Here is a 64,362-nt window from a genome sequence, read left to right as displayed (position 1 = left end):
CTCATCACCGGGATTCTGGGGCCATTTTGGAGACCACAGTGAATGGATCTGGGAGTTAAGGAAGGAATAATCAGGGCGTCACTCACCCTGTACCCTGTGTATTATTCACATAGAATGCAACGTGAACAGTACTCCCTGAGTTTTGCAACATGAAGGCCCTGGAGGTAGTAACTGGAGCATTAGCAAGACGGACATTTTGAGGGAACCTGGCCCCAACAGAGTTAAACAGAAATAACCAGAGATGTGAGACATAATAAAACTATTTCTCATCTCTTAAAGGAGTGTGGGACTTTGATTCGAACTTCATGTAAGGTATCAATATCTTAGTTTGATAATGCAGCTTTGGGGCGAATGTTCACAGTGGTTTTCCCAAGAAATACTAAATCCTGAGACTCTTACTTTCTAAATATTTCTCTAGTTAATTCTCTCTTCCCTCTCTAAAGTTAAAAATAAAGTGAAGAATAAAACCCTTTCGTAGAAAAAAAATATTTTCCTGATATTCCATAGTTTTGCGAGGAGACCGCACACAGGCCCGGCCAGATTTTAGAAACTACTACTTGTTCTGGCCCACTCAACATTCTAGTCAAAGGCCACCTTCCTTCTCAGGCTGTAACTTGTAGGCTGTGTCTCTGTTCCTCCATTTACACACATAAAGTCCAGAAGGACAGAGATAGTTCTTAATTTTTGAATGATAGACAATTTGAGAACCTGATGAAAGGAATATAGACCCTTCCTTACCCCAGAAGAATGCACATTGTCATTTTTTTGCTCAGTTTCAGAGGCTCACAGATCCCCTGAAGCCCAAACGTGGGCCCAGTTTTAAAATCCCAGTTAAAATAGCAGTTATTTGAGATGATTTAAAGGTTGCCTTTTCGTTCACCTTTATAATTTTCCTAAAATGAAAACTGATTATTTGTGTAAAATATATGTTTTCTAGAAAACCACCACATAGTATATGATACTTAAAAGATCCTGTAAAATAAATTCATTATGGAGTGAATTTGTCAGACTGACAGACTTTGAATTAAAAATGGCTGTCATATAAGGCACTCAGTTTTTCCATCTGTAAAATGGAGCAATTAATATTAATTAACTAGTATGTTTTATAGGTTGATTCTTGCAAAATTCTAATAATCGTGATTTATCTATGCTCCCTCCAGGTAGTCTCTGTTATTTAGGTTGTAGTTTTCTTTCCTCTTGAAGCAGATATAATACCACAGCTGTTTCTTCAGCTATTCTGTTTTCTGTGAAGGAACACCTGCTTAGAATGTACCTAAGGAGTTATTTCTTTGTTTTTTTTGATAATTAAAGCACTGCTATTGTGATGGCTGACATCTGGATTCACTTTTAAAGACTTCACTGTGTTTTTCTGGCTCCTGGGAGATTCATGAACTATAATGCATTAGATGGAAATGTGGTGATGTGCTTCATTTTGCAACAGCAATTTTACTCTTGCTTTGTTATTTTCCCACTGCAATGAGTGAGAGCTGCCACTCTGTTACTGCTGCTAAGAGATTAAGGGAACTGAGCTGAGCTCCAGAAATTTAATATGCCATATAATGCCTGATTTATTTTGATTCTGGCTTCGACTTGAATTGATAAACTCACTTGGGATTGCTCTGCAGAGTCAATATCCAGGGATTAATTTTGTTTAATAAACTGATTCTGAAATAATTTCTTTGGGGGAACATAAAAGTCCAAATTCTTTTAACTATTTCCAAGAGTTATAGAGAAAAAGAAATTTGATAAAAGTATTCTAATATTATATATCATTTCCTCAAAAGCTATACTCCTCCACCTTCACTCAATTATAACTCACTAAACTTCTAGGATTTGCTTTTCAGAATTACGTACTTTTGTTTAAGGTGATTATAAATTACATTATTACTGCCTTTACTTTGACATTCTTCTTAGCCTGCTACTCACAGACAACAATATCAATGAAGAAACATATATCAGTCAGGGCTCACAGTTGCAAGCAACATAAGCTGATTCTGACTGATTGAACAGAAAAGAAGTTTAAAAGGAAATGGGAGAACTCAGAAAATTGTTGGGAGGCTGGAGGAACGGGGATGGAATTAAGCTTCTAGGAATAACACTTACAACTACCTAATAGAACTGGCCCAATGAGGAAGTCAGACTATTACCTACTTCTGCCCGAACACACACTCAAAGTACCCACTGCCACTCCCACCCTCCACAGCCACTTCTGCCCTGGAGTTTAACCTTGCAAGCACTGCCATCCCCAAATGTCATATGCCTTTATCAACATATTGGACTCCAAGCAGAATCTTTCCTTCCTCAAGCTACTGACTTCCAAATCTAAGTCTTAAGCAGGTGTGCTGAGTGGTGAAGCCTAGGTCACATGTCTGTGCCCTCGCTGTTTTTGTTTTCAGAGCTCACCTAATGGAAATGGCACTCAAGATCAGAAATTCCCTAAACACAGCAAATATATTCAAGATGTCCTGGGCAGCCAGAAAATATGAAAATGTTTCCTACAAGAGAGAATTAACATTTGTTGAGAATATATGCTAAGTATCAGTTACTTCAAATACATTAAATTATTTAATCCACAACAAAATAGACCTTTAACCCTATTTTAATGATGGGAAAACTGAAGCTAAGAGAAGTCGTTACTAGCGTAGATCATTTTGTTGGTAAAGTGGAGAACATAGATTCACATCCAGGCTTCTTGCTTTTAGAATTTTTCCTTGTCTCACAATATATCTCTAATCTGCATTTCCCAACTTCTAATTCATACACAAACAGGGGTGTACCAAGTAGTGAGTGGGGCAGAGGAGACAGTGGAAGCAGCAGCTCGAGGAGCAGGCAGTAAGGGGTGTGCTAGCTGCAAGAAAATCTAAAGACAACAATAAAACAGACTAAAAATAGATCTACTTTTTTTTTATTACCATTATCAACATGTGACAGCAATTCTAAAGAATGTCAGTAATAATATATTCCCTCCTGCTGAGGTGAACTGTTCCCCACTCCTTGGTACACATGTATGTATAAGAAGTCCTTAACTTAATTTTCAAGTTTGTTTTTTTTTTTAAGAAAAGGATGTTTAGAACTTGTCACTGAAGTGCCATAAGTGGTTTTATGTTCCTAGAATTGACCATAAAAGGGCCATTTAACACATGATGTATCTAAGCACCCATCTTTTAACATTATTTCTAAGAAAACATAAGTTCTAATTTTCATTTTAGATGTACATCTCTCCCAAGTTTAGCAGTGTGAGTGGGGGCTCTTTTTACCTTCTAGTAGCATCAGAGGCTCTGATAATAAGGCAGAACCTCCTTGGAGAGCTCCTTTGGCAGCAGAGGCTCTCTTGGCAAGGGGGCTGTTGATGATGAGGAGGGAGATGCTCCCTAGCAATCTATACAGTAGACTAGGAAGGAGCATCTTTTTAAATTGGAGTGACTGTTTAGATAAATCCCCAAGTGCAGAGAACTTGAGATCTTAAAGAATCACTTTACCCCATCGCCAAGTCTTATAAAGTCTTCTAAATACTTCTCAAATAAGTCCTCTCTTCTTCTTGGCCTATTCAGATCCAAATGCTACACAATCTAGGCTACTGTGACAGTCTGTTAGCTGGACTTCCTTCCTGTCATCGCCAATTCCAGTCTATTATCTATATAACTGTCAGTGTGATCCATCTAAGCATGAGTGAGATCATGAAATTCCCTTATTTAAAACCTTACAATGACTTTCATGACCTTGAGAAGAACAATGCAAACCCCTTTGCAAGACTCAGAAATTTCTTTAAGATATGACCCTTCCCTGCTTCTTTGACTTCATCATTTGCCACTCTTTAACTCAGACACTATGGTAGAGCTAACCTGAACTCTGAAATTGTTGTGCTCTCTTGGGCCTTCCTGCTATTGCATGTGTTGTTAATTCAGGAGCTTGACTCCTATTTGCTGTCCTCTGATAAGTCTTCTCTCCTTGCCAAATTCCAACTGCATTACGTACTCCACACACTGTACTCTAGCCCACAGTACCAGAGGTACATTCATATGAGAACTTAAACTGCAGAAAAATAACTGCATTCTAGTCTGGCTTCTCCTACTATTCTATAATTTTTTCTTAAGACAGTAGCTATGTCTTTTACCTTTGCCACCCCAGCATCTACTGCAATTTGTGGTATAGATATCATATACTCAATAAAATGTCTTCAGTGAACGTCAGGTCCTGCATGTTATGCAAGCTGTCAAGGAGGTGACAGTCCAGTAGTCAAATTCACATAGCTAAAACACAAGGCACAAGATGTGACACAAATGAGGTCTAAATGAAATGCTTTGGCTATTTTAAGGAGAAACTTCTCAGTTCCAGATTTAAGGTATAGTAGGGGTACAAAACTGAGAAGGGTCAAGGGAGAGGATGGCATCTGAGATAAACTTTGACAAAAAGAATTTTAATACCTGGAGATGCAGCAAGTATAGGACTAGAGTAGTCATAGAGTAGTCCCACTGAGCACATATGAAACCTGAGAAAAAAGCTGGAGAAGTAGGTTAGGCTTTAAATGCTGGCTAAGGATTCAGTATTTAATTCAGAAGGGAACTAAAGTATAATTAAAGGCAGTAATTAGCAGAAGAGAGACTATTAGAGTAACTGTAATAGTCTGGGAAAGGAGTAAAGACGTCGTCTTTGACAGGTAATACAGTATAGACCGGCAGACAGACTTGGGTCACTTATAAGTGGTATGATCTTGCATATGTTACTTAAACTTGCAAACCCCAGGTTTCCTCATTTATTTCAAAAGACTGTTGTGATTAAATTTATGTAAAGAGATTAGCACAGTGCTTGGCATGTACCAAGTGCTTGAATTAATCAGTGATAGTTCAGCAGCAACTGATAAAAATTCAACTCAAATCAGCATAAGCAAATATGGGAAATTATTAAAAGGCTATTAACAAGGTCAATGGAACAGAATACAGAGCCCAGAAACAGAACCAAATAAATAAAACCAAGTAATCTTTGACAGAGGATCAAAAGCAATACAATGGAGCAAAATAGTGTTTTCAATAAGTGGTGCTGGAACAACTGTACATCCATATGCAAAAAAATAAATTTAGACACAGATCTTACACCCTACACAAAAATTAACTCAAAATGTATCATAGTCATAAATGCATAATGCAAAACAATAAGATTCCTTGAAGATAACATACGAGAAAGTCTAGGTGACCTTGGGTTTGACAATCACTTTTTAGATATAATACTCAAAGCACAATCCATGAAAGAAAAAAATTGTAAGTTGGACTTCATTAAAATTAAAAATATCTGCTTTGTGAAAGACACTGTTAAGAGAATGAGAGGCAATCCACAGGCTGGGAGAAAATCTTTGCAAAATACATATCTGGCAAAGGACTGGTATCCAAAATGTATATAAAACTAGTAAAACTCAGCAATAAGAAGAAAAAAAAAGCAACCCAACTTTAAAGTGGGCCAAATATCTAAGTAGACACCTCACCAAAAAAGATATACAGATGGCAAATAAGCATATGGAAAGACACTCAACATCACATGTCATCAGAGAATTACAAAATGAATCGGTGAGATACCACTGGACATCTGTTAGAATGGCTAAAAGCCAAAACACTGACAATATCAAATGTTGATGAGAATGTGGAGCAATAGGAACTCTCATTCACTGGTAGTGGGAATGCAAAATACTTTGGAAGACAGCTGGCAGTTTATTACAAAACTAAACATACTCTTACCATATGATCCATCAATCACACTCTTTGGTATTTACCTAAATGACCTGAAAACTTATGTCTGTATAAAAACCTACACATGAGTGTTTATAGTACCTTTATTCATAATTGCCAAAACTTGGAAGCAACCAAAATGTCCTCCAGTGGGTGAATGGATAAACAAATTGTCATATATCAATACAATGAATTATTCAGCAACAAAAATAAATGAGCTCTTATGCCACAAAAAGATATGGAGGAAATTTAAATGTGTATTGCTAAGTGGAAGAAGTCAGTCTGAAAAGTCTATGTACCAGTTGATTTCAACTGTATGACAGTCTTGAAAGGGCAAAATTGTGGAGACAGTACAAAGATCAGAGATTTTTAAGGGTTCAGGGGGAGGAAGGAAGGGAAGAATAAAATAGGTGAAGCAAGGAGATATTTAGGGGAGTGAAACTATTCAGTATGATAATAATGGTGGATATATGGCATTATGTATTTGACAAAATTCAGAAAATGTAAAACATAAAAATTGAACCCTAATATGAACTATATACTTAAGTTATTAATACTGTAACAATATTGGCTCATCAATTGTAACAAATGTACCACACTAATGGAAGGCATTCATAATAAGGAAACAAGGGTAGAGGGACAGAGGGAATATGATAATTCTCTGCACTTTCCACTCAATTTTTCTGTAAACCTAAAACTACTCTAAAAATAGACTATAAATTTAAAAATTCACTAAAAAGCATATATACAATTCATGCACTTTAATAAGAAAAGACAAAGTGTGCTTTAAAAGGGGGGGTGCGGGGCTACTGAGGTAATTCCCAGAAACAAAGGGCCTCAGAGACTAAAACTAGGGATTTGATTCTTTTTGTTTTCTTTTGTTTTTATTCTCTGGTAAGTAGGCAAGTTACTTCACATATCAGGAATAATGACATTCCCCTCTCCCCTGCAAAAAAAAAAAAAAAAAAAAAAAAGGCCTAGATTGATATCTGAAGTTGGTGGCAGTGTGGGGAATACTGAGATACTAAGTCAACTGGGAATTATATTGAAGCCTTGAAAAATGGTGACCGATGTTATGTGTTAGCAAACAACTGGCAAAACTGTTGCCTGCAGTCAGAAGATGAAAAATGAGCCCAATGAAATTTTTAAAAATTGAACTTACATCCAAATAATTGTACATTCATGTGCAGTTGTAGAAATAATACAGAGAGGTCCCATGTACTATTTGCTCAGGTAGCCCTAAAGGTAACATCTTGCAGAATGATAGTAATTTTCTTGGCTCTGACGTCTATTTTTATCTGATATTATTATTGTCTTCACTGCTTTATTCTATTTAATGTTTCCATGATATATCTTTTTCTTCCTTTTACTTTTTATTTGTCTACATCAGTATCTTTGAAATGAGTTTACATTAATATAATTGCTAGTATTTTAAGGCTTTAGTCTGCCATTTTAAATTTTGTTTTGTTTGTTCTGTTCCTCAGCACAGCACTCCCCAAGCTGTCTCCTTGCCTTCTCTTGGGTTACTTGAGCATTTTGAGAATTCCATTTTGATTTATCTATAGTGCTTTTAAGTGTGCCTGTTTGTATAGCTTTTTAAGTGGTTGGATCTAGGTATTACAATATATATCCATCACTTAATCAGAGTTTAAAGGTGTCATCATTTGATCAGTTTCAGTGAAGCATAGAAACCATACCTCCCTTTGCCCTTCCCTGCTTATAATTGTCTTAAATATTTCCTCTATACATTTATACATGTATGTAAAGGAAAACTTACAGCATTAGACAGTGTTACAATTTTTTGCTTCAATTGTTAAATATAATTTAGAAAACTCATGAGGAAAGGGAAGGCCTGTCATATTTACCCACAGTTTTGCTTACCATGTTCTTTCTTCCTTCCTGGTATTTCTTTTATTGTTTCCTTTCTGTTTAGAGAATTTCTTTTAGCTGTTCTTTTAGGATAAGTCTGCTGGTTATAAATATCTTTAGTTTTCTTTCATCTGAAAATTTCTTCATTTCCCCTTATTTTTGAAGGCTATTTTCTCTAGGTGTAGGATTCTGGGTTGACAGTTCCTTTTTTGGCAGCACTGAAAAAAACATTATGTTACTTCCTCCTTACTTCCATGGTTTCTGATGAGAACTTTGCTGTCATTTGAGTTGTTTTCCCCTTGTAGGTAGTATCAGTTTTCTCTGGATGTTTTCAAGATTTTTTTTCTTTGCCTTTAGTTTAGCTATGCTGGGTATCGGCATAGATTTCTTTAGATTTAATCCTGCTAGGGGTTCACTCAGAATCTTAAATCTGTAGGATATGTCCCTTGCTAAATTTGGGTACTTTTCAGCCATTATTTCTTTCATACTTCTTCAATCTTACTCTCTTTCTCCTCTTATCCCAAACGCTAATGACATAATGTTAGATGTTTTGTGATGGTCTTACGAGCCCCTAACATTCTACTTGTTTGTTCCCAGCCTTTTCTTTCTGTTGCTCAGATTGGCTAATTTCTATTACTCTATCTTTAGGTTCAATTATTCTTTCCTCTATTCCTTACATTCTACTTTTTGAGCCCAACCATTATGTTTTTTTATTTAGGTTTTTGTTTATATCTTCTATTTCATTATTGAGACTTTCAATTTCTTTCTTGAGGATTTGTTTGTTTCAAATGTGTCTGTAATTTTTTGTTGAAGCATGTTTATTACTGCTGCTTTAAAAATCTTTGTCAGATTATTCTAATCTCTCTGACTTCTCATGTTTGGTATATATTGGTTGTCTTTTTTCAATCAGTTTGAGAGTTACCTTATTCTTGTTATAACAAGTGGTTTTCAAATGAAGCCTGGAATTTTTCATGTTATATGATTCTGTATCTTATTTAAACCTTTAGTTTTAACTTGCTTTCTCTGATACCACACTAGTAGGGGAGAAGGGTTACTACTTTGTTACTGCCAGGTTGCAGTAGAAGTCCAGATTCCCTACTTGGCCTGTTTTGATACTGGATTTGAGGGAAGAGCTGCTTCTTACTGGTGGATGGAGATATTCTGGCTCCCTACATGGTCAATAATGACACTGTTGGTGAAAGTCCTGACTCTCCATATAGTATCCACTGACACTGGGCAGGGTAGAGGGGAGGAGAATGCTTGTTACTGGTGATGGAGATAAAAGTCCAGGCTCTCTCCTTGGCCTTCTCTGACACTAGCCTGTCAGGGTGCTGGGGGACCTTGCTATAGGAAGTTGAGGCTCCTCACTCAGCTTTTGCTTGTTGGATGTAGCTACAGTTTTCCTGTGATATTTGGCTGGGGTACAGCATTTATCTTCTAAAAGTTTTCTATCTTGCAAGCCTTCCCCTTTCCTGGTGCTTCATCTAGACAGAGAGAAGGCTTTTCTTGAGACTTTTGTTGTCTGTATCTGAATTCTTTAGCATCAATTCCACAATATATAGGGCAAAAAGAAAAACTAGGGTATTCACCACCTTGTTATTCCTTGACTCTCAAAGTCCCTAGCTGTCTGATTTCTTTTTTTCCCACCATTCAGACTCATCTTACATCTGTTTTATAAATACTATCTTAGTCAAAAACACTTAATCTCTTATTTTATTCCCCTATACTTAAGTTCAGTGATCTCTGGATTCTAATAATCTGAAGTGGGGCCTGGGTGTGGTTGTCTTAAAAGATGTCCAGAAGAGTTTTGGCAGTACCCTCTTCAAGAAGTAGAGCCTAATCTCCTTCCCTTGAGTGTGGGCTGGACTTAGTGACTAGTTTTTAATTAGTCCCCCTCCTCCCCAGCCCTAATCTACTTTTGTCTCTATAGGCGTGCTATTTCCAGACATCTCGTATAAATGGACTTATACAATATTTGGTCTTTTGTGACTTCAGCATTTATTTACCACTTAACATAATGTTTCCAAGTTTAATCCATGATGCAGCATTTATCAGTACTTAATTTCTTTTCATTACTGAATATTTCATTGTATAGATACAACCACATTAATTCATTGATTCATCAGTTAATGGACACTTGGATGTTTCCACTTTTGGGCTATTATGAATAATGCTACTGACATTTGCAAACAAGTTACCATGTGGATATATATTTTTATATCTCTTGAGTACATACCTAGGAGTGGAATTTCTGGGTCATACGCCAAATCTATGTTTAACATTTTAAAAAACTGTTAAATTATTTTCTAAAGCAGCTGCATAATTTCTACCAGCAATGAATGAGGATTATAATTTGTCTATATCACGCCCCATACGAGTTATTTTCCGTATTTTTTTATTATAGTCATCCTAGTTGGTGTGAAGTGGTATCTCCTATAATTTTGATCTGCATTTCCCTAGTGGCTAATGATGTTGAGTATATTTCATCTCCTTATTATCCATTAGTAATCTGCTGCAAATTATCTACTCAGGTCCTTTGCCCATTTAAAAAATTGGGTTGTTTATCTTTTTATTGTTGAATGGTAAGAACCCTTTACATATTTTGGGTAAAATGGATACAAAGTCTCTTATCAGATATGTGATTTCCAAATATTTTCTCCCATTCTGCTGGTTGTTTTTTCACTTACTATTGGTGTCCTTTGAATAGTCGAAAGTTTTTTGTTTGTTTTGTTTTGTTTTTAGGTGAATTCCAATTTGTCTATTTTGTCTTTTGACTCATGCTTTTGATGTTACATCCAATAAGGCTTTGGATAATGCAAGGTCATAAAGATTTACTCCTATTTTCCTTCTAACTGTTTTATACTTTTAGCTCACATATTTAGGTGTATGATCCATTTTGAGTTAATTTTTATGTATGCTGTAAAGAAAAGGTCAGACTTAATCCTTTTGCATGTGGCTATTCAGTTGCCGAGGCACCACTTGTTGAAAAGACTTCTCCACTGAATTATCTTGGCACCTTTCTTGAAAATCAATTGACAATAAATTTAAGATTTATATGTGCACCCTCAATTCTATTCCACTGGCCTATATACCTATCCTTATACCAGTACAACACTGTCTTTATTACTATAGCTTGTAGTGAGTTTTGAAATGGGGGGATTGAGAGTCCTCCAACTTTGATCATTTTATAAAAGATTATTTTGACTATATTATTTTGGGTGTTAAAGTCTCCCACTATTATTATATTGTTGTCAATTTCTCCCTTTATGTCTGTTAATATTTGCTTTATGTATTTAGATGCTCCTATATTAGGTGCATATATATCAACAAATGTTATATCCTCCTCTTGTATTGATTCCTTATCATTATACAATGCCTTTCTTTGTCTTTTGTTATAGATTTTATTTCAATGTATACTTCGTCTGATACAAATATTACTACTTGTTGTTTCCATTTGCATGAAATATCTTTGACAACCTTTCACTTTCAGTCTGTGTGTGCCTCTAGCTCTGAAGTGAGTCTCTTGTAAGCAGCACCTAGATGGGTCTTGTTTTCTTTCTTTTTTTTTTTTAATGCAAGCAGACACCCTTTGTCTTCTGATTGGAGCATTTAGTCCATTGACATTTAAAGTTATTATTTTCTTATTTTATTTTTTTTATTTTCATAGCACTTTAATCGTTTCTAATATATCTTCCCTTAATCTGTCTCATTATTATCCCTCAAATCTGTCTGGACTTATCTCCCATCCTTTTCTGCTTGTTCCACCCTGCAGAAACTTCTTTCTCCCTTTGCTTCCCCAAGGTCAACTATGGAAGAGGTAACCTGCAACTGATGTCTTCTTACCATGGCCAAGGTAGAAGAGGTGTCAAAAAACAATAACTTCTGTTAGATAGCATTGAATGACAAAGGAAATTGAATATCTTCTAGCATTTCATACAATTTAAGAGTACATTTATTTTCCATTTCATAATGTGGAATATTATTCCTAATGTGGAATAGCATGTCATATGGTATTATAAAGTGTTTATTACTAGGCATGTACTTATTGCCATTTTGTTACTCGTTTTCTGATTGCTTTTACAGTTCTTCTCTGTTTTTTTCTTCCCTTAGTTTCTTCTTTTGTGATTTGATGACTTTCTCTAGCAGTATGCTTGTGTTTCTTTCTCTCTAGCTTTTGTGTATCTACTGTAGGTTTTGATTTGTGGTTATCATAGGGTTCATACACGTTGAATTATATTTATTTGTTTCAAACTGATATTCACTTAAGTTCAAACACTTTGTAAAAAAATCTACATGTTTTCCCTCATACGGAATCTTGTGTGTGCTGGGACCAAGGGCAGAGGTAGTGATTTCGTGGGAATCTTGGCCAGTACTGCCTGTTGGTTTTGGAAGGTCTCCTGAGGAGGTAGGGGGCAGCTGTGGCTCACCCAGGGGACATAAAAGCTGCTGGCAGACTATCAGGGAGTGTTCATCTACATGAGCTTTCCTGGAAGCTGACATCTTGCTTGGGTCATTGGTGCCAAGACCTGGCCCCATCGAACAGCACGTAGGCTTAAGTGCTGTGAAGTCTTAGGCCAAACAACATACTGGGTGAACACACAGCCCCATCCATCAGCAGACTTCCTGAGCTCACAACCACCTATAGACACACCACTTGGCCCCAGCCCTGCTCACCAGAGGGCCAGGACTCAGCTACACCCAGCAGTGGCCAGGCACCAACCTCTCCTGCCAGGAAACCTGCACAAGCCTCTAGTCCAGCCTCACCCACCAGGGGGCAGACACCAGAAATAAGAAAACAACAATCCCAAAGCCTTTGGAAGGAATCTGCAAACACAGGCCAGACTCTACCCTGGGACCAGCTGGATCCTGGCCCTTGGGTGACAAGAAGGGAGTGCACTGTTGGGATGCATAGGAAGTCTTATATAGAGGGTCACTTCTCCAAGGTCGAGAAATGTTACTAACCTACATAAAAATACAAATAGAAATTTAGACAAAATGAGGCAGCAGAGGAATATGTTCCAGGCAAAGGCACAAGATAAAATCCTGGAAGAAGAAATAAGTGATGAGGAAACAGGCAATTTACCAAAGAAAGAGTTTAGACTAATGATTGTGAAGATGATCAGAGAGACTGGGAGAAGAATATATGCACAGGGCAAAGTTTTTGGCAAAGAGTTAGAAAATATAAAGAATACCCAAAGTTGAAGAATATAATTGCTGAAATGTATAATACACTAGAAGGAACCAAGAATAGACTAAATAAGGCAGAAGAACAGATCAGTGAACTAGAAGACAGAGTAGTGGAAATCACTACAGCAGAACAGACAAAAAAAAAAAAGAATGAAAAGAAATGAAGATAGTTTAAGAGACTTCTGGGACAACATGAAGTGCACTAATATTCACATTATAGGGGTCCCAGAAAGAGAAGGGAGAGAGAAAGAACCTGAGAAAATATTTGAAGAGATAATAACTGAAAATTTCCCTAACATGGGAAAGGAAATACTCATCCAAGTTCAGGAAGTGCAGAGTCCCATTCAGGATTAACCCAAAGAGGAACACACCAAGTCAATAATAATCAAACTGACAAAATTAAAGATAAGGAGGAAATATTTAATCAGCAAGAGAAAAGCAGTAAATAATATACAAGGGAACTCCCATAAGATTATCAGTTGATTTTTCAGCAGAAACTCTACAGGCCAGAAAGGAGTGGCATGATATATTTAAAGTGATGAAAGGGAAAAACCCACAACCAAGAATACTCTACCCAGTAAGGCTCTCATTCAGATTTGATGGATAAACAAAAAGCTTCACAGATAAGCAAAAGCTAAAAGAATTCAGCAACACCAAACAACTTTACAACAAAATGTTAAAAGAACTTTTCTAGGTAGAAAAGAAAAGGCTATAACTAGAAACAAGAAAATTACAAAATGGAAAAGCTCACTGGTAAAGGCAAACATACAGTAAAGGTAGGAAATCATCCACATACAAACTAATAGGGAAGTTGAAAGACAAAAGTAGTAAAATCATCTGTATCCACTCTAAGCAGTTAAAGGATACACAAAACAATTAGAAGTAAAATATATCAAAAACAGTAATTGTAAGGGGAGGGGGATATTAAAGCAGGGTATCTAAAATGCATTTGAAATTGAGAGATCAGCAACTAAAACAATCATGTGTATATTTATATATACAGACTTCTATACCAAAAAGTCATGGTACCTGTAAATCAAAAATCTCTAATGATATACACACAAAAAAGAAAGAGGAATCCAAATGTAATGCTATAGTCATCAAACCACAAGAGAAGAGAACAAAAAGAAGGAGAAAAAAAGACCTACAAAAACAAATCCAAAACAATTAACAAAATGGCAATAAGAATTTATGTATTGATAATTATCTTAAATGTAAATGGATTAAACACTCCAACCAAAAAAACATAAACTGGCTGAATGGATACAAAAACAAAACCTGTATATATACTGTTTACAAGAGACCCACTTCAGAGCTAGAGACACATACAGGCTGAAAGTGAGGGGATGGAAAAAGATATTCCAGGGCAAATGGAAACCAAAAGAAAGCTGGAGTAGCAATACATACATCAGACAAAATAGACTTTAAAATAAAGATTGTTACAAGAGACAAAGAAGGACACTACATAACACTCAAGGGGTCAATCCAAGAAGAAGACATAACAATTATAAATACATACATACATGCACCCAATATAGGGGCACCTCAATATATAAGGCAACTGTTAACAGACATAAAAGGAAAAATTGACAATAACACAATAATACTGTGGGAATTTAACACCCCACTTACATCAATGGACAGATCATCCAGACAGAAAATCAAAGAAAATATAGGCCTTAAATGATGCAACAGACCAGATGGACTTAATTGATATTTATAGAGCATTCCATCAGAAAGCAGCAGAATATACATTCTTCTCAAGTGCACATGGAACATTCTCCAGAATAGATCACACACTAGTCCACAAAGCAAACCTCAGTAAATTTAAGAAAATTGAAATCATATCTGGCATCTTTTCTGACCACAATGCTATGAGATTAGAAATCAACTACAAGAAAAAAACCACAAAAACTGCAAACACATGGAGGCTAAAAAATGTGCTACTAAACAATCAATGGATCACTGAAGAAATCGAAGAGGATATTAAAAAATACTTAGAGACAAATGAAAATGAAAATGCTGTGATCCAAAACCTCTGGGACACAGCAAAAGCAGCTGTAAGAGGGAAGTTTATAGTGACATAAGCTTACTCCAGGAAACAAGAAGAATCTGAAATGAACAACCTAGTCTTATACCTAAAGCAACTAGAGAAAGAAGAGCAAACAAAACCTGAAGTTAGTAGAAGGAAATGAATCATAAAGATTAGAGCAGAAATAAATAATAGAAACTAATAGTAATAGAGACTAAAAAAAAAAAAGGAAAAATCAACGAAACTAAAAGCTGATTCTTTGAAAAGATAAACAAAATCAATAAACTTTTAGTCAGATTCATTAAGAAACATTAATTTTATTAATTTGGTTAATAAATTAATAAAATCAGAAATGAGAAAGGGGACGTTACAACCAACACCATAGAAATACAAGGGATAATAAAAGGATACTATGAGCAACTAAGCACTAACAAAAAGGACAACTTAGAAGAAATGGACAATTCCTTAGGAAGGTACAATTTGCCAATACTGAACCAAGAAGAAATAGGAAATATGAATAGACCAATTACCAGTACTGAAATTGAACCAATAATTTAAGTACTCCCAACAAGCAAAAGTCCAGGACCAGATAGCTTCACAGATGAATTCTACCAAACATTTAGAGAAGAGTTAACATCTAACCTTCTGAAACTATACCAAAAAATTACAGAAGAAAGAACACTTCCGAACACATTCTGTGAGGCCACCATCACCCTGATACTGGGCAATGATATCACACACACACACAAAATTAAAGGCCCATATCACTTATGAATATAGATAGATGCAAAAATCCTCAATAAAATACTCGCAAATCAACTCTAACAATGCATTAGAAGGATCATACACCATGATCAAGTGGGATTTATCCCAAGGGTGCAAGAATTTTTCAATATCCCCAAATCATCAAATGTCATATACCATATTAACAAATTAAAGAATAAAAACCATACAATCATCTCAACAGATACAAAAAAGCTTTTGATAAAATTCAACATCCATTTATGATAAAAAACCCTCCAGAAAGTGGGCATAGAGGGAACAGATCTCAACATAACAAAGGCCATGTATGACAAACCCACAGATAACATCATACTTAATGGTGAAAAGCTGAAAGCATTTCCTCTAAGATCAGGAACAAGACAAGGATGCTCACTCTCACCACTTTTATTCAACATAGTTTTGGAAGTCCTAGCCATAGCAATCAGAAAAGAAAAAGAAATAAAAATAATCCAAATTTGAAAAGAAGAAGTAAAACTGTCACTGTGGATGACATGATACTATACATGGAAAACCCAAAAGAAGAGTCCAGAAAACTATTAGAGCTCATCAATGAATTTGGTAATGTTGCACAATACAAAATTAATATATAGAAATCAGTTGCATTTCTATATACTAACAATGAAATACCAGAAAAAGAAATTTAGAATATAATCCCATACCATCATACCAAAAAGAATAAAATACCTAGAAATAAACCTGCCTAAGTAGGCAAAGGACTTGTATTCCAAAAACTATAGGACACTGATGAAAGAACTTGAAGATTACACAAATATAAATGGAAAGATATACCATGTTGTTGGATTGAAAGAATTGATATTGTTAAAATGGCCATACTACCCAAGGCAATACATAGATTCAGTGTAATCCCTATCAAATTACCAATGACATTTTTCACAGAAATGGAACAAAAATGTCAAAATTTGTATGGAAACACAAAAGACCCTGAATAGCCAAAACAATCTTGATAAAGAAGAATGCAGCTGGGAGAATCATGCTCCCTGACTTCAGTTTATACTACAAAGCTACAGTAATCAAAACAGTATTGTACTGTCACAAAAACAGACACATTGATCAATGGAATAAGATAGAAAAGCCAGAAGTAAACCCACATACTTATGGTCAATTAATCTATGACAAATAAGGGAAGAATATACAATGGAGAAAAGATCATCTCTTCAATAAGTGGTGCTAGAAAAACTGGATAGCTACTTGTAAAAGAATGAAATTAGAACATTCCCTAACATAATACCACATAGAAAAATAAACTCAAAATGGACAAAAGACCTAAATGTAAGACTGGATACTGTAAAACTCCTAGAGGAAAACAGGCAGAACACTCTTTGAGATAAATCGCAGCAATGCTTTTTTCAAACCAGCTCTGATAGTAGTGGAAATAAAAGCAAAAATAAATAATTGGGATCTAATTAAACTTAAAAGCTTTTTCTCAGCTAAGTATGCCATCAGCAAAATGAAAAGATAACCTACAGACTGGGAGAAAATATTTGCAAATGATGCAACTGACAAGGGACTAATTTCCAAAATATACAAACAGCTCATACAGCTTAGTATCAAAAAAACAAGCAACCCAATCAAAAAATGGGCAGAAGACCTAAACAGACATCTCCAATGAAGACATCCAGATGGCCAACAGGCACATGAAAAGATGTTCAACATCACTAATTATTAGAGAAATGCAAATTAAAACTACAATGAGGTATCACCTCACAACAATCAGAATGGCATCATTAAAAAGTCTACAAATAATAAATGCTGGAGAGGGTGTGGAGAAAAAGGAACCCTCCTATACCATTAGTGGGTATATAAATTGGTGCAGCCACTACAGAGGACAGTATGAAGGGTTCTTTAAAAAATTAAAAATAGATTACCATATGATCTAGTAATCTCACTCCTGGGCATATATATGGAGAAAACTATAATTCAAAAAGACACATGCAGCCCCAATGTTCACAGCAGCACTAAATATCCATACACCGATGAATGGATAAATAAGAAGTGGTATGTGTGTTTATATAATGGAATACTACTCAGCCATAAAAAGAATAATACCATTTGCAGCAACATAGATGGAACTGGAGATCATCATTCTAAGTGGAGTAAGCCAGAAAGAGAAAGAAAAATACCATATGATATCACTTATATGTGGAATCTAAAAAAAAAAAAAATACAAATGATCTTATTTGCAAAACAGAAACAGACTCACATAGAGAACAAACTTACGGTTATTAAGGAATAAAGGGAGTAGGAAGGGATAAATTGGGAGCCTGAAATTTGCAAATACTAACTACTATATATAAAATAGATGAACAACACATTTATATTGTATAGCACATGGAGCTATATTCAATATCTTGTGGTAACCTATAATGAAAAGGAAGATGAAAATGAATATATGTATGTATATGGGTGACTGAAACATTATGCTGTACACCAGAAATTGACACAGCATTGTAAACTGACTAAACTTCAATAAAAAAAGAATGCAAATTAAACAACTAAACAAAAAGAGTCTAGAGGTAAGCTGTAGCCTTTTGGGCACTGTAAGCATAATAAAATCCTTATGAAGATCTCTATTATAAAGGAGGAGGTAAACTCAAACAATAGGTTACAGTAATTTTGTACATGTAAAACCTCTTGTGAGGAAGAAAAGCCTAGCTCTCAGACAGAATAAAAAGAGAAACTGCTGGGCTTTCTGTGAACAGTAGTGATTTACAAAATTGGTCTTTCTGGAAAAAGAAAGAGGGGTTGGAGAAAGAAAACAGATATTACAGTAATATCAATGGGACCTATGAGAAGGAATTACAATGTTAATGAATTACCATTAAAGATATACCTCACCTGATGAATTGAGAGCAATTACTTCCTCTGGAAGTGGCTCCTCGAGGGTTCTGTAAATCCTTGACTGTGGGGAAAAAAACCTTGTGCTTACTTCAGTGTGTTTCTTTAATTTGTCCTTTATATATTTATTTGTATTTCTCAAAAATGTCAATTGTCTTACAGCTACTAAAACAAGTTTGGAGTATTTAATGATTACTACATTAATTTTCTTTTTAAAACACAAGACCTCCCCATTCCCTTCAACAGTGACAGATTCAATTAAAAGGTCACAAAAATCAAAAGCTGCATTTGGAATACATGTACCAGTTTGGGCTTTGGGATTACATTTCAGTAATCCGCTTCCTAACAAGAGACAGTAATAACATGTATGTTATTCACAAAATAGAATGAAGACTGTTTTCCAAAACATGGTTACATATTTATTATTATATAATTAGCCTCTGTATTTTTAACCAGTTATTTTTAGAAAGCAGTCGATATACTTAGTAATAATAATTTTGATTGGTTACACTATTACAATGTCAGATGGAACTCAATAATTTAGCCCAGAGTAGGCTAGCATATTACACCTCTATGAAGTTACTAAGTGCATATAAGTAAGTGTGTATAAGAAAATTACATTTTATTTGCTCATTTGTGTTCTTACTTCAAGGCTACTTACTAATATTTGACATGTGTAGTAAAGAAAACAGTATATGTGCTTTAAGCACACACATATATAGACTCAGAACATATATAAAGTGCCTAGTTCAACTCCTGACCTAGAGTATGCCTCAGTAAGTGTTGGTTGTAATATTTTAAATTTTCATCAACATTATCTCCCACAAGTTTCTTTACAGTGCCTTGCCTCAAAAGCACTTAAGTTCAAAATACTGGACTCCCCTTCCCTTTCCCGTTTTTAGCATACGTTTAGCCTAAACTTATACACAACTGGCCACAGATGGTTGTTGGAGACCTATGACTTTCCTACTGTTCAAACTGGTTTTTGAAAACTCTAAAATAGCAAATCCCATTGGCTGCAAGCACCAACGACAGTAAACGTGTAACAATTAACGCCTTGCCCGCATTTTTCTTGTTCTAGTCCGTGTGCCCAGCTACCAATCTGATATGCTGAGACTTCCTATCCAAATAAATTGCCATGAACCTAGAAATCTTTCTGTATTTACAAAAGTCGAGGGTATGAGAAGAAGGAGATTCCCTTCATCCAGGGCATGTAGAAGCCTTTCCACAGAATTCTCTAATGGGACATAATTATCCTGTCACTGGGGCTGTGTCCTTTTTAAGGCTCGAAGGACTAGAAAAACCTCACCAGAAAGTTGGGCCTACCGAAGCGGCAGCATGGTATACTAAAAACTTGATCGTATTATGGGACAGCGACCTTCAGTCAGCCCCTGATGCGGCGCCTGTCACAACAGCAGCCCTTCTCGCTCGGGGTCCTGGGTTCATTCCCTCGGGTTTTGCACCGCCTCAGGCTCTTTCCCAGACTTCCGTTCGAACCTCCCGGCCGCGGCAGAGCCCACCAATCACAAACGTCCTCCCTCGGGCCACGCCCCCTCCCGTCCCTCCGGGAACCAGAGTCGGATTTCGCGCACACCCCTTCCTTTACGCACGCTGCGCGGGGACGTCGGCCTCTGACGCCGCCGTTGCCCCCGGGGCCGGCTTCCTCCTGGGCCGCTCCCGCCGACCGTTGGGCGCCCGGCCGAAGTTCCTCCCTCAGGACCTCCCCCACCCCTCGAACCGCTCTGGCAGCGGCGACCCATGTGGGGGTTCAGGTTCCTGCGGTCGCCGCAGCTGCTTCTCCTGCTGCCCCAGCTCGGAATCGGAATCGCGGCGTCCCGCTCTCAGGCCGGAACCATGAACCTGGGCGGCAGCAGCAGCAGCAGCAGCAGCAGCAGCAGCAGCGGTGCGCTCTGCTCCGCCGCGGCCGAGGGGCGCCGGCAGCAGTGCCTGCAGCTGTCCACGGTGCCGGGAGCCGACCCGCAGCGCTGCAACGAGTTGCTCCTGCTGGCGGCGGCGGCAGCGGCTGCCGGGGAGGGACCGGAACGGCGGGACCTCTCTGGGGACCCGGCGAAGGAGGAGCCGCAACCGCCGCCCCAGCATCACGTTCTCTATTTTCCCGGGGATGTGCAGGTAACCTGCGGCCTGCCTGGGCACCTGTTCCTTCCTCTTGTGCATATGTAAATTCTCTAGATTCTTCCCTCATAGCTGGTGCTCGGTTCCTTGGCTCGCCTGAACACACCCACTCATGCGCTAACCGTGGTGGCTTCACGAAATCTGAAACCGCCCCTTCCACGCCCCTGACCCCCTCCTCATAGAGCCCCAGAGGGAAGGTGTCCTTGGAGGGCCATGACCTCAGAAGAGACCCCTGTCAGTCCAGGCTACGAGGGAGTGGAACTTAAGATATATGAATATTTACTTTATAACTTGGTTTCTCAGAGGAGGGGGGGGCAGGAGACTGAGAGATGATTTTTAAATTAACTTAGTATGCAGTATTCAAAAAAACGCAGGCAGTTAGTAAAAAGCAAACAAGTAAACAGAAAAATTAGTACAAGGGTGTGACACTCTCAGTAACCCTAAGAAAGGGAGAATGGGTGGAAGAAAAAGGACAGTAATTACCAAGCATGTCAATATTTTGATGTTCACCTAAATTCTGTACTTTTGTTTCTGTGTGTGATTTTATCTGTTACTGATTTTGTGTCTGCAAGCAAATATCCGAGGATATGTTGTCCTGGAAAGCTGGGTCTTAATCTAGATCTTAATCTAGAACTACGTTGTCTAATAAGGTAGCTGTTAGCTAGATGTGGCTATTTAAATTAATTAAAATTAAGTAAAATTAAAAATCCTGTTCTTCAGTCGCACTAGCTGCATTTCCAGGGCTCAGTAACACCTAAGGTTTGTATGTGCCAAGATTTGGACAGTGCAAATACAGAGCACTTTCACAGAACATTTCCATTGTGGCAGAAAGTTCTCTTGGGTAGTGCTTGGGTGTAGACAAGTAAAGATAGAATATGGCGAGATATGGGAAACAATATTAGTTTATTGTTTTTGAAATTAATGCTCTAAAATAGTAGATTTACAAACTTTGTGTCCCAAGTCACATGACAGTGAAGGTATATGTAGTTTTTTCTCTTCCCCTCCAAATGATTGACTGGTCTAGTATACTGCTAATAAAAAAAATGTGAAAAAACTAATATTTAGATTTAAGAAAAAAACTTTAATTTACTCCAGTGATACCCTTTTGCCCAGTTTGAGAAAACAGCATGACATTGCTGGCAGCAATTTCTCGAGTTTTATGGAACAGCTACTATGTGCATCTGTAATGATGATGATGATACTAATGATAACTAACCTTCACTGAACACCTACTAAGTGTTTTTAAAGTGTGCCAGTCAGAATGTAACAAAAGTCTTCAGATGAAGTCTAAAAAGTGCTAAATATAGAGTTGGAGTAATACCTCCTTTCCTTTTGACATCATCTGTTTCTTTAGCCTGAGATTCCATTAGCTTTTTGGACAGTGATATACTGTTGATTTATGCAGAGTATGACGTGCTCTAAAAACCCAGGTCTTTTAGAGAAGAAGTAGAGGATAATGCATCAGAGGCTCTGAGGCCAGATTGCCTAGTTTAAACCCTGATTCTGCACTTTTTAAGCTATGAAGTCTCTAGCCAGTTGTTAAATCTCTCTGTATTGTAGCTGCCTCAACTACAAAATGGGAATAACAATGTATACGATATCAGTGAGGATTAAAAATGTGAATACCCAATGAGTTACATTCCTTTTTATCTTTCTGATGACCTTTTTAATTATTGGGGTGTACTGTCCTTGGATTTTTCCTCTGACTACCTTTACTCCCTTCATGATCTCTTTCAGTCTTTGCCTTTACATACTACCTGATACTGTGACAACCTTCAACATTTGTGTTCTATCCTAGACATATTCCTGGAATTTTAGGCTTACCAATTGCATATGCGATATTTCCTTTTGGACATTTTATAGATATCTCAAACCTAAACTCTCTGGATCATTACCCCTAAACTTGCTTTTCCTTAGGTAAAGGAAGCTCTTCCTATTTAGTTGAAGTTAGAAATGTTGAAGTTACCCTTTTGTCTTCTCTTAATACACTATAGCAAATAAAGTGGCTTTACCTTCTAAATGTATCTAGAAGTGATCAGAATAATCATTTAAAAATCTAAGTCAAATCATACCACACCTCTGTTCAAAACTCTCCAGTAGCTCCTAAGTCACCCCACACAAAAGCCAAGAGTCCTCTTGATGGCCTACAAGGCACTTCAGTATCTTTTCCTTTTCCCACCCTGTTCCTTTTCTGACCGTCTCCCTTTTCTGTTTTACTCTGCTCCAGCCGCACCAGCTTCATATTGTTCATGGTAGGGACGCTTGACCTCAAAAGCCTTGCACATACCGCCTGGAACAATTTTCCTGCAGATATCTGTAAGGATTCATTACTTCACCTATTTCAAGTCTTTGCTCAAAAATTGCCTTAACAATGAGGCCTTTTCTGACCATTCTATTTAATAGTCATACATGTGCACAGGATCCCTGTCAACTTCTTTATTTTAATTCATTTCATTTACTGTATTAGTTACTCATTTCGGTTTTTGTCTGTCTTCCACTAGTACGATGACAGCTTCTTGTCTGTTCTCTTCACTGTTACATCTGTGATGCTTAGTGACTGGCACGAAGGAGGTGCTCAGTAGATAACTTGTTGAATGAATGAATATATGTAAGTTGCTTTGAACAGTGTGTTAAGTGCTTTATAATTATTATATGAAATGCTTTTAGGCTCAGATTTCCTTGTCTTTGCACATGGTTCTTTTGAGCCGAATGTTTATCCTTATGAAATTGCCCTGTTAGATGTGGCTCCTCTTTTTACTGTGTTGCTCCTTTTAGAACCCTTATTTTGGTTTGTATCGTATATAGGTAAAGTGAGCATTCTTTCTGTGTCTTTATTTTTAATTTGGGTAATTTTTTTTAAAAAATTGGGTAAATATTGAACAGAATAGGGAGGACCAAACAGAACTTTGTAAGGTACTGTTAGCAGCTTTGCCTCATCTTAACACAGATTTATTATTTGGTGTTAATTGTATCTGGTTGTCCATGAAATTTTAAATCCTAATTACCCTTACTTTCTTGATGTTCCTTTTGCAGTCATCTTTTGCTGTATGTCCTGTTTTATTCTGTGCTTGTCCTTTTGTGATGTGAATTACAGGAAAGCTGAGGCCATAGTAACTCACATTTCTTTAGGTACCCTTTTATGTTTTTCTTATCAGTAATGATTTTGGAGGGAGATCAGAATTTTTTTAAGTACACACTTCCGAATTTTTTTGAGTTACCTTGCTTTTTAAATCCTCAGGATATAGAATTATACTTATCTCTTTTTTTTTAAAGCATAAACTTACAATTGATAAATTTTGACAAGTACGATTATGTAACCATAACAGCAATTACGTAATACAACATATCTACCACCCTAAAAAGCACCCTTGTGCCCTACTTCCGTCAGTATCCTTTCTCAGCCATAGGCAACCACTGATCTGTTTTCCTTCACTATAGTTTTGCCTCTTTTAGATTTTCATTAGTTAGGAATCATACAGTATGTAGTCTTGTGTCTAGCTATTTGGCCTAGTCTAATGCTTTTGAAATTCATTCTCAGTGTTGCCTTCATCAGGAGTTCATTCTTCAATGCCAAGTAGTTTTCCATGTATGGATATACAGTTTACTTACCCATTCAGTAGTTCGTGAACATTTGGGTCATTTCCGGTTTTAACCTTTAAAAGCTTTTGCTTTCCTAAACACTGGGATATGTAGATGATCATGTCCCAAGTGTATGTCCTGGTGGGTAGGAAAAGACTAAGTTCTCCTGTGTGTCTCTCCTTTACTACTCACACCGTACCACACTCAGAACACTCTGACAACAGATGTGTGGGTTTTTTCCCCCACACCAAGTAATTCTCTACAACACCATCTGTCCTATAATTCAGTTCAGTTCTGACACTGTCTACCTGGAGCTCAGGCAAATGGATGCCCATTGTAAGTCCCAGGTCATCACCTGTACTGCTGACTGACCAGCTATAAACTGAGATTCACACAGTACCCTCCTTGGGTTTAGTTAATTTGCTAGAATGGCTCACAGAACTTTGGGAAACATTTTACATACTGTTTACCCATTTATTATGAAAGGATAGGATAAAAGATACAGATGAACATCTGGATGGAAGAGATGCACAGGGCAGGCTATGTGGGAAGAGGTGCAGAGCTACCATGCCTCTCTGAGTACGCTGCTCTCCTAGCACTTGCACATGTTCACCAACTTCAAGCTGTCTGAACCTGTACTTTGGGGATTTTTATGGAGGCTTCATTGCATTAGTATGATCAGTCATTAACTTCATTTCCAGTTTCTCTCTGGAGAATGGGGAGTGGTGTTGAAAGTTCTGAAATTCTAATCATGTCCTGGTCTTTCTGGTGACCAGCCCCTATCAGCCAGGAAATTCCAGGGTTTTAGGAGCTCTGTGCCAGGAACCAGGGGCAGACACACACACGTATATACACACACACACACACACATATTCTATTATTTCACATCTGGTCACGTAGCCTGGGGCTTCCTGTGCTGTGTCAGGTAGCCTTCTTAGGCTAGTTCCTGTTACAGTCCTTCTAGCTTGTTCACATGGAATGTCTACTTTATGCTCAGCAAAGATGCCCCTTGACACATTTTTTAGGGAACTTATAGCTTATATCCCATATACCTCTCCTCGCTCTGCTGTAAGAGTAGTCCACCTAGGTCACCTCTTTATCATAAATATCTCCAAACTCTTGGAGACACATGTCAAGTTTTTCTAAACATCCTTTGTGCCTGTACTTCAGTGGCAATATGGGATAGGCCTCATTAAGTTTCTGCAGATCAGCGAGCATCTACCTGTGGAGTAAGCACCTCTCAATCTCTCCAGGAGGTTCTCTTGCCACCTGCCTCACTGGGGATGAGAAGCGTGCCTCCTACCCTGTAACCCCTACAGGGAGAGTAAGTGCATTGCATTCCCAGCTTGGATGAAAAATCTCTCAAAAGAAAACCTTTCTTCCCACATCCTTTGACCTTTTCTGTAGATTGGCCTTGGGTAATAGCCTTAGTCTAATCAATGAACTAAATTTTTAATTGTATTCAAGTTTAGATTTAAAAACTGATACTCAGTCTGGTTCCTGGAAAACTTTTAAGTGTATTTGAACAACTAGGGTATGTGAATCTACTTTTGCAACTGTAAATTTTATGAAATCTAAATTCAGATCAGTATTTCCGATGACAATTTAGCACCCAAACTGAAATGTGTTATAAGTGTAAAATATACACTGGATTTCAAAGACTTAGTAAGAAAAAGAAATGTAATAGTCTCAGTATTTTTTACATTGGTTACATGTTGAAGTGATAATATATTGGATATATTGGGCTCAAAAAATATATTATTAAACATAATTTCACCTGTTAACTTTTTACTTTTCTTAATGTTGCTGCTAGAAAATTTTATGTGTGGCTCATGTTGTATTTCTGTCAGACAGTGCTGCTCTGTTTACTTATGCAGTTGTTTATTGTGCATTTCTGTACTAGAATGTGTGCTCCACGTGGGCAGGGTTTTGTCTGTCCTGATCCATGACCAGTCTGTTGGTATCCAGTAAATTTTATAGAATAAATGAATAAATTTGAGTGAATTTTCCTTTTTTAAAAAAAGCTATTATGAATAAAAATTAAAAGGAAAACAAAATTTATATGCGGGCCCTAGAACCTAAACAAAAAGTTATTAATATATGTAGAACACTTATAAATAAGATCCGAATTTAAGAAGTCGAAAGATATGAACAGGCACAAGTAGAAATCCAGATGGTTAATAAATATATGAATAAAATTTCAACTTCATTTAAATTTTTAATAAATTCAAATTAGAGTAAGTTATCCTGTGACAGTGAAATTTAACAAAGATAAAAGAAAAAATTATACATACTTCTCTGGAAGATAGTATTGTAGTCTATATAATCAACCTTAAATTATAAATATTCTTTGAGCTACTTTTTCCACATCTAGGAATTTATTTTTAAGGATATAATCACAGATGTATGAAAGATTTTTCTGTAATGTTCACTGCTGCTTTCTAATACCAAAATTGAAATCAAACATAGCATTCAGGTTGCTGGAGTAATCTAGAGAGGGAGGAGTTCAGGATTGCAGCTTTAATAGGAAAATAATTTAAAATTCTGCTTTGGTCAAAGTCTGCCTAATAAACCAAATTGTAATTTTCAGTTAATGTGTTAGGAATAATAAAGATCATATGTATACTAGATAAAATCTATTAAAATATTTATAATCTTTCTAAGTTTTCTTTTTAAAATTTCTACTATGCTGTTTAGCTATATGTTATAACCCTGTCTTTTGATGGATTTGAGGCATAAACTGAAGAAGTGACTTGTTTAAAATCTTATAACCAGAAAGTAATAGATTTATAGTTTTCATGTGTAGTACATTAGCTATAGGTCATTATAACCTCCTCCAATAAAAATGGGAAACTAATTTTTTGGAAATAATTTTATATAAATGTGTATTTAATGTTTGTTTCATCTTTCTTACCTTTCAGAATTACCATGAAATTATGACTCGTCATCCTGAGAATTACCAGTGGGAAAATTGGAGTCTAGAAAATGTTGCCACCATTTTAGCCCATCGGTTCCCCAATAGTTATATTTGGGTGATAAAGTGTTCCCGAATGCATTTGCACAAATTCAGCTGCTATGACAATTTTGTAAAAAGCAATATGTTTGGTGCTCCAGAACACAGTACTGACTTTGGAGCTTTTAAGCACCTTTATATGTTATTAGTTAATGCTTTTAACTTAAGTCAGAAGAGCTTGCTATCAAAGAAGAATATGAAAGATTTGAATAAGGACTCCAAAGCATCTAATTGTAGATCCAGTTCTTCTCATACTACTAATGGTTGCCAGGGAGAAAAAGAGAGGACCTGTGAAAAATTTGATGAGTCTGCGATGAGCTTTTATCCACCATCACTAAACGGTGCTTCTTTCACTTTGATTGGATTCAGTAAAGGTTGTGTTGTTTTGAATCAGTTGCTTTTTGAATTGAAAGAAGCCAAGAAAGAGAAGAACATAGATACTTTTATCAAAAGCATAAAAACAATGTACTGGCTGGATGGCGGTCATTCTGGAGGAAGCAATACTTGGGTTACTCATCCAGAAGTCTTGAAAGAATTTGCACAAACAGGGATAATTGTTCATACCCATGTAACACCTTATCAAGTACGTGACCCAATGAGATCTTGGATTGGAAAGGAGCACAAGAAATTTGTTCAGATACTTGGAGATTTTGGTATGCAGGTGACTAGCCAAATTCATTTTGCCAACGAAGCTCCTTCCATAGAGAATCACTTCAGGGTTCATGAAGTATTTTGAGACTACAGTGTTATTAATGTACTTGTTCAGTGGAGGAGCAGAAGCACTTTTTGAGTGTTATAAATGCGGATGAGATGTAATTCATAGATGCATTGACAGGGTTTTTTTGATGGGGGGTTGGGGGAAGGAAGCACACATTCCTAAAATATGAGTGTAATGTGCAATAGTATTCCTTGTTTGTGAATGCGAATAGTTTTTAATTTGGACTGGGTTAGAATTAGTTCATTTGAAATCTAAAAGGTGGTTTGTGATAATCCTACGAGGAGATACAAGATCCTTAAGAATTATAGTTATGATACAATCCTTATAAAAGGCGATTAAGATTGTTATTGTTGGAACTAGTTTATTTTCTGAGTAATGTTTAAAACTAATTTTGGTGATACTCTAACAGTAATTAGCTGTTTTGGCACTCAAAACTTTTGAGTAGAAACACTATTTTTCTTCAAAGCGAAGGCACACTGATATTTTCCATCGTTTTGCAATAACTCTACCCTGCCTCTTATGTTTATAAACTCATGGAGTTATTCTTTAATGTGCCACCAAGTCTTCTCTTGCAAGTCAAAATGTATTTGTTTCTAAATATCTAAGAACATGCAGTAGTGTAAAGTTGGCTTTAAAAAAAATTGCACTTAAGCACCATGGCTTAATTTTTAATTGACAATTTTTGGATAAGACATTTTGGAGTTTCTTGAATTTTGGCAAAAAAAGTTATTTTGGAAAATTGTTTTAAATTGAACATAATTATGTATATTGGGTAAAAATACAGTACAGATTTAAAATCATTTCATCATATCAGCCTTTTAAAAGAAATCAACTTAGGTGAAATATTAATAATACTCTATTTGATAGTGCTGTATTGAAAAGGAGACAGATTCTGTAGGTCTAAGTCAGTGTTTCTCCTGAAGTATGAGTTTGTCTGCCAAATGAAAGCAGCTCTCTTTGGCCAAAATGCAAAATTGTATTGCTATAAGAAAAATTAAAAGGGAAAGTTTGAAGACACAAATGATTTAATTTTGGCTCAAAAACTGAATTTGCTTAACACTGCTACATAATTTGGGTGAGGTTTCCTTCTGCCCATTTTTCTTGACCTAGATAAATACATTTTGAAAAACCAAGATCTAATGAATGTCAACCAACATTGAAACTTTGTGTGATTACAGTAAAAGGTGAGCAGTCATTTTAAAAAATTGTTTATTAATAATTAGCTTTTTCAGGTCATGAAATAACTAAGCAGAGAAGTAACATGCTGCTTTCAGACTGAAAAAAAAAAAAAGACTGAATCTTAATATCTTAATAACCCAGAGGGCCTAAAATTATAAAATAATTAAAATGTTAATTTCTTGGTTTCTTCCCAGAATTATATTTTAATGACTCTATAAATACATTCCAAATATTCAGACTTATGAGAAAGGAATTTTACTTACCAAATGCTTAAAAATAACATCCTTTAATTCTGTGAACTACAGAATAGTTATCTTTTAATTTTTTTTTAAAGGATGAAGTACAGTTTTATATTGCTTCAGTTTAAATACCTGCTGTTTCTTTTGAGACCAAATTCCCAACAAGGAAATAAGTCAGCCTAATTCTAGCATTTTATTTATTACCTTGTCTTAAAGCACCATGATTGATTGGGTGGCTTTTTTCAATGTGTTTAATAATCCTTGGTTAAATTTATGTGTATCTAATGTAAAATAGCTAAGTTACTGAATGCTTTAATGAGAGGAGAAGAAAAGGCATTTATTTTTACAGGATTAACTAAAATGGAAAAACTGTGGCTTTTTGCCAAAAGAGTTCATTTAAAAATCTGAGATATTTAAAAATCTAGTCCTTGGAGCTCTCTAGTCTTGTGAATGCTTAATTGTAATTGTTGTATGTTAAATGGATATTAAGAATAATTCACTAAACACCTGGAACTGTCCGTCAAAATGAGACTGTTGAAAAGTAGAAATATTTTCTTGAATGAAAATATATTCAGGTTGATCGTCATTCAAATATTTTAATACTTAAAATTTGTTCTTTCTCCACATTTGTTTAGAACTATTATAAATGTTAGTGCATCCTTTTGGATTGTGCCTTTTTATCTGTGTCATGAAAGAGTCAACTGAGAAAAGTAGTCATACAAATAATGTGAAAGTTGTTACTGCCACAGCATGAATGTATAATTGTATTAAATTTAATCCACAGAAGTCTGTTTGGATGTAATGTATGTTATTAGATTTGTTAAAACTTCAGCTCATTATTTGGAAGGAAGCCGTTTCCATTTTGCCAGTTTGGGTTTGCGTATGTTTTCAGTAACCTCTGTGTTTTTTCATACGAGCAACTTTGAACCTTTCCTGTAAAAATACATCTCTTCTCTCCTTTAAATTGTTCCACAAAATTTAGCATTATTTCCTTCTGGTGGGTTTCCTAAAGAACAAAATCTCTCAAAAATAAGTAAGTTCTTCCTTTTCTGTGCTAATCATCCCAGTATCTGCATTCCTTTAGCTGTCATCAAGAGACTTGATTAGAGTATAATGTGATCTATTTCTGGTTTTATTCATGCAGTAATATCTAAGCCCTACCAGGGGCAAGGACGGTCTAGGCACTGGAGATACAATACAGACAAAACAGTCCCAGCATGTGAGTATGGGAATGTGTAATAGACTGACTTCAGCAGTAAAATATGAAACAAAAGGTATTATTCTTTCTCAAAAGAATTCTCAAAAGAGCTATTCTGTTATACTTCATTTAAGAGATAAACGCTTTAGAGGATAAGATCTACATGTAGATAGACCTTCTCTGCAAATTAACGTTGCTCTTTATAGGCAGAGAGGCCAAGCAGCTCTTGGCGGTAGAGACAGGCAGTCACTTAGGATGGTCATTTTAGTATCCCATTTAATGGAACTTGAAAAAACAGAATATAACTTAGGTGTATGTAAGACACCCAAACAAACACCAGTGGCCTGTATGCTTGAAACAAGACTGTAGGGTAACACCAGAGATAGGTGGGTGACTGCCAGCCTATGTGAATTCCTCCTGATCACATCTGTTTTTGAGCACTGCCGGAAGGAGGCACAGCAGCACAGGTCCAACTCCATTCAGATGTGCTTTCCTGCTTCCTACCTTTTTTTTTTTTTTTTGGTCAACTTCTTAGATTCAGTTTCCATGTGTGTTGGCAACTCTAGATAGGTAAGAAAAGCCTTATTACTAAGGTTCTTTCCAAATGTTCACATAGCTGCTGTTCAAAAGGATGGAAAGAGAGAAAATAAGCCATATTGATTTTGTTTCCCTTGTTTTGATAATTCATCGAAGTGAAAAGTTTGAAACCACTGAATAAAAAGAATTCCAATGTAATTATGTACCATGGCAAATACTGTTAATGTTTGTGAGAAGACAGTAATTAGTCTAAACATGTACTTTTAATATTTTGAATATATATCAAGAAAAAGAAAAAAATTCAAATACTTAACTGCAGATTCCAGTCTGCCCACCTACTTGTCTAACCTCGGAGGCGATCACTATCACTGGTTTCTTCTGTATCCTTGCAGAGATAATTCTGTGCATATACAGGTAGGTGTTTACTTAAGTATACCTTTAACACAAATGGATGGCATCATTACTGCACCCATAGTTTCAAACCTTTTTCTCACTTAATTACCTTGGGGAAATACCTTGCCAGTACATACCTACACCTGTCTCATTCATTGACTATAGTATTCCATTTTTATATTACACTTTGCTGTTTACCTGTTCATTAGTTCATCAGTTCATTAGTCTTAACTTTTATCCTTTATGTAGCAAGCAGCACAGTGAGAAGTTTTGCTAGCAAAAAAAAAAAAAATCCTTTGTGCCCTAACTATAGCCAAAGAATAACTATATGATATATTCATAAGTATTTGAGATGAGCTACACTTAAGGGAGAAAGAATGGAGAATTACTAATCTGGTCACAACTGTAATTCCAGTTTCTATCACCCATCTGTGTGAGCCTGGACAATCATTTAAGCAATCTGGATTGATTACATGATTTCTGAGATCCCTTTCAGCAATAAAATTCTAAGATTTGGAATTCCTGAGAAGTTGCAGCTAACACATATTGTGTAATATTTGATACATGAAAAACACATCTCACTTGGTCTTAACCAGGCAGGCAAAAAAGATGGAAGTATTTTGCACTTAAAATAAAAGACCTGAACATTAAAAATTAGGATCAGGAAAATAATTTTAAAACTTCCCAAAGGTTTCATCTCATTTTCCAGATATTATATATGTATTTTTTATTTTTAATGGAGGTACTAGGATTGAACCCAAGACCTCATGCATGCTAAGCACATGCTCTATCACTGAGCTATTACCCTCCTCCCCAGAAATAAAAATTTAATATTGCAACAGGAACTACCTTAAATCTCTCAGCTAAGGAGGAATTAAATGGAAGCTAGCACCAGCCATCAAGTATGTGCCTGCCGTTGAACTATCTTATTTATTTTTGTAGCAACCTATAAAGTACAAGTTTTAAAGATGAGAAAAATAAGCTTAAAGATTAAGTTCATTTAACTTGCCTAAAGTCATCCAGTTTATTTTCCAAATAAACTGAATTAAAATGAATATTCATTAGTCAAATTGTAATCTGTTTTACTTCCTAGTTTTCTACATGACTCTGTACATGTGTATTTTGCATGGATTCTCTTAACTGTTTAAAAAAAGGGGGCTTATTAAAGAGCTGACTATAAATATTGTTCAAACTAACAGGGTTTTTTTTTTTTTTTCCTTTTTCTTGCCTAAGGAAAAGGAATCATTAAAGAAGTTTTTGGTTAACCTAAGAAATAATCAAATATCAAAATCTAATAATTAGATCTGGCTAATAAACCAATTCTTTTTCTGACAGACCTAACTTCTGTTACCCTAACTTCAATCTCTCTTCCCAGAGATACCAAGGAAGTTGAGAACAATTTTATATATATACTTTTCCTTTCTTATTTGTTGTAATTTGCTTTTTATATCTGAAATTAATCCAACTCCAAACACAGAGTATGAGTGGATGAATTCTTTTTTAATAGAGAAAATTTTCTCTGTAATTAAAATGCACTAAATTGACGTACTCAGATGCTTTAGATGGGCACATTTATATTCAGTAAATATATTTGGTCTTTCTTCAGTGACACTGCAATATAATTACTAGGTGCAAAACAAAGAATGGCACAGATCCATAGACAATGGCTTATTGTCTTCAATGATGACAACATTACTGGGATCTCTCATGTATTCGTTCTTAAAAAAAAATTAATTTAAAAAAGGACAGTGGAATACATTTAGTGGGGAAAACTTGAATTAGGTTAAAGTTTAACTGTAGGTATAAATGAAAACCGATGTGAATATTTTCTGACATTCAAAAACTGAAAAAAGGGGCAGGCCTGACTTACACAGGATACCAAGAAAGACCAGAATAAGAGTAAACATTTGTTTTGGACAAAACACAAAACTAATAGTCCATAGTACTATCATGTAATCCAGTTGTTCTCAATCCTGATTATGTATCAGAACAATCTATAAGATCTAGTAAATGATTCCTATGACAAACTCTAAACAAACATACAGTGTCCACAAAGGTGAGGCCTAGGCATCTGCATGTTATAAAAAGCTCAAAAGATTAATGTAGTAGAGACTGTGCTTGCCCACATTTTTTGCTTATCAGAATTCTGATTTTAAAAACTATCCATTCTGCCCCATGTATATATATATATACACCTCATGTGTCTCAGAGGAAGCAGATCCTACTTTCAGCTCCAGCAGACCCAAATGACCTAGGGGTTACCCATATCCTCTACCAGTGACTGGGTCAAGGATGGACAGGTCTAAACCCCTTTAGATCAATGAGACCCAAGCATCTGGTGGCAAATCTTGGGAAAGCTTTTGCATATTAAGAGAGGGCCCCTGGCATCCTGCCTGACTCCTCACTGCATGTAAATGAAGATGAACAGGGCCCCAACTGCTACTGGCAACCATCCCATGACCAGGAGGGCAGCCAGCGCTAAGATGAAGCCAATGCTGTGGTTGAAAACGGGAGGAAAAAACCAGAGGTTCTTGGTGATGCTACAGAATCACTGGAACAGAAATACTGGAGCCCTTTTTATCAGTAGACTTCATGTATAATGATTCAACACATTTTCTTATTGTTTAGGTCATTTAAAGTTAGATTTTCAGTTATTTGCATCTAAAAGCAAAAGAATGGTCCCACTCAGCGTTCTTTCATTCAAAACAGTCTGTATTAAGTAGGTACCAAACAAACAGGCCTTCATACTTATTTAATCTATAAGTCTTGAGATTGATTTATCTTTCCTATTTCAACAAAGAATAAATCTTTAAAAAATAATTTATATCTTATTATACTTTTCCAATATTTGAGCTGAACTGTATTTAAAAGTTTATGTTCATTGCAGTCACTTCATTATTTATTCAAAGTTTTTGCTGTAGGCTTTGTCTTGAATGTGCAAGACCATTCGCCGGGCATAAAAGTCCCTATATTCCTCTGGTAATTCAGCCAGGGTTTTTAAGGCTCTGTCCAAAATTTGTGCAGCTCTTGATGCTGCTGTGGGATCTTTGTTTCCATAGGTATCTGTTTTATCATAGCATTCAGATGGAAGGTGCTTCCAGAAGACATTCACTCCCACTCCAAACTCTTCAGAAATTACATTATGGAACCATAAAGCTGGAGAAATTTTTAAAAAAAACAAGTTAAAAATAAAAGCTAGATTTAAAAAAAAAAAAACCAAAATGTCAGTGAAATATCACGAATTGCATATAGCCAATGCAAGAAATAATTCTTGTAACTAGATCCCTTCGTTAGCACACTCCCAGCTTTTAACAGAATCATTTTAACTTTTATGAATTGCCAACCAATTTAAAGTGTCAATAGCATAACTCTACATTTAAAACCTTTGGAAGTAGCAATTTTTCCTTTTAACTTGAAAGGCATAATAAAGTTATATTTGTTTTATAGTTCTGTAATTTGGGGCTGTGTTTTGTGTTACTTGTTTACACTTCCTGAGTCACACAACCACATCAAAAGTATTTATTTTTTACACACAGAACATTTCAATTATTTGAGTATCTTTGACCTTTTCTGACTCAGTACAGTACTTTTATTCTCAAAGACTTCCTGTTCAAGCTGCAGATGGTTTCCTAACTTGCTTAAATTTGCATTCATTGTAACCTCCTCAGTTTTATCCTTCTAATGCAATCATAATCACTATATTTTTTCAGCTCCTTTACAATGAGTATATAAAACTAAAGCAAATATTTTGGTGGTGGAGAGGATGAGTAAACTTTTATCACATAGCTAATTAATATTTTACTTCCACTAGAAAGTTTACTTCTTTGTTTTCAATTCAGCCCTAAACATTTTCAAAATATAGGTGCTAAAGGAATACTAAAGCAATGCCACGTAAAGATGAAATACCAGTCACATCAAGAAAGGTCTAATCTTATGAAAGGGAGAAGGGAAGATGTACAACATGCCAAATTTTAGAAACAAACTCATTCTAAGAGGGCTCTAGGAAAAACAAAAGCTTAAAATATTTTGATTTGCAAACTAGTTTTCAAACATGGTTTTAATCTAACTACTTTTTCTTTCAAAATATTTTTTTACTTATTCAAAAATAACAGAAACAAAGCTAACCATTCTGTTAAATTTAAATCCAAAGATGGGACTTACACTTTTTTTCCAAAATACATGCAAATAAATGTTCAGTATTTCTGGTTTTGTTTTGTTTTCCTTTTTTAAAGTTGTGTACAGAATAAGGGAAAACCATATAGCCCTTAACATCCTCTCAAGATACAAAACACCAAAATGCAAGTAATGGCAATGGATTTAAAAAAAATAGTATGCTAGTTGTTTTCAATGAATAAAAGAAGTCAATGTATCAAATTTTTACACATAACTATGGGAAGGACATTTTATCAGGCCCTTTGGGGAACACAATGATTTAACAAGACATGGTTCCTTGTCCTCAAAGAATTTATAATCTAGCCCCAATGAGATCATCATATTTTTATTAATACTTTTTAAACTTAATCACAAAAAAGAGCTATCAATGATTGTAAACATATTAACTTAGATACAGAAAATACAATTATAGACATAGAATTTGTTAATGAATCTCTTTAATCTTAATTATGATTTTTATAATCAGGTATTCAGTTTACATAATTATAGATGTTAACATCACTGGTTACTAACAACTACTAATGCCTATTTACCGTTTAAAGAAATTAAGTGACACTAATTCAGACTACAGAAAAATAATGCATACAAAAGACATCACAGATGATGAGATTACAACATTTTGATATTTAATAAAGTCTCTAATCTGTGTTGGCTCTGAAATTATTTACTATTTCTTGGTAAATACTTCAGTGACATAGTTCTAAAATGTGTAAATTTTAAAAATAAAAAGATTTTAAAACAACCACCAGGAACAATCTTTTCTCAGTATAAAGTATCTTGCTTAATATCTTTTAATAAAATAAATTAAGAGTATAGTATTATTTTATAGGTTGTCTTTGAAAAACAAGACTTAATTTTATAAGAATTTACCTAAGCATACTTTAAATACACATAGACATTTTGTGTATAAAAATCATCTTGTATAGGACAGGATACATATAAAAAATATACTTTTGCAAATCACAGTGGATGAATGACAGAGCACAGATGTTATAAACAGCAAATTACTGAGGTCTAGAACTCTTACCAGGAATGAATAATACATCTCCAGCTTTAAGGGAACATTCATACCATCTTGCCTTGGAAAACAGTGGATATTTAGCTAAGTCTGGGTTATCTATATTCAGTACTTCTGATTTAGTACCTGAAAAGTTCCAAAAAATAATAATAACATAGATTGAGTAAAGTTAGCATTTTTTTAAAAAACAGTAACCACAAATATAAATTTGAAAAAGTAATTTTTTCTGTACGGTTACTTACTGTATCCATTACTATTCTCCTAAAATCTAAGATAATTCTCGGTGACTCAGCCTTTATTTATAACCACTGACATCCAAGTAATTAAGATAATTTGGAAATCTCATTCTTCAGATAGCCTATCATCACATGTATATACGTACACGGAGAATACAATACATCACAATTAGGAAGAAGCCTTAAAAAGTTTTTCTATGACAATGAAGAAACTTCTAAAAAAGACTAATTGAATAAAAGAGACTTTAGAAATATAAACTTAAAAAAATAGTACCTGATAAATATAAATATTGGGCATCTCGTGGACTGAACAGTACAACACGCTTTTTTCCTGTTACTTGTATTAAGAAGTTATCCATTACCTGAAGATAAATAAGAACTTAATGATAACCAGTTATCTAAAATTCAAATAAATAGACCCAATAGTATTCCAAACAGTTAACTGCAAATCCTATCCTTTAATAAAAACCTGACTCACTACCTAAAACTCTCATGGTAATATTTTAACAACGAAAACATTTACATTCCAAACAAAACTGTGGCTTTATTACAGATATTTCGGCAGCACTGCTTTACCATGGGAAATCTGAAGTCAGATCTGCCTTTGCCCCACCATTATGACAATGAATGTTGCTACACCTATTTGAGGTTCCCTTTGTAAGTATCTATTTTATGTCTCTGTCAAGGAATGCTATAAGGCCAACATCAGACAACAGACTGCAAGCACTTAGCACTTAGGTGTTGGGAAAGTACATGGTTCTGCTGTTGCAACCATCGCTAAGCCCTCTCACCGTACAGCCAACCATAATTTGATTATAGGTGTGAATCTTGATTTCCAAATTACTTCTATAGACTGTGACTTGGCAAATTTTCTTGATGAACTAATTAATGGAGTTTTCCTATGTATGTAAGGGTACACTGCACTAGTACAAATTTTGAAAAATGTTAAAAAGGCAGAGCTACCTACTTCTCAGCTAAAGAATTAAAATATATACTAAGCAAGATATATTCATGATTATGTATATATTACTTTTACCTAAGCATTTCTCCTTTTACCACTAACCCTTGACTTACATAAACTTTAACTGCGTAACTGGAAGTTCTTTGACTTATTTTTATTTTCAATTTAAGAAAAACTTTATAAAGGGATACTACATAAAATTTAAAATACAGTTATTGACTTCAGTTAAAAATGTATGAATTATCACATCATTTTCTCACATTATCATTCATATAAATAAAATCTTAAAAAAAAACTAAGACTTTATATATCTATCTCATTTAATTATAGAGCTATGTTAAAATCCTCCCAAGAGGTCCTCAGCTGAATTATACAACGCATTTATAAAACCTTATTATATCTGATTTAGAATTTTAAAAATATTCTTTTATCTTTAGAAACCTATTAGGTATTGCTTTAAAGCCTTCTAAATTTCTCTACCCAACACCAAACCAAACACAATAGTAGATTTTTAATGTTTTTAGGTATTTATATGCATATATTTCAGCAAATAAAATTATAACACCATAGAATAAATGAATGATCAAGATCAATATTCTACACATCTTGCTGCTCAATACAGTTTACATTTGACATTCTCAAGGGATATATATCCTAAGACCTTCAGATACCCCCAAATTCTCATAACTAGAAATGGCTCTCCACAAGCTTCCACCTTTCTCCTAAATAAAGGTTCTATTCAGTCATGTGTATGTCAACATCCTCACAGATCACAAACTTAACACTTTTTCTACTTTCACAATTTTCCCCCTCATCTGGTGCCCATTTTTCACATTTAAAAAAACTACTTTATAAAATTTAGTAAATATATAATGAACTAAAAACAAGACCACAGGGAAATGCAAATGTGAGAAACTAACTAGGCTTTGGCATTAGCTAAATAAATAATTCACTCCCATACTACCACCTTGCAGAGCACCCGTTTTCAAATTTCATATTTCAACAAATTATATGTTAAAGATCTTTGGGGTAGCGTACAGAAAGTTAAAACTGTGAATGTTAAGTCTATAAATTCTAAAGGGCTATTGTAGTTTTAAGATTTCTCATTTATGTATCATACATCATAGTGGGTCCAAAGCTGTAACCCTGGTGAGCTAATTCGAAAAACACTGGAAAAGAACTGCTCTTCTTTGAAGAATTGTGGAAACTTAATATCTCCTTCCAATAAAGGAAATTGCTTTCTGATATCTGCAACATCCTGCATTGAAAGAAACACAGTGAGAACTTTAATTATAAATACAATATTGGCATAATGCTTACTTTATCTAAGGCTGCCAACAGAACCCATATTAAGGAGGAATGGGGCAAAACTGTTTGTTCACTGCTTTAAAATATTAGGATGTCACAGTCAACACATGATCTTTCTTTTTTTAAATTTTTCTTTATTTTTTATTCAAGTACAATCAGTTATAATGTGTCAATTTCTGGTGTACAGCACAATGTCCCAGTCATGATCTTTCAAACGAAGGAATGACAGACTGTGGAACAAGACTGCAGATTCAACAATATCACTATTGTTAAGCTTAATATGCTTCATTAATAGAAAAGTTCTTCCTACTTTAAGCAAGAATCATATAATTGTCATCTACTCTAATATTAAGTACTTTAAGTTTAGGAGTCATCAGCTTGAATGTTAACAGCTATGTAAAGCCTGTGGGTTCTACTAAGGGAGAAGACTAAAAGAAGGTAACGAAATTATGGTGTCATGAAGGGAAAAAATATAATTTGACTTGATCATTTTAGAGACCACTACTTAATACTGTGTCCATATTAATTTGACTCTGAATACATATCAAAGCTTATATAATGAATTATTCAGGACTTTTATAATTATTTTAGGTTATATTTTATTAGCTGAATGGCCATCTGTATAAAATACAGTAGAATTAGTTTCTTAATTGTGGAGATATTAGAGTAGATGACTCTTTACATTCAGAATTCTTACCTTTCTAGGGTCTTCTCCAAGTGATCGAAGATAGTACTTCTCATCCTTAAATATTCCGAAGAAAAATAATAACAGTATTCACTTAAAAATACGAGAATGCAATCTAACCCAATTAAGTCATTTTTGAAAAAGTTGCTTTCTTACCCTTTCTACTAATGCTCTCTGGTGGCCATATGAAGAACTGTTTTTATTTGCTGCTTGTAATAATGACTGAATCCACAGAGCATTAGGTAAATTCTAAAGGCAGCACACACATACTACACCTAAAGCCACGATGCTTAATTTAGACTTTATATTCCAAATTAGTTAGGATTTTAACAGTGTCCTAAGACTTAAAAGAATTCTCATTTGTATAGCACACGTGATCTCAGAGTACTGTTGAGGTCCCAAACAGACTTCATGAATACCATACAAATGCAGAACAGAAGCTAAATAAAATACTTTATACTTTCAAAAATAAATTTTTAAAAAAACTGAAACATTGCATTTTATCAAGCTAAGCTTATCTCTGATCACATAATTCTGAAGCCAAATCCTTAACAGTCAGCTCATGTATGAAACAGAAATATGTCATTTCATAGCAGTAAATTTAAGTTGATGCTTTAAGAAACTGTCATTTATAACTTCACTGAGTAGCTCCAATAGGCAACTATTTGAATTATAAAGCACTGTACTGCCTGCATTTCCTGTAAGAATCAGAGAACTGAGATACATCAGGTCAAGCACAGGGGCAGCCCAACTCAAGGACTCTGCGTCTTTTACACCTACACTGACCATTAAAACACAAACTTCTAAATATTTCTTATTTACCTTTACAATATAATACACATCTGGGATCAAAAATTTAATCAACCTCCTAGATTCACTGTTTTTAGAATTTTAACTAGTACTGTATCAAATAAGCTTCAGAGACTTATTACTGGCTGAATGGGTTTCAAAGTCTTTTCTTCAAAGTTCTAAGGTCTTTCCACCACTTCGAATGTTTCATGATTTAAAAAATTAATTCATGTGGCAGATACTGAGATGCACCGCTGATCCCCCCGCAAGAAAGGACTCATTGTTTAGTTGTAAGGAGTGTGATTAACTTACAGCTGCCAGCTGTTAATTCCTTCAGGTCCACCTCACCCTTTGAACTAAAGGTCATGCTCTTCTTGGGGTAGCCCCAACCTGTGACTAAGCAAGATGGAAAAAGGCCTAGACACTGCTGCTACCCAAGACAGGACTCTTCTAAGAGACAGTCTGCTCAGGAGTTCCACATTGAGCTGGTGCAGAGACCGTCGGCTCTGCATCACTGTCTGATGGCTCCCCTACCCAATCCTCTCCTCTCCCTTCACAGGTATTCCCCAATAAAACTTTTGCCCTCCTAATTCCATCTTAGCACCTGCTTTCTCAAGAACCAAACTGACAATCCATATTCAACTTATTTACACACACCCCCTAATTTTTAGACTTAAATCCCTTTATCTTGTCTGTATTTCTTTTACTTCACTTGACATTTCATGGCTATTTAAATCTGTGCTGCTTCCCTTGGACAGAAAAAGTATCAAAGGGCAACTGAACAAGTATGTTAAAGCATGGCTAAAAAGTGAAAGAACATTCTTTCAGGAATAGCTAATGGACTGTTTTAGTAGACATTCTAGTCATACTACAGAATCACAGAGCTCGGGAGTTTGTAGGGATACTAGTGGATCTAGTGTAAACATTACCTGATGAGAGAACTGTGAAAATGCAGCTCTTTTTGCAACCAAACTGACCACCAGCCCTGCTGGCTCAGATGCAGACAACAGCTTTATTCAAAGCTTAAAAAGCAATTTTAAATGTGCTTTTGAGATAACACAGTAAACTTTTTTAAAAAATGTATTTATAAAAGCCTCAATGCCTTATCTCAAGAAATTTAACTGAATTATTTAAAGCAGGATTATAATGTAGGTAAGTAAAATTCTTCTGCATTTAATCCTGAACAAATGTTATAGGAAATACACACAATGAAAATCACGTTGATAATAACAATAATAAAATACAGAAACAGTCTAATAGTAAGATATGAAAATAAAGTTCTCCATTAGTATTTGAACTTAGCATATCAGACCAACACATTTTCAAAGGAAATAATATTAATTGCTAACATTTAGTGTGTAGTTCCTACATCTCAGGCACTGTGCTGTATTCTACAGATTTTATTTAGTTAGTCACAAAAATCTTATGGATCTAATAAATAGCACAGCTACAATACATGGAAGGCTACAGCTCTTACATAGCTAATGTTCTTTGAGAAAATAGCTTAGTATATACAAACTAATGCTTTCTTTAAAAAATCTGTTAAAAGCAATTACCTCTGAAATAAAGAATTCTTTATGCTTTTCTTCAGCTGCTCTCTGGACCAACTTGTCAAAAGGTAAAGTTCTGAAATAAACGCAAAAGAATCCGGACTTAGTAATAATAAATCAACTAGTAACACTCTAGTTACTCTTTCTCTCTCTCTATATGCTTGTTGGAGTTGGATATGATCTTCTGTTTTATGATATCCATAATTTTTATTATAACCCATTATGTGGAATTCTAAATTTTCAAAATTCATTTAGTGGTAAGCTTACTTGACTTAGGTGGTCTGAAGTTTTGATTTCAAAAATTAAAGATTTTTAAATATGGTACAGAAGGATTCGTCTCATGTTAATATACTCCTATTCCAAGCTGCTGTTGGAAATACACAAAATTTCAAGCTGTTATTGTTACCAATTTTCAAGTATCATGGCAAAAAAAAAAAAAGACACAAGAAGTCTTGTGATGAATGGGACAAACTGCTAGTGCTCCTTTGGAAGAGATAACAGGCAAACGGTCCAATGAATACAAAGTCTCTCCCCCTCTCACCAATCTTCCTGCCTTCTGGCACTACCACACAAAACTTCTCTCATCCTCTTGCACCATCGTCTATCATTTCAGGGCTCCTGAGGAATAGCTCAAGAAGAAACCCAGTAGTGACCAAGTTTTATTCTTCTTCAATATTTCTGCCCAAATACCCATCTCCTGTCATCCTGGTGAACAGGGCTAAACATCATAGAAGGAAAGTTTGTTTCCTTATCTCACACTCTTGAGCCCTGAGGGCTATCTTTTCTCTAGGTCATTCTATCCCTTCAACCTTCTAAAATCAAAACTGTTCACTGCCAGAAGAGGAAACCTTATCAGGAACATCGAGACAGTGAAGTCTTCAAAAGCATCTGAGGCAAAACACTCCCCTCTCCTCCTGCACTGCACTCCAGCCTCCACACCTCTGATTAAGAGTTGTAATCTTTCACTGTTACTACCAAATGTCTTTCCACTTGAAATCTGTACTGAAGAGGTGAAGAGAAAGGGTTAGCCCTTTCTCCTCTGTAAGATGACCTTGCAATGGTTTCCTAGAAACATACTGGGTTAAGATAAATGTGAAATATCAGCTGTTAGATCATGTAATGTTGTTTATTATAAAAATCACCCTTGATTGGTGAATTATATCTGGACTAGAAGGACTGTTAATCGACTACAAACACTTGTTAGGAAGCAGAGGATTTGGTGTCCCTGTGTGCAATATAATTTAGTAACTGAGTATGTACCTAGAAGCTAAGTTCATGAGCCATTTCACGTTAGTGGTTTTTGTGGACTATGTGGCTTAACAAAGCTAGTCTTGCGCCCTTCTAAGTAAGCTGTCACTCGGTGAGCCAAAAAGCAGAACCTGGATTGGTGTAAGCACTCTCACTGATACTATCCTGCCAGAATGCTGTTTCCTGCCTTGTATCCTTTTGCAAAGCTAAGTGGATCTGATGCCAGATTATGAACTAGTGGGTGTCAATGTGAATGAGGACACTGCTGATAATTCTGTAGAGTGAGCACAGCAACAGAGAAGAAAGGAGTCTGTCATCTACTCAGACCAATCTCCTACTATAGTTTCTGCCTAATAATATCAACAAATGTATTGTTCGGTGTTTTACATCTCTGACCTCACCATTTACCCTTCACTCTTAGCAAAGCATCTTTGAAGAGTTTGGGAACAATGTGGAAGCCTCTCTGGCCCAGAGCTACCTCTGTAATTGGTGTAGTTTCCAGGGTTTGCTTTTTAACTAGAGAACTTCAGACCTTTACAAGAACAGGCAGATAGAGTAGCTCAGTCCAGAGAATCAGAATGTGGTTGCCTCCAGCAACCTTCTCCCTTAGGTAGTGTCAGAGCTTCTGCAAAAGCAAAGCTGAGAGGTGGGGAAATGAGGTTATATGAATTGGGAAATTCCTTGGCCTTGAGGTCTTATCTATGCATAGGATAGATGCAAAAAGAAGGGCATCTGATACAGAAGTTCCACCCGTCTGGACTGACACACAGACTGGTAAGGGCGGTAGTATCAAAGAAGGGTTAGAATCATTAGGACTCTATGGAGTCAGGGAAATTTGAGTACAAGTTCTGGTTCCATCATTTCAAGCTATACAACCTTGGGTCAGTTATTTAACACTTTCAAGCTTCCATTTTCTTATCTGTGTAATTAGTATTTAAAAAATCTACTTCACAGATTGTTCTGGAGTTTAAATGAGTAATCTAGGATGCCTGATAAAGGACAGATGGTGGGGTTAATAACAGTAATATGGCAGCATGCAAGTAGTTACCAACATTTAGAAAAAGAAGAAGAAAAATTAGGTACTGTCCTGCTCCCCATTTTGGAAAGGCTGCTTTGCAAAATCAAGATTAGGAATGACGAAAGTACAATACACAATGAAAACAGGATGATGACAGGAACTAGATGATGTGATAAGTAGAAGCAGCAAAGCAAAGTTTATATAAGATTCAGACTTAAAAAAAAATCTACGACCATGAGAATGCCAACACTACACAAGGCTCTTTTTTTTCATAGTATACTGACTCTGGAAGACTAGTGAGAGGTAATAAGAGGCAAGAAATCAAAGCTAAGACTTGGAAACATATTTATCTTCAAATGTTCAATAAGCAAAAATGCAACCTTAAACTGAAGTGATAATAATGATACACGTGTGTAGGATTTCTCAACTTTCTAGCCTTTGGCCTAGATGCCTCCCCTCTTTCCTACTCCCTGACAACTGCCAAAAATGACCAAATCTATTTTCTTTCTTACTTTAAGAAAATAATCTTACAATTCTTTAGTAGCTGTAGTGAAAGGCTTGGAGGAAGCTGGGTTAGGAACTATTACATAATATATGCGCTTCAAAAACATGTTTTGAAAAGTTTATAGGACATGACACAATATCAAGGCAATTCAAGAGGAAGTTTCAATACCCACTTGTTATGGCACTGGGCTCCCCGAAAAATAAACATCATTAACTGCAGGCTGAAAAATGCTCATCATTCCACCACTTTCTTCCACTTTTGTGATTTAATAAAAAATGAAAAGTTCTTACACTTGGAAAAACTTATGGCAATTAAATTCAATTAATGGCCTATTAAAAACTGAAACTATAATGGTGAATATTCAAAGGATCAAAAACCGAGAAATGCTTTGGCAGGCTGCTATATGAGCTTGGAAAAGTCTAATGAGAAAGGAATGGCCCTGGACATTAGAAGCTCTGTTTAACTCATCTCCAAACTCTGGAAGGAACATTAAGAGTTTCTTTAAAACTCTTACCTTTCTTTAAAAATCAGTCTTTTGTGAACGACATGGTTTTTCAATAGACTGAATTTGCTGGGAACTGCACGTGCTCAGAATTTGAAAGTTGTTTGTTTTTAAATTTAACATTTTTAATGAAATTCAAGGGATTAACTCATGGGAATAAATAGTGTATTAAATCTGTAAGATTTAAGATTACAGTCTTTAAGCTTTCAAGTTTAAACATTCAGCAGCTTTTAAGTATTTCTTACTTTTAAAGATTCCAAGGCATGAAACGGTAACCATGAAAGTTATTTTGTCAAAGGAGAACTTTTTTTAAAGTTATCCAAGTTGATGAAAGATTATACCAAACTTAGCAACTACCTGTCCTATATTTCTGGAAAGGGCAGAAAAAAAACAGCTTACACTTATCTAAAAACAATTTGGAATTAGAAAATGTTCCAAAATTAAGAGCATTTAAATTCAAAATAGGTTATGAAGAAAAACTTGAGAATTTACTACTCTAGATAACAATTACTATTGTGGGAGGATCAACGAATTAATTAAGCACTGAACGAATACTGCACACCAAACTTTAGATGTAATCTAACTCGAGTTACAAAAATGCCCTGTTCCCTCCATGACTCCAGGAGGTATTGGGCATACACTCTATTTTAAAAATGGTCTTTGTCTTTGTATAATTATGTAAGCTCAGAATTCTCGTCTTTCAAAATCCATTCTTTAAAGATCAGTAAGCTATGCCATGATTATATCAAACTAGACAAATGAGGAAATGCCATTTGGTCTTTGTACAATGCAAAAATACCTTAAATGTTTAAAAAAAAGTTATCTGTATCCCCAGAGTAAACCTCAGAAGAAAATACCTATATACAAAGTTCTTACTAATGAAGTCCATCTGGGCAACTGCAGCAACATGAATCTTCACCTCTTTCCTCCCTCCAACTTGGCTTAGGTAATCCACTGTCCATCTGCTTGTACATGCCCCCAAATCAATTCCTTCCAACACTAGAGGCTTTCTCTGTAAGTGTGAAAAAACACAATAAAAAATTAAGGAAAACCAAGAATATAGCAGGAGTTGCATTTGGTAATAAAAGGACAAAAACAAGTAAGAAATGATTCTTGAGCCCAAGATGCTCAAACGTAAACCTTTTGGTAATTTATGCTGTAACTGAAACAGGAGGAGCACCCATGTAATATAATTAGAACAAAATTTCAGCAACAAAACCAAACAAAACAGCAGTAGCATCGTAAGCTTAGGAACAAGAGAAATCTCAACATTATTTAAAACATCTTCATGAGTGTTAAGTATGACAAAAAATACAAATGATTAAAATTTGTACTTAATATCAAATATTGTTTGTAATTATTCAATACCATTCTAAACTTACGGAAAAGTTGCAAGAACATTACAAAGAATTCCCATATACTATTTACTCTGATTCACCAGCTGTTAATTTAACATTCTGCCCCACTTACTTTACCATTTGCTCTCACTCTCACCATGTGTGTATAGAGAGAGACATATTAAAGATAATTTAATTTTTTCTGAATTATTTCAGGGTAAATTGCTGATATCATGATCCTTTATCTCTAAAATTCGAGTATATTTTCTGAAAACAAAGACACTCTTTTACATAACCACAGAATACGTATCAAAACTATATTTAACACTGATATAATACTTAAGTCTGTACCTAAATTTTGCTTATTGTCTTTATAACAGCCTTTATATTTTTCCTATTTCTGAGATGTCACAATGCATTTAATTGCTGTATCTTTTAATCTGAAACAGTTCCTCAGACTTTTTCTTCTAAGACCTTGACATTTTTGACTAGCACAGGCCAGTTGTTTTGCAGACTGCCCTTCAATTTGGGAGTATCTGATGTTTCCTCATGATGAGATTCAAGTTATACACTTCTGGAAGGAATGTTGTGCCCCTCTCAGTGCAACATGGGAGGTGGCACACGATATTTTCCCTATTATTGTGATGTTAATTTTTATCAACTGCCTACATTAAGGATTGCTATGATGAGTGTAAAAACTGTGATTTTAAAAAACCACTCTATCATCTTCTACGTGTGCTAGGCGATATTCTAAAGTCAAAATCAGTTCTAATTTCTCCATTCATTTTATTCACTGAGCTATAATCTACAGGATATAATTTTGATGCTCAAATTATCCCAGATTTGTCCAGTAAGAGCCCCTTCAAGCTGGCTCTTACGACTTTTTACCTGAGCACTTCAACACTTTATGGCAAAGTAACACAACCCGGGATCCTTTCACATCTCTGTCCCAGCCCTATAATCATTTCTTCTAGTGGGGAATGCTAGTTAGAAACCATGATCTGGGTGCTAGTACCACACTGCACTGATTTCTTTAGCTTTACAGTAAATCTTAAAGCCAAGTAGTGTAAGTCTTCCAACTTTGTTCTTCTTCAAGTTTGCTTTGGATATTCTGGGGCCTTTGCTTTTCTCCCAGCAGAGTTTTTAAAGTGAAAAGTTTTTCTTTACTTTGGATCATATCCAAAGCACCCTTCTTTACTGACCTCTAAGCAGAAAGGAGCAATGTGTTCATTGCTATTGGTGTGTCATTACTTCTAGTTCTTCTCAGGGGAGAGTTAGGAAGTACATGAAGGTGTGTATATTCTCACTCCCTCCTCCCCAAATATACACACCCCACATATGCATATAATTATGTCTATTACTCTCTCTCCATATATACTACAAACACAAGTGCAATTAATGGATGTATGACGAACTGATACCTCTGAATTCTGATCTTATATCACAAAATTTATTCTAACCTATACTATTAACATATACATAAACTTCCTTCTCTTAGTGAGAAACCTGGTTCCTATCATCCTCAATGTTTAATCAATCGTACAGTCTTAGGAGTCACAATAAATACTTTTACAATTCTGAAGTCATACCACTATTAAAAAAGCCTACAAACTCGAATTCAGTATTGTTTACAGTTCTTTTTGTCTTTAGACTGAGGCTATATAATCAAAGTACTGTGTTCAAAAGTGGATGGGGGAATGGGAGAGAAGCTCAGTGGCAGAGCACATGCTTAGTATGCAGGAAGTCCTGGATTCAATCCCCAGTACCTCCACTGAAAAAAAAAGTGACTTGGGGTTACTTCTCTTCTTCCCCCTTACTTAGGTTTATTTGCTACTTTTATATTCTATATTAGAGTTTGATTTTTTAAGAACTATTCCTCATGCTTGTTAGTTTTATTATGACTGTTACTTTAGAATGGAAAACATTAATGGGATCTCCAAAGTCAAAATTAAATAAAAAGGTCCCCATATCTACATTCACCCACCTCGTAACCTCTCATCCCCTATAGATAACCAGTCTCACTGTCTAGCTTACAGTTACTCTATTTCTTTCTTGCAAAGTGATTTAAAAAAAAGTATATACCTCCTTATTTCTCCTTTTTTACACAAAAAGAGTCTTATTATGAATTTTCACTTTTTTTTGCTTTTTTTTTAATCTAAAAATATATCCTGGAAATCACTGCTATCAGCTCAGATTATGTCCCTCATTCTTTTCTATGGCTTAGTATACCACAGTGCAAACAATTTAATCAATCAGTATCCTATGCATAGGTTTTTAGGTTATTTGCAATAATGTGCAAATATAATAAACACCAGATATTTTCATACTGTTGGAGGTGTACCCCCAGATTAACCTCCTAAAGAGGACTTCCTATATTATAAACACATCTGCAGTTTTGTTAGACATGCCAAATTCCCCTCCATGAGAGTTGAACCACTTGACATTAAATGTGAGCATACCAGTTTCTTCACAGACTCACCAAGAGTGTATTATTAAAGCCTTTTGATTTTTGTCTACATGATAGATAAATGGTATTTCAGTGTAGTTTTAATTTCTCTCATAAGTAAAGTTGAACATCTTTTCATGTGTTGCAGAGGCCATTTTTATCTTTTCGTCAATTGTTCACTTTTTAATCAGATTTTTGACACCTCCTCCCTTAATTTTTAAAAATTCTTTACACACATGGGCTTTTACTGCCCTTTAATGAAATAAATGTTGCAAATATTTTTCCCAGTTTGTATTTTACACATTCAAATTTTAATCTTTTCTTTTATTATACCTGAGTCATAGTTAGAAAACCTTTCCACAGAACTGGATTACAGAGACATTTACCCATGTTTTCTTCTAGTACTTAGGAAGTCTGCTTCTACATTTATGTCTGATCCATCTGGAGATTATTCTTATGTATGGTGTCAGATATAAATCTAACTTTATCATTTTCTAAATGACTATTCAGTTGTCCAAGCACCATCTATTTAGAAGTTCATCTTTGCCCCAGTGATTTTTAAAATGTCATGTCCATCACATACTAAATTTCCATATGAATGGTAATTTATCCAGAGTCTGGATAAATATGTGTGAGTGTATACATAAGTATATATATGTATATATACTTATGTAACACACATATACATACACACACACACACACACACATATATGTGACATTTATCTCCATCCAGACTTTCTATTCTACCCCTCTGGTCTGTCTATTCATGCACCTGTACCACACTGTTGCTTATTAAAACATGTTTAAAAATCTGATAGGACTATACCCCCTCACAGCTTTTCTTCAGTATATCCAAGTAGTAAAGTCTTGTTCTACAATTTAGTTGTTAATTTCTAGTTTTATTACACTGTGACAAGAGTGATGTTTGTATTTTATGAAACTCGGTGATGCTCTTTGTGACATATTATATGTCTTGTTTGGAAAGATTAAATCGCAAAACACTTTTTGCTATGCATGTTACAAAACACTTCCACATACATCCATCATTTAATCTTCACAATACTGCCCTGAAGGCATCTTAGACTAACTTGCCCTGCTGTGGGGGTGGGGAGGACAAAAACCCGCTTAGCACTAGTTCCCCAAATAAATGAAGACTTGAATACTCCCTGTAGGTTGCTAATTTCTAAAGGAAAAAAACCTCATTCCTGACTCTTGTAATACTCAAACTGTAGCTCTATAACCACCCTTACAGATGTAAATATCAAGTAAAGTAGCTGGGGAGCAGGAGGCTGTCTACCTTGAACAAACTAACTGTAATCTTGTGGGGTTTTTTTCTCTAAACATCTTCTGGACTCTTTATTCTCAGTTTTTCTGAAGCCTGGATTCCTCTGCAAAGCACTGCTAGTAAAAACAGTTTTTCCCCCTTAATATTTTTCTCTGAGTTTTCGGTTAAAGAACTAACATTCAAATGACACATATAAGGGAGTCGAAAGTGGGAACTAGAACCTACGTTAGTTAGAATCCAAGACCAGTGGAAGTTTTTCAGGCGATTCGGCTCAGTGCAGTGAAAAATTGCTCCTTTGAATTCAGTAACTCGAGTAAACCGACAGGCGCTCATTGCGCCACCAGGGGGGATCCGCGAAACCTCCACTAGAATTTAGGAAGTCGGACTGGAAGATGGGAAGAGTCGGGGGAGGCGGATATCTCCCTTAGTCGCCATGGAAACGGCAGAAGATATCGCGATAGGGCTTCTGCAAGGCCGCCCTAAGCAGCGAGCGGTGCTTATTAGGCAAAATATTTCCCGTATTCAGCTCTCCGCCGTCATCCTGCTTCCCTAAAATGTGAAGCAGTTCTCTCTGTAAAATTTAATAGCTGAGCCAGTCAACATCCCCCATGAGCCCTTTCCCTTGGCCGCAGAGTCAACCAGCCGTCTTCAGCCGACAGTAGCCTCGTCCCCACACGCTGGGTAGCAAGAAACCCGTTTGGACCCGCTCGGGTATCCTCTGGCTTCCGGCGGTTCTGTCTCGCGGGAGGGGCTCACCTGAGGGTATAGCTGCTCCATGAATTGCTCCTGCGAAACTCCCTCCAGCCTGGGTACCGGGATGCGAGGCCCAGCCATGGTTGCTCGTGCCCGTCCTCTTCAAAGTCCTGGGAACCCCGGCCCCAACGCGTTCCTCCTCGCGCGATCCGCCCGGAAACACGATCCGGAGAGAAAAGGTCCGTGAGCACGGCGGAGTCGGCGAGAGCAGCCAGTTCCCAGCGCGGGGCTGGGGCCGGCGGGCCTGTGCCGGAGAGCGGGGATGGGGCGGACTCACCAGAGGTGGCAGCAACAAGCTAGCTTGCCTCTCCAGCCTCTTTCTCCGAATCCCGCTGAAGCGGTTTCCCACCGACTTTCTTTTCCTACTGCGCAGGTAAGCACAGGGGTGAAAGGTCACAAAAATGGCGCAGGCCGTCTGTATTTTACCCCGGTTTCTACTCTCTCGGCCTCTGTTTGGCTTGGCCGCACGCCTCCGGACTCCCGGTTCGGCTGAGCTGAGGCCGCCGTTGCCTGGCCTTTGCTGCTTCTGCTGCCGCCGCCTCGGCTCCAGAGCGGCCCTATTTCCTCGAGTCTCTTGGGCCTCGGCGGCCTTGACGCTGCCTGTTCGCGGTCCCGGGCGTCCCCTGCTCAACCCTCCGGGACTCATCGCAGCCCTCCCTGCTTTCCCTTCCTGCCTTCGGCGAACCTATAGCACTGAGGAGCAACCCCAGCAGCGCCAGAAAACAAAGATGATCATTCTGGGGTTCTCCAACCCCATCAACTGGGTTCGGACTCGAATTTACGCCTTCCTTATCTGGGCCTATTTCGACCAAGAGTTCAGCATCGCAGAATTCTCCGAGGGAGCGAAGCAGGTTTGTTTATTTCCTTGTGGATAATCAGTCAGCCTCTTGTGCATTCAACTTACACGCAACAATGTTTAGCGGTGAGGTTTCCACTGGGTCTCAAGTTATAAATTTGGGTAGTGACCCAGACACAGAGCCCTCCGACCACTTCCTCACTTAAATTGAGCTTTTGCTTATGTTTGCACTGGCGGCAAGGAATAGGGATTTGAGTTTCCAGGGTGAAGTCCCTTAATTATGCTTTATGCTCTCTACAGGTTTTGAATCAGATAGAAGTGGATTCAAAGCCTGTTTCTGACACTTAAAAGCTGTACGGCTTTATTTTTTCTGAATGTGATTTTCTGCAAAATGAAGAGGATAGTATTGTTTGAATGCTGATATTGATATGTTTACTCCTGTTTTTTCCCCCAGATTATTTCTATAAACACAGCCATTTATATTTATTATGTGATCTCTCAGTTATAAATTAACTGTTTCAGCTTTGTATACTCAGTGTCAATATTAACTCCTGCTTTCTGCTTCCCCGAGTCAACTCTTGACTGATTTACGTTTTTATTAAAAAAAAAATTAAAAAGCAAAGGGCAAGCTTGATCAATAGCATCATAAGGGATAAACCTCTGCTCATATCAATTCTCAAAATCTTTTGTCCATGGAGAGTGAATGGGCAGGATGCTACTGTTCTCCACAATTCCTCCTGATGACCTGTGATCTTGTTTACCTTGTGCTCATTTATGTGTCAATAAGGAATGGAAACCATCTCCCACCAAGGACAGGGATCAGGCCTAAGTCCCTACTTCCTCTAAACACAGAGAAGCATGGGGACACTTTTAGTCACTCTCTGATCCAAGTGGTCTTGGCTGTTGGCTATTTTAGCACCTTTCCTTGCTATTAAGTAATCTCTTCACCCCTTCATCAGCCAGTCTGTATGCAGTTTTGCTTCATTTAAGTCAATTTTTGTGCATTTAACCATTCTGATTTCCATAAGGAATGTTGGATCATCCATGACAAATATTTAGTAATTCCATTAAGCCAGTGGTTACTTAAAGGACCTTTCAGATCAAGCAAGTCAGTTTTTCAGCAACTAAGATTTGAAAAGACATGGCCCAAAAACCTTCTCCCTACTCAATCTCATAAGGCAACTATACCTTCCTTTACGTAGGTATAAATTCTAGGGCTTGGGAATAATCTGGTGCAAAAACATTGGCTAGCTTATCTACTTTCATGGGCTCAACTTGCCCTTTCTCTATAGGTTAACCTCCCAGCAATAAGTTGTTATCTTGGGTTGTGAATATCAAATTATCGATGAGATCATGCGCATTAAGATTTTTCTTTTTTTAATCATAGAATATGAAAATAAAAAGGCACCTAGGGTTCATCATTCTAGTCTAATTCTCCTTCACAGATGATAAAATCGAGTTCCAAAAAGGTGAATCAATTGGCCCAAGGAAGCATAGCTAGCACGTGCTGGGTGCATTATCCTGTGACCCTCTCTACAAGCAGTCTTGTTCCTCCAGAGTCACTAGAAATTAAAATGGTTAAGTACACTCTAGGCAAGCTTTTTTTAAAAATTATTTTTAAATTGAAGTATAGTTGATGTACAATATTATATATATATGTTACAGATACACTATATAGTGGTTCATAATTTTTAAAGATTATACTCCATTTATAGTTATTACAAAATATTGGCTATATTCCCTGTGTTATACAGTGTATCCTTGAAGAGTATTTTATACCAATCTAGGCAAGCTTTTATTCATCAAGTGAGACAGAGAAATAGGTAGTCCAATGATATACAATCCTTAAACAGCTTTATTTTCTCTACAGGCTCTCCTTTCCATTGTTACGTACATATGATATTTTCTGTATTACTGCCATCAAACCACACTAAACATACACTGTTTGTTTTCCTATGTCTTGCCAGCACATTTTGGCCTTTTCTATGAAAGCGAGGGCTATTTCCTAGAAGCCTGTTTAGGTTAGACAATCTTACATCATCAAAGCCTTATCAGAGCAGCCTCCTAAGTGTTCATTACTACCTTATAGGATAGTTTGCTTGGGTGTGATCTTCTTTGGCCACACAAACTACAGTCTCATGGTTGGGTTTCAACATGATAGTTATGGTCTTTGTTTCTTTTTATCAGATATCACCCATCATCCACATACAAAAGCTTACTAAAATATCTAGTGTCTCTGAACCCTGAGGGCCTCTGAAGTGTTTGCAAAGAATTGAATCCTTGAATCCATTCAGAATTGCACTTTTTCTCAAAATGCAGCGCCATTATTATATTAGTTTGCTAGGGCTGCCACAACAAAGTACCTCAGTCTGGGTGGCTTACACCACAGAACTTTATTTTCTCACAGTTCTGGAGGCTAGAAGTCCAAGAACAAGGTGTTGGCAGGTTGTTTCTCTGAGACCTCTCTTTGTAAATGACTGCCTTCTTGCTGTGTCCTCATGTGTGTTTTCTCTCTCTGCATGTGTGCCCCTGGTGTCTCTTTGTGTGTCCAAATTCCCCCTTTTAAGGACACTCGTCAGACTGGATTAGGGCCCACACTTATTTGATTTAATCACTTCTTTAAAGGCCGTGTCTCCAAATTTAGTTACATTTTCAGGTGCTGGAAGATAGGGCTTCAACATATAAATTTGGAGAAACATAATTCAGCTCGTAACAGTTGTACAGTATTATCTGTCTGACACACCTGTGCATTCTCTTTCTCTCGCCAGTTCTTCAGATTTCATCTTGGATGTTACTTCCTTGAGAAAGCCCACTCTGGTCCTCCCTGATGGCATAAGTGCTCACTTATATGCTCCCAAATCATCCTATTCTTATCCCTGTCATAATTCTTGAACTTGTCATTTTACTCCCCTCTCCCATCCCCTGGAACACAGGTAGAGTTTTATGCACAGTTCCATTCCTCATTGCTAGGAATGTGGAGCGTTGCAGCTGCTTCCCTCTGCTTTAAATGGGATCTCATACTTCAAAGTTGGGATCTACAGTCTTAGACTGTGCAAACTTGTTATCTTTTCTCCCCCTTTCCCATACCTGCCTTACTCATCTTAATGAGGCTCAGCTGCAACCCAGATCTCCAGACTCCCAGCACCATCTAGGTTGTGCTACTTCCCAGCTACTGTGTGTTCATGATCAAGAGGGGGTCATATAACAGTCACGATGGCCATTACTTCATCATTATTTTAAGAGGAAATATATAGAAGATTTTTTATTGAGGACCTAGTATGTATACCACACATTATCTTTTCCCAGGTCCTTACAGTGGATACATTGTTAGCAACCTGTTCATTTACTGTGGTACATGTGGGAAGGCCATATGAGAAAAGAAAAGTCAGTCAACTTAGGAGTCGTGCCTAACATCCATATCTTAGTGTTTGACATTATTTATTGCCTTTATCATAAAATAGTCTTTGTTACACTTAGCCATTAAGTATGAGTATTGTATGTTGTATGGTATTTTGAAATAATAATCACTACCCTCCCCCCACTGTTTTCTTAGGCTTTTGCTTATGTGTCCAGGTTGCTGTCACAGTGTAAATTTGATCTGTTGGAAGAACTTGTGGCCAAAGAGGTAAAGTATACTTTTAATTTTCCTTTAAAAATAAATGTAGTATTCTCTTGAAGTAGAATGATATACATTGTCTTTATTTATGCTTAAAAATAGTATGTGTGCCATCAGCCAAAGTAGAGTCCCGGTATCTTGCCTTTTGGGTACTCGGGGTCATATAAAAGTATAGAATGACTTGCTCCTTAAGGCATAAGTGAGTAAATGTGACGTCTCTCCGTTCTTACAAAGAATGTTCTGTTAGGAATTGTCTAGTTGAATAATTAGATGCTTTTCAGCTTTGCTTTCAAAGATGAATAAATATGGTACTAAATTTAAAAATAGTTTTAGAAAAATTCATTCAGTGAAGAATTCATTTCACTTTTTAAAAAGTTTTTTGAAAATTCAGCAGGTGAACTATGGTTTGCTCTTTCCATACTTAGGCGCTACAGGTATTGAAAGAAAAGGTTACTTCATTACCTGACAACCATAAAAATGCCCTTGCTGCTGACATAGATGAAATTGTATACACATCAACAGGAGACATCTCTATTTACTACGATGAGAAAGGTAATGCTGGAGCTGAGTCAGCTTTAAATGATCCACGATTGTCCAGACAAGCTAAACTAGTGAATAATCATGCAATAGTGGGGTTTTGTTGGTACACGTGGATATTTATAGAACTTCAGAGAAAATAACATATTCATCCTTTAAAGTTCTAGCTCTGGAAGATTTGAGATAGGGTAATAGTTTCTTATGCCTCTCTGTCTAGAACTTTTCCTTAATAATGTTTAATTCACAGAAGAAAATGCTGTCACTAGTTAATGAAAATTGTCTAGAACAAGCTACTCCCATGTCTCAAACTGAAAATACTTGTTTCAGATTTCCTATCTTAAAGGAAACAATTGAGCACTTTGAGTGTCCAGCTGTGTGTTAAATAGGAATAAAGAGTAAAAGAAAAAGTAAATAATGTTAGCTAAAGACTGTTTTGACAGTAACATTAATTCAGAACTCCCAAGTTGGATTTATGTGGAGACAATGCAAATAGTTGAAAGGAACTTTAGCATTTACCTGTTCTTCTCCTTGTCCTGTTTTCCCAATAGCATTCCTGAAAACGTACTGACTTACTTATTCCTTCTACAAATATTTACCAGACGCACAGGAAATCTAGCCTTTGCTTACACACTTGCCAAGGCAGTTCTGCTAGAGGACTCTTAATAGTGAAAAAAAATTTCACACACTTGTTAATTTGAAACATTGATAAAGGTACTTTGAATGATAAACATTTTCTTCTTTCCTAATATTTCAAATTGCATCTCAGCACCACAGGTATTACCTGATTTTTGCACAGGGCACGGTCATAACCGCCAGGTGCAGCAGAGTGAATCAGAGTAGAAGTCTTTCTTTTATCGGCAATTGGGGTTAAGTTAATTACTTAGCAAAAAATGTGTTCCTCCCCACCATCTTGTTTTTGCTTTGACAATAGATACCTGTTACCATAATTTTAGAAAAATGCCACAAATTAAAAATAATCCATGTAGTACCCTCGGTAAATAGTACATGCTCAGTGAAAAGTAGCTGGTATTACTGCAGTGCAGAGAGGAGGGCAAATATGTCATAAACCCCAAGAGAAATTTCTAAAAAAAGAACAAAAAATGTGTCAATACAGGTGTCTTAAGTTAGACTAGAATAAGCACAACATTTGATCTGTAACAACTGTATACCTACTGCCAATTGCTGGTTTCGTTTTGCATATATGGATGATAGATGATTGTGATTTGTGTTTGTATGTGTGTATGTTTTTTCTCTAAGGAAGGAAGTTTGTTAACATCCTGATGTGCTTTTGGTATCTAACCAGTGCCAACATCCCCAGTGAAACTATAAGCGGAGCCAGTGTTTTCCAGGTTAAGTTGGGGAATCAGAACGTGGAAACTAAACAGCTTCTTAGTGCAAGCTATGAGTAAGTCTAATCACGTTTTGTTGTCTCCTTTCTCTAGAAAATAGAAAGTAGTATGAAGGTATGAAAACTAAAGGGAGCTTTAGGAAGAAAAGGATTGAAATTTGACAAGTTATTTATGAAGAGAGAAAGTCTTAAAGACATACTGGCCACGAAACAGGAGTGTTCAGAAATTAGGAAGAGGTAATACTGCTGAATTTAATTAAACGGTTTTTCAGCTGTCTTTGCTACATTATAAACCCTCTGCAAAACTTGGTAGCTTCAAACAGCCTGCTGTTCCACTGCTCAGGAATTTTGGAAAGATTCACCTGTGGGATTTTCTCTGTTCTTCCTGGTATCAATTGGGGTGGCAGGAGCCAGGGGATTCTTTTCCACAGTGGATTCTTTTTCACTCACTCAGGCAGCTCCATGGTTCTCCTTGGCTTCTCCATACAAAACATCTCATTCTCCAAGGGCCTCTCTTCGTCGCTTGGGCTTGTGATAGTCTCAGGCTAGTCACATGTTTAGATGGTGGTTGGCTTCCAAGAGGCAGAAGACAGAAGGTGCTATACTGATAAAAGGCTATGCGCAGGGTTGGAACATCATTTCTGCCATGGTTTGCTGGTCCAAGCAGACACAGGCACAGGATCTGCACATTGAAAGGGTGTGGAGAGACGCCACCTCTTCATGGGGCAACAGCAAGGTCACATTGCAGAGGAGCACGTAGGATGGGAGATGTAGTCATGGCCACCTTTGGGATATAAAATCTGCCATAATTGGTACATAGACCATCCACTTGCTAGACCTGTATTGGCTATCTCCTGTTTACCAAGTACTCTGGTAGGGGTTCAGATACAGAATTAAAGAGTTCCTGCCTTTGAAGTTAGCTAATTATTTAAAAGAGGCACTATAGTGTATTATTATGTGAATAAAATTTGGAACAGTGAACAAGTCAAACAAGTCAGTGGAGACATAATTTAATATTTTTTTAAAAGGGAGTACTATTATGTCACCAAAGTTATACAAGTTTGCTTTAAAATAATGAACAAATCCCAAAAATGACCTAAAAAGAAAATATATTCTGTTCACTAAGATAAAGGGAATTATATCTTCATTTTTTCATTTTCTTGAAGTAAAGGCTCTTTCTTTTTTTTTTTTTGTTTTAAATTTTGCTTTATTTGTAATTACCCAAAATATTCTATATGTTTAAATACTTATTTGATTTTAATCTACTGAATTGTCTCTTTTTTAAGACATCATCTAGAACACTAATCAACACTAACCTTTGGTTCTTCTGACGTTCCCTGCTAAGATCATGGGCAGCTTATGAACACTGTTTTCAAGGTTGATCTTAGTGCAAGCTCTGCGCCTAATCACATAAACCAACTTCCATGGAAGTGCTGTTTTTGTCACCATAGTCCAGTTTATCTCTCCTCAAATTAGACGTATGTTATAGCTAGTATTTAACAACAGAATAACATCCAGGTTTCTCTCAAGGACTGGCAGATGTTGAAGTGTACATCAGTCCATTAGAAATACTTATCTTAGTTGAGAATGCACATGTAATTTTGTGGGGATATTTTTTGTGATCAAGTTGTTAGATTAAACTTTTGTTTTGATATTTATTTACTATTTACCATTAGCCTTTTGCTAAAAACTGCCTCTAATATATACTTGCAAATTATATAATTATCCAGGAAGTGCTTGGACTGATAAAAGATTCACATTATTTGTAACCTTTTCCCTAGATTTCAGAGGGAGTTTACACAAGGAGTAAAGCCTGACTGGACCATTGCACGGATTGAACACCCAAAGTTAATAGAATAAACTTTCTTGGAAAAATCAGCTTATTGGATTTTCAGCAGTTACTATGAAAAACTGAGGAAGAAAAATGTTTGGATCAGTTGCTCTTCCCTTAATCAAGTCTGTGGATTACTTTTGTATTATTTTGAAATACTCCTTATAGTAAGTTGGCATGATACAATAAAGCATTTTCCACAGATCATTATCACCTTTTATAGAAGAGGTCAAAGTTAAAAAATGACAACAGCTTATCATTGGTGTCATTCAGTATCATTTCTAATGTTACATGATATGTATATACACACAAACTAATTTTATAGACAGTAAAGAAGGTATTGGAAAAGACTATACATTTCTAAATTAATAATCCTTAAACATTTTATTTGTGGTTAATACATTTATACCAATAATCACGTATGTATAAGGTTTATTTTTAAAAATCACTGCTGCTATTTGATTACCTCTTTGGTCACTAGCTGGATGAGAAGGAATGGATGGAATTTAGCAGATAGGTCACTGCAAAACTAAGGATCAGTGAACTTGAAGCTTATTAAAGCACGAAGAGAAAAAAGTAGAGCAGTGTCTCAGCCCCCTGTGGAGTAACTTCAAGTCTTCTAACATACTTGTATTTGAACTCCTAGAAGCTGGGATGGGAGACAAAAACAAATGTAAGAAATAATGTCTGAAAATTTTCCTAATTGATGAAAACTATAAACCCACAGATTTTTAAGAAATTTCAAGAAATTCAACAGGCAAGCAAGGTAACACACAAAGGTAACTTCTCCAAGGTACATCATAATCAAATTGATGAAAACTAGAGAAAATGAGAAAAGCAGCTGGAGGTAAAAAAGACACATTCCAAACAGAGAGTGACTGTATTTCTTTTCTCAAACTGCAAGTGAGAGGCCTTGGCATGACATTTTTAAAGTGCTGAAAGAAATAACCCTGCTGACCTAGAATTCTATATTCAGCAAAAATATCCTTCAGAAAAGGTGAGAAAGACTTTTTCAGACAAGGAAAAGATAAGAGGATTTGTTGCCAGTAGACATATTTTGTAAGAAATGTTAGGGTCAGTGGGAATAGAGTTCAACAATTAACCCATGCATATTGGACAGTGGATTTTTCACAACGGTGCCATAGTTATTCAACGAGGAAAGAAAGTGTTTTTAACAAATGGATAATTATATATTCAAAAAGGAAATAACCTCAGCTCTTGCCTCACACCACGCATAATTGTACTGCAAAATTATTAGGTTACAAAGTGGATCACAGACTTAATAGAAACTAATACTCTAGAAATTCTAGAAGGAAGCATAGAAGTTGTATCTTGGACTAGAGAAAGATTTCTTAGGAAACAGCATGAATTGTGAAAAAAAGATTTATAAATTGGAATTTATTAAAATTAGTACTTTTGCACTTTGAAAGGCAGCAACAAGAAAATGAAGAGCTAAATCACAGATTGAGAGAAAATACTTGTAATACATATATTTGACAAAGGACCTATATCTAGAAATGCTTATAGCTCAACAATGAAGTTAATGCAATAAATACTAGGGAAGTGATTTGAATAGATTCTTCATAAAAATGTTCAAATTGTTAATACATGAATAGATGCTCAACACCCTTAGTCAATAGAAAAATATAAACGACGGAGATCCCACTGCAACCCCACTCGAATGCCTTAAATAATAACTGCCAGTCCCAAACGATATTGAAGGTACAGAGCAACTGGAACCCTTATACGTTGTTAGTAATAATGCAAAATAGTGCAGAGATTCAGAAGATACTCTGACAGATTCTTACAAACATACACTTAACATAGGACCTAGCAGTCCTCTTACTAGATACTTACCCAAGAGAAGGGAAAACACATCTCTACAAAGTGTATGAGAATGTTTGTAGCAGCTTTTTCCTTAATGACTACAAACTGGAAGAACCCTAAATGTTCATCAGTGGATGAATGGATAGAGATGTGATATACATATGTGTGTGTATACACATAGAACCTTGAGGGCACTATGCTAAGTGAAGTAAGTCAGAGAAAGAAATACTGTATCATCTCACTTACGTGGAATCTAAAAAACAAAAACGGCTCATAGAGCTCATAGGTAGAATAGACTGGTGGTTGCTGGGCATGAGGAAGGGATGGGTAAGTGGGTCAAAAGGTACAAACTTCCAGTTATAAAATAATTAAGTCCTGGGAGAGTAATGTACAGCATGGTGAATAGTTAGTAATACTGTATTGCATATTTGGAAGTTGCTAAGATCTTAAAAGTCCTTGTCACAAGAAAAAAAGTTGTTTTTAACTATAGTGATGGATGTTTAGTAGACTTACTGTGGTGATCGTTCCACGATGTATGCAAGTATTGAATCATGAATAATAGGTTATATATGTCAATTATACCTCAAAAAAAAAAAGTTAGAACTTTTCTATAGTGACAGTAAATCAGTAGTTTCCTGGGGGTAATAGTAGAGGAGAGGGGTTTGACTGCAAAGATGTATGAAGATTTTGGGGGTGATGAAAATTGTATACTATACCTTGACTGCGGTGACATTACTTTATACAGCTATCACAACTCATCAAACTGTGTACTTAAAATGGGTGCATTTTATTATATGTGAATTAGTGTATTTATGCAAACTATACCTAAATAAAGTTTGCTAAAATGGTCAGCAAGAAAAGTAAGTTGCGGAAAAATAAGCTCAGATGATTAAATTTTTACAAAGTCTAAAAAAGTTAATTTGTGTTTCATCTAATCTTAGATGAAATAGTTAATGGAGCAATAAGGCACTTACTACTAGAAAGAAAAACATACAGCCAGGTAAACTCACTTGCTATCAGGTGTTAAGATGCATCTCCAATTCAATGATTTTGAAATGGGTGGGAAATGTGTGACTTAGAAACAATAAAATACAGTATGATTGTATGTCTATCTTTAAAGTCTTTTATTAATTTATCTTTACTTCCTTTACAATTTTGAATCTTTGTTCAGTTATCCTTAAGGGAAAAACTGTATGTTCCTATGTAGTGTGTTTCTTGTGTGTGTGTGTATGTTTTTTCTTTTTCAAAGCCATTTTGTTTATTTGTGCACAATCGGGTTATTTAAATTTCTTCCCGCTGTTTGCCATCCTGCTACTTTTAACCATTCTTTCCTTTTGAGAGGCTAGCAGTTAAGCAAGCTAACTGTATAAATTAGCCCAGGACAACACAAATCTAACAAAATCTCAAATTCTATACCCAAATGTATATATATATAATATATAATAGTATATAATGTGTAAAATATATCTTATGTATGTGCTATATATAGCACACATATATGTATATATTAAAGATATGTGCTCTATATATGTTCTATATATTATATGTAATAAAATATATCCTATTATATATGTGCTATATATAACATTTTGTGTATATACATATATGTATACACACATGTATATACATATATATGTGGGGAGAGAGATTGAGAAAGAGATTTTAAGGAACTGGATCATGCGATTGTGGAGGCTGGCAAGTCCCAAGTCTTCAGGATAGGCTGGCAAGCTAGAGGCCCAGGGAAGAGTTGATGTTGTGGTTCAAGTCGGAAGGTGGTCTGCTAGTGGAATTCTTTTTTCTTGCAGGTGAGGGATGTCAGTCTTTTTCTATTAAGACCCTCAACTGTTTAGGTGAGGCCTACCCACAGTATGGAGGCTAATCTACTTAAAGTATTCTGATTTAAATGTTAATCTCATCTAAAAATACCTTCACAGAAACATCTAGAATAGTGTTGGGCAAAATATCTTAATACTGTGACATAGCTGAGTTGACTCATAAAACTAACCATCACAGCTATGATACACAACTATATACCCTTCCCTTAGATCCATCGAACTTCAATATTTTGCCATATTGCTTCATATCTTTCTTTTTCCTTCTCTTTCTCCACACATACACACACAGACACAGACACACAGTTTTTATCTAAGTCATTTGAAAGTAAGTTGCAGACATTGTATACTTTATTCTGAAATTTTTCTGCATGTGTTTTCAGAAAAAGGGACATTTATGCTATATAAACATCCATAAGAACATTAGCAATAATTTCATATCATCTAATATTTAAGTCAAATGTAAAATTCCACTAATTGTCTTCAAAATACCTTTTTGAACTGAGATTCAACCAAAGTTCACACAATGTATTTGGTTATGATGTCTCTTAAATCTTTTTAAAATTTCTAGGATATCCGCCATCCTTTTTATGACATTTCAATTTTGAGGAGTCTAGGGTAGTAGGCATATGAATGCTTGGATTATCTTGTTATGGTGTCATTTCTGTAAGCTGGAAGTTAGGGCTAAAGCCTTGATTAGATTCAAAAATATCTTTTGATTTGTGTATACATCATAACATATAACACACATTTTATTTATTTATGTATATATATATAAAGTTGCAGTAGCTGGATCATGGCTCCCAGAGATGTCTACACCCTTAGCCCTGGAACTTGTGAATATATTACTTTACATGGCAAAATGTAGATGTGATTAAGGATCTTGTGATGGGAAGAATGCCCTGGATTATCTGGGTTGGGCCAATTGTTATTCCAAGGGTCCTTGTAAAAGGGAGGTCAAAGGGTCAGAGTCAGAGAGAAGGAGGTCCTATAACAGAGGCAGAGGTTGTAGTGATGTGGGACCCTGAGTGCCAAGAAAGGCAGACAGCATTTAGAAACTAGAAAAGGAAAAAATAAATTCCCCTGGAGCCTGCAGGAGGAACACAGCCATGCTGACCCATTTTAGACTTCTGACCTCCGGAGCTGTAAAATGATAAATCTGTGTTGTTTTAAGCTGTGGAGTTTCCAGTACTTTGTTAATCAGCAACAGGAAATTAATATACAAGATGATGCTTGCTTGAATCAGTATTCCATTATAATCTGCAAGACGATTCTCTAATTCTCTGTCTTCTTTTGGCATTCTATGAAACAGAGCCCCCTTCCCTA

At 36.0% G+C, this 64,362-nt stretch overlaps 3 protein-coding genes across 6 annotated transcripts; 2 read left to right on the top strand and 1 right to left on the bottom strand.

Moving 5' to 3' along the window:
* The first annotated feature begins 20,064 nt into the window (after positions 1-20,064).
* On the top strand, positions 20,065-31,238 carry C5H2orf69 (chromosome 5 C2orf69 homolog). The gene is made up of 2 exons (XM_006205162.4): positions 20,065-20,574; positions 27,078-31,238. Exons 1-2 carry the CDS (start codon positions 20,203-20,205, stop codon positions 27,903-27,905), a joined length of 1,200 nt encoding a protein of 399 aa, XP_006205224.1. The 5' UTR covers positions 20,065-20,202; the 3' UTR covers positions 27,906-31,238.
* A 2,886-nt stretch (positions 31,239-34,124) lies between these two features.
* On the bottom strand, positions 34,125-51,403 carry TYW5 (tRNA-yW synthesizing protein 5). 3 transcript variants are annotated; one of them, XM_072961517.1, is made up of 9 exons: positions 51,253-51,373; positions 50,722-51,045; positions 46,284-46,438; positions 42,160-42,229; positions 39,827-39,871; positions 38,942-39,079; positions 37,135-37,222; positions 36,634-36,750; positions 34,125-34,589 (listed from the first exon to the last, which is right to left on the bottom strand). In XM_072961517.1, exons 2-9 carry the CDS (start codon positions 50,827-50,829, stop codon positions 34,333-34,335), a joined length of 978 nt encoding a protein of 325 aa, XP_072817618.1. In that variant the 5' UTR covers positions 50,830-51,045; positions 51,253-51,373; the 3' UTR covers positions 34,125-34,332. The 3 variants fall into 3 exon arrangements, with proteins under 3 accessions (XP_072817618.1, XP_006205225.1, XP_072817619.1); XM_006205163.4 differs by lacking the exon at positions 50,722-51,045 and having other exon boundaries at positions 51,253-51,403; XM_072961518.1 differs by lacking the exon at positions 38,942-39,079.
* A 227-nt stretch (positions 51,404-51,630) lies between these two features.
* On the top strand, positions 51,631-59,720 carry MAIP1 (matrix AAA peptidase interacting protein 1). 2 transcript variants are annotated; one of them, XR_004189944.2, is made up of 5 exons: positions 51,631-52,100; positions 55,599-55,670; positions 56,087-56,213; positions 57,502-57,603; positions 59,328-59,720. XR_004189944.2 is itself a non-coding variant. In XM_006205164.4 (5 exons), the coding sequence occupies exons 1-5, from the start codon at positions 51,651-51,653 to the stop codon at positions 59,404-59,406; spliced, it is 876 nt and encodes a 291-aa protein (XP_006205226.1). In that variant the 5' UTR covers positions 51,631-51,650; the 3' UTR covers positions 59,407-59,630. The 2 variants fall into 2 exon arrangements, 1 of the variants encoding a protein (XP_006205226.1); XM_006205164.4 differs by having other exon boundaries at positions 57,456-57,603; positions 59,328-59,630.
* Positions 59,721-64,362: the final 4,642 nt, after the last annotated feature.

This window comes from Vicugna pacos, chromosome 5 (genome assembly GCF_048564905.1).
Source record: "Vicugna pacos chromosome 5, VicPac4, whole genome shotgun sequence".
Taxonomy (NCBI): domain Eukaryota; kingdom Metazoa; phylum Chordata; class Mammalia; order Artiodactyla; family Camelidae; genus Vicugna; species Vicugna pacos.
This window is presented reverse-complemented; position numbering and strand designations above follow the sequence as displayed.

Excerpts from the sequence above, each read along its gene's own strand:
- C5H2orf69 (XM_006205162.4), top strand. The coding sequence starts at position 20,203 with ATGTGGGGGTTCAGGTTCCTGCGGTCGCCGCAGCTGCTTCTCCTGCTG. Across the intron at positions 20,575-27,077 it reads ATTTTCCCGGGGATGTGCAG|AATTACCATGAAATTATGAC; the intron begins GTAACCTGCGGC and ends CTTACCTTTCAG.
- TYW5 (XM_072961517.1), bottom strand. The coding sequence starts at position 50,829 with ATGAGCGCCTGTCGGTTTACTCGAGTTACTGAATTCAAAGGAGCAATT. Across the intron at positions 42,230-46,283 it reads AGTAAGAACTTTGTATATAG|AACTTTACCTTTTGACAAGT; the intron begins GTATTTTCTTCT and ends CGTTTATTTCAG. Across the intron at positions 39,872-42,159 it reads AAGAATTCTTTATTTCAGAG|GATGAGAAGTACTATCTTCG; the intron begins GTAATTGCTTTT and ends GGAATATTTAAG.
- MAIP1 (XM_006205164.4), top strand. The coding sequence starts at position 51,651 with ATGGCGCAGGCCGTCTGTATTTTACCCCGGTTTCTACTCTCTCGGCCT. Across the intron at positions 52,101-55,598 it reads TCTCCGAGGGAGCGAAGCAG|GCTTTTGCTTATGTGTCCAG; the intron begins GTTTGTTTATTT and ends CTGTTTTCTTAG. Across the intron at positions 57,604-59,327 it reads CTTCTTAGTGCAAGCTATGA|ATTTCAGAGGGAGTTTACAC; the intron begins GTAAGTCTAATC and ends CCTTTTCCCTAG.